The following is a 71,567-nucleotide window of genomic DNA, read 5'->3' on the forward strand; positions in this document are numbered from 1 at the left end:
GTAGAAAAAGAGAGGGAAAATATGCGTTGATACAGAATGCAGCCATTAAGAATGATAGGATTAATCAAGTTTTTTGCTCATTAGTGCTCACAAATATGCTTTCAAGTTGCAAAGCCCTTTTTACTCCAGTAATCCGCCTGTGAGAGAGAGCTCGCAGGGACCACAGTCCACGTTGCTCCAAAGGTCAAAATGTCACTTCGGGTTGTAGGGAGAAGTAAACAGGGGTGGAATAAGCCTCCTGTCTTAGGGGGCCCACACCATAAATCCTTAAAATAAGAGTGCCTCTACACGGTCTCTAGAAGCTGAAACAAAGGGTCAAGCTTTAATCGCCGGTAATAGAAATCCTGTTGAGTTAGTTCAGTGAACTTACAAAGGGCTTGCTGGAGGGGGGGTGGAACAAATCTTTGACGGAGTCAGATACTCGAAAGAAAATGAAAACTTCTTGAATTCCTCTGGTGAAAGACAGATGAGTGATCAAGAAAAATAATCATCAACACGTGTGTTGCATCGCTGGGAGCCACAGGGCTGAACACAAGCGAGGTGAAGCGGAGGAATGCCTGGCCTCAGGTGATGAATAGTCATAAATTCATTAGTGAACGTGTACCAGGCTGATTTGGAAGAATGAACGCTATTGCGGCGATAAACCAGTTGACCCCGTCAACTTGGCAGCTGTCATGACCTCAACCTGTGGTGGTATTAGATGAGGGAGGGCAGAGGGACAATATTTGTTTAAGCTGATAACCAGGGGTTGTAAAGGTTGTGTGTATGTGCATGCATATTCGTGTTTAGTGTTTATAGTGCATATGTGTGGGAAAGAGGACATGTGAGAGAGCATGATCATGTATACAAGTCTGCACATGAGCATGCACAGACATGGATTTTATTGATACAAACAGTGCAAACACACACACTTGTGATGTGATTCTGCATGAGCGAGTGTGTGGCCCTGAGTGCAGCCATGACCAGCAGCGCTCCTAATGGCCTGCAGCTCTTGCACGGCGTCATTAACATTCCAGCTGTGGAGATTTTTTGGCATGCGTTGGGAAGCATGACAAGACAGCTACACATCTCCCTCTCTGCTCTCTGCACAGGCTGTCATTTGTCAAAGGCTCCAACCAAACCTCCGTTGGCCTCAGATCATTTCTGACAGATCATTTATCTTCTCGTCTGCCTGCCTGTCACTCACACGCACAGTCATCTTGATTTGTTTTCTGTTTTTCTTAGAGAGACGTTGCTGCCGCCGCCGCCGCTCCTCCTGACTCAAGCATCCAGCTACAGGTAAAGAGTTATTTACGCTGATCCCTCCCTAGTGTGCTATTCGCCCCGCGGGCAAACAAATCTCATTGCGCTCCTTGGCAGATCCTAATAGATACATTTAGAGCAATTATCCGACAGATATTTTACAGGGACACGTGATGTGTTTTGATGGAGCCTCGCAGAAACATTACATGTAATCTAGCCGTTGGTGGGTGTTGGCACAGGGCAGATATTCAGTCGGGCAAGCCTTGTGCTGTTGCACAAAGTGTTGACACACTGACATTATGGCAACTGTAAACCTACCTTGAGAAACAGAAACACTGAGAGACGTGTTGCGGGGGAGACTGCTCGGGTGTAACAGACTGCGTGGCTGCCAGTTTCCTAACGCACACACTAGAGATACTAATAAACACATAGCTACATGCACATGCAGACGCTTTAACCAGAGGAGCAGTTACATGAAGGTCTTTATGCTGGCAGCATTAATCACAGTTGTGAGGCTGTTAATCATAGTTGTAATTACTGTTCTACAGCTCCAGCACACGAGAAGAGACTCTCGGGGGGAGAGATGTTTTATGTTTCAACCAGAACGGACAAAGACTGAAGTCTGCGTGTGTTCTTCTCGCAGCTATTTCAGCCCCACCTTTGCTGGTTCTAAGGAAGTCTTAGCCCAAAGCACCTTCCATACCTGGCAGCAGTCCTGATTTTGGCGGGAGTCTTCCTGTCTTTAACCCTTTCTCTTGTGTGCTCCCCGGATTCATTTTTCCCTGTTAATCTCAGATGAAATGGTTGTTTTTTTCAGTTTCTGTGTGGGATGTGTATCGTGGTAGCTGGCAACCCAACGCAGACTCAGAGGCGAGGATGCCGCGCGCAAACGACCCTGCCTGATGTGCGTCTCGCCTCATCGTTTTTCCCCGAAAATGGATGAAACAGCTGCAGAGGAGAAGAAATACACTTACAAATCACTCGACTTTGCATTATTTTATCCTTCCTCTTCTTCTTTTTAGAGGTCTAACTGGCAATTATGGCTCCTCATCACACAACTCTGTCAAAATCCTTGAATTTGATTTGTTATGTTGACTTTTGACCACCTTTTTATTTTATTGTAAACGATGAATTTAAGACTACTTAAATTTAATTTTACTTTCACATCCTTGTATTTATTCTTTAAAGCTGTGGTGTAGGCAGGTTATATGGGGGTGTTGAGGGTTGGTCATTTTTCCGATACCCCAGAAAACGTTGGCAGGTTTTTGATCCAATCCGGACAGAAAAACACACACACAGTCTCAACAACATGACGCAGGAAAAAAATGTAAAGTTACAAAATATTTAAGAAAACATTTTATTTTACATAAACTGTACAGATGACATTTATTTGACTAAATGATTCTTAGACAGGAACTAAAAATAACTTTCTTATTAAATAGAAAACTGAAACAAAAATAGAATTAAAAGATGAAAAAAATGAAGTGTTGCTTATTGTACAAAACAGAGAATGAAAATAGAGCTAAGAAATGAAATCATATATCGTACCCTGATACAGTGGTAGGCCTATTGCAAATGATCAAAAACAGTATTGTACACAGTAACTCAATGGCCTTGCCATCTTCGTACAATAGCTAAAAATCTTGGCCTCTTTGGTTCCATTAATTAGGTAAAATACATTTGAAACAAAATTCAATTTACTTCTATAAAAATAACTTTTCAATGGCAGTTTTTTGTTTCACTAATCCCGCAACTTTTCAGTGCAAACGTCACAACAATCATTCGCTTTGGAAAGGAGGCGAAAGATTACATTTCAAGTATTGATAAAGAGTCGAGGAGTGAAGAGAGAAAGAAGGAGAGAGAGCAAAGATGGAAAGAGAATTCAGTCTAATAGAGCATGTTGAGTATGGGTATAGGTTACTATACATTGCATAGCTCATGTGGCACTTATTTAGCGATAGGACAGGACACTCAGTACCCCTTGGAAGGCATTTCTTTATACAAGTGCTATTCAGGGTGTGCATTTCAGTTTCTGCAAGTGCTGCACTGCACTGTGGCGACCCACTGGGCCAAAACTAGAGTCTCCACGTCCGCAGGCCCACTTCTACTGGACCTTAGGGGGGGGCAGGAGGAAGCAGTTCTCTCTCTGTCGCTCCCAGTGCACAAGTGAAGTGCACTTATGAGATCAATCTTCACCTGGTTGTCATGGTAGCAGGGCCTGCAGCACTCTTAGGCAGGAAGTAGAGGTTGAGGCCCGTAGTCAACAGCGAGAATGACAACGACAGCAGCGGCAGCAGCTCTGCGGACGACTTTCTTTTGCCTTTCTGCGGAGGGTATAATCCTGCAAGGCATTAAGCGCTGCCGGTCTAATTCCACCAGAGAGGACAGTCAGACTGTGTCTGTCGGCATAGTAGGGAAGTGCTGGTGTTCTGAATTGTATAAGCTGATGAATTGTCAGTGCTTTATAAAAACAAAAGTCTGTCATGTGCTTAAAGTACTTAAGAGGGTCGGAGGAGCGGGGTCGGGAGCGTCGGGGTGAAGCCGATAATGTCATCAGCTGATCCTGTCACTTTCCTTAAGCGCTTGTTATCTTCATTCAAGAGGAGATGATGAGCCATTATTTTTTGACTAGAAATGGCAAACTAGAGCAAAGTATCATTTGGTGATAATCATTCCCTTCTCGTCCCATCGCTGTCGCCGAACGGACAAAACTCGGGCAGCAAGCATGTCACTCTGATAAATACACACACTCGCACGCACACGTGCAAACGCACACGTGCACACATGGACACAACACTGATACTTTGCTAGATTGTACCAGTGTGCACGCTGCTCGCACATACAGTAGGTATAGATATATTGTATATGTGTACCGTACAATAACGTCCTGTTTGTACAAAAGGCCTTTCTGACTGTTCCAAGTTCAAAGGTCATGACGGGCCGGTGTGGACTCAAGCACAGCCACACTCCTCCACGATCATGTTGGGCACGTCCCTCTTTACGATGTTGTATTCATCGTCAAAGTAGAGCATGGACATAGTACTGAGCTTGGTGGGGATGCAGCAGGAGTTGACTGAGCCAGGGCTCATCCCTCTCATGCGGTACTGGTTAACTACTGCAGTGTGGAAGGACGAAGCAGAGCCCGGCACACCTGCCATGTAGGCCGGGCAGCTGCCCTCACAGTAGTTGCCGTAATAACCAGCTGGTGCAATGATCCAGTCGTTCCAGCCAATAAGGCGGAAGTCTATGTAAAACTGCTGCCGGCAGCAAAGGCCCCCGCTGGTGCCGTCACACTCCAGCCCCCGCTTGCGAATGCGGTGCTTCCCGTCCACCTGCCTCGCACGCACCACCAGGAAGGGCCGGTGGGACGGATCGCCTGGGTCCACCAGCACCGGAGCCACGCCGGCTGTCTCACAGCCGTCACAGTGGACCTCCAGGTCCTGCCGCCGGCTGCCTTTCCCAAACACAGCCCGCACCACCTCCGAGAGGGGGAACGTATGCCAGCCGCTGCGTTTCAGATCCACGCGCTTCTCCACCAGGGCCCAGCGGCCTGTTCCCCCTCCACCGCCGCCTCCCGGGCCTCCCTCTGCGCTGCTAGTAGTCCCGGCCTCCTGGTAGTGGATCTTGACAGTCACCTTTCTCCGGATGCCTTTCTCAGGACCGGCTGGCAGCACACGGAAGTAGAGCCACAGGTTGGCCTGGGACACGTACAGGTTCTGGTTGCCCTCGTTGGAGACGAGGAAGAAGAGACCGGTCTTGGAGGATGTGTGGTCATCTGTTGGAGACAGAAAAAACAAAGACGGGGTTAATTCTCAATTAACATTTATACATCATTAATAATTCAATGTAATGTAGAAAAACGTGGCAGGTTCTTTTAAAGGCAAAATGAGGAAGAAATAAGTCAGTTCGTGTTCATGTTCAGCTGGACACAGCTATAGCCCACATGAGCAGATGAAATTTAGGCTGCCCAGTTGTCATGACACATCTGATGTCAGAGATCGTGCTCGCCCACCAGAAGTCCACCAAAGTTTCACACTTAGGCCGTGCGATAACTGAACCATCTCCAAGACAACTCAGCATTTGACTGCATCGGCTGTCCGAGTACATTTTGTTTGTCAGATATATTTGTTATTTTAGGAGAACGGGCAGCAAAATGTAAATTGGTCGTTGCTTCCTTGTTGTTTTAATGTAATTAATGAAACAGTGTCAGTCGTATCCTGGTGTGCGCTTGAATATTGATGTTTTTTTGGTCCACCACAGCTAATGACTGTTTCCCTTCTTCACTCACATAAACACACACAACATGTGCCCACATAGAAAGCAGAAAGCCTCCCAAAAAGGCCACAGCTCTGTCTTTTAAGGGCCTTGTTTTCTCTGTTCGCCTCAATCACTGTGTCAGGTGACCTCTGTGGCAGCTCCTGATAGGCCAGCTGTGACGAGCCAGTTCTGGGATCAGGCCAGTTGGCCTCGGGTCCAGCTTTGTAAGTGACAGGGCCAAGAAGAGAGAGAGCGAGAGAGCGACAGGGAAGAGGAAGACCGAGGGAAGGAGGAAGGACGCAAGTGGAAAAGGTGGGAGGCTGGCAGACAACGCCAAGGCTCCCGGGGGGTTCATTGAGTTCACTGTTAGCGCCCCCTGAACCCCCAACCCCACCCTACCCCACCCCTTCCCCCCTCCCTCCAGTGTGAGCACCCTGAGAGTGACAGCACAAAGCCCCTGTGAGGCACTGGGAGACAGCCGCGCTGCAGCCCCGCATTGAAACGCGTGGCTTTCCAGCAAAAAGCATGATGAGGCAAAAATAAAAGCCATTTACATGACACTGGCCACTTTCTACAGCAGCACAATGAGAGATCCCGGGAGTCTTAAGGTGGCGATGGGCTCCCCCTGGCAGTATTTTTTTTTCTAAGACTAATGATGTCTTCCAAATTACCCGAGGTAACTTGAAAGGTTTCTATTTCAGGAGATTTGGTACAATGTGCTCAAGCAGAGCAGCGCCTTTGAAAGCGGCTAAATTACTTTGTTTGCCGACTGATTAGTGTGTGTCAGTGTCAATAGGTGGCCACCAAAGACGGGCCCCCTCTTTAAGGCGCCTCACGCCTCTTCCTCCTGTAAAGCACAGCTTTACATTCACACAGAAACCTGTTCAGACCAGCTCTCCACTCTGTAGCATGTCAGCTGGGAGCTCAAGCACTTCACACACACACATTTGCATCCATCCGTGCACACACTCACTCACACACACTCACACACCCAACCCCACGGTGAGCAATACATTAACTATCAGCCGTCTCAATAACCAAAGCCTGTGGGTAACGTATCAAGTGCAGCCTGAGTACAGATTGAAATGTGTCTGAAGTGAAGGATATAAAGGAATCAGCTGAACTGCTCTTGCCTGCCCTGACTGCCGTGAAGGCCCCTCAGGGCTACAAGTAACTACCCTCACCTCATTCAGCGCTCTGCGCTCTTACGTGCCTCGACAGCTCCGAGCTGAGAAAAACCGGAGGATCGCGCAGCAGCAAGCGCAGTGACAGAGCGATAGACAGACATGCAGTGAGCGAAGCCTGAAAATCAAACTGACCATGAATCAGACTGCTCAGCAGTTGTTTGTTCAGCGTGATGGATTCACATTCAGGATATCTGCGTTCTTCAGGATGGGATAAATCATGTGCAGTCCAACCTTTCTGGGCAGAGCTGCAGGACACAACTGATGCCTAAAGACAGTTCTGGCATTTTATCAACGTCTCAGTGTTGTTATTGCTGCTCAACATTTGTAGCTTCTCCTAACTTTTGATTTCATTGTCGATTATCTGCTATTATTTCTTTAATTAATCGATAAATTGTTTGGTCTATTCAATCATGAAATAGTGAAAAAATGCCAATTACAATGTCCTAAAGGCCAGGGGTCTTCAAATGTCTTAATTAGTGACATCACAGTTTGGAAGCCAATCCTGGTCCAATATTCAGCGTACAGAGGTGTAATGTGGAAAAGAAGACATACTTTTTTTCATGCATGCCTTCATACATGTGTGGAGAGGATCGCTGCAACTGAGAGGCTGGGATAGGAGAGTAAATGATTGCCTTTTTGGGTAGAAAAATGACAGGATTCATCAATTATTAATGGAATAATTTGATCGTGTTGAAAAGGACTACAAGACGCAGTGCTTATGTTGTAACAGACGTGTAAAAGTATGAATAAACTGATGAAAGCATCGACACCACTGCACTGAATGCAAACACAAGAGTAACTTAGGATTATGAAATGTTAAAAATATGAATATAGTGCTGATCTTTGGGCACAACAACTACATTAACTCTTTATTTTTCCAGATGGCAAACCAAACTCACCTCAGGTTCACATGAGCAGCTGCTCTGGAGCTTTCAGTCACGTTGCATGATTCTCATCAGGAGACAGTCGGCTGTTGTCATGGAATTGTAGATGGATCTATTTTTTCTTGTCCACGTTTGCTTGAGAGTTTGATCTGAAAAAGCTTCAGAAAGTGGCCGAACTTGAGCATCTACAATTCTATGACAACTGGCAGACGTTGATGAGGATCAAGTGATACGGTCGACAGCTCCAGACCAGCTGCTAAACAGACCTTGAGGTGACTGTTCTGTCAAAAAATGACCTGTCAAAATTTATTTTTGAATGATTAAATGAAACCACAACAGTTTGCCCAGCTGCTGCTGCTCGGGGACATGAAGTCCTCACTGAGCAAGAGTCACCCTCGGCATCACCTCTGCACGACGTGTTTTTCACGCTGTACACCGGTTTGATCATGTGGCCTCCTTAGTATGTAGAGCATACACCGACATGCCACATGACTGATTTCAACTCAGGTCCTTCTAAGCAACAACTTGTTCTTTTCATCCAGTGTTAGAAACAATGTGGAGCTGGCCCCGACACGCCTCGCCCTGACCCCGCGGTTGGAAAAGTTGCGAGTGAGTATCAGCAGGCAGGACACCTGGGTGGGCTTGTGTGGATAAAGAGCTACTTCAGCATGTCCCCACCTGCGCCACCAAGTCAGGGAAGAGGCCGTGGAGGCAGGCAGGCAGCTCCAGAGCTCATTACTCAAAGCTGCTGTCGACAAGACCACACGCCGTGGAAGGACAAGGGCGCGGCACGGAGCGTTCGCCGCTCTGACATGAGCGGAGGCGTGCGTGCGTGTATGCAGCAGCCTCAGTCTCAGCACTCCAGGAATTCCTCATAGGGAGGATGGAGACGTCGGGCTGAGTCGCTGGCCGGGGTTAAAGCTCCTGCAGCACTGGCTCTGTCGTTAAAGCTTTACTACAGAGGCATTTTTAATAATGTTGCATAAATGATTTAAAGGATCACAGAGCTATACAGAGGCAGCCAGGCCCATTGAGGACTGAAACACACACTTGTGAGTGAATGTGGAAAATGTCTGGATCAGGTCCAGGATGGCCGTGACTGACAGCTCCTCATGAAAGAGTTGTATCCTGAAGTGAACCTGCCAACCCGATCCTCTGGAGGAACCGGGCCGGAGTTAATGACCTCCCATAATGAAGTCTTAATTCCGTGTCTTGGACCACTCGCCGCGAGTTCACTGGGTCCGAACGGCTAGAGCGAGCAATCAAGAAGCGCCGATCTAAACTTCTCCGTCGACCCCTCTCTCTTTCGCCCTCCCTCCTTCCCTGCTTGTGTTCCCCGCTCCGCTCCCGTGGATACGGGACACCGAATCCCTCAGCGAGGACCCACGGGACCATGTCAGGGGAGAAGGGAGATTGGCATCGTCTCCCTCACCTGCCCGGGGCCCGCTTGGCAGACCTCTTACCTCTGCGCTACCGCAACCGGAGATAAGAAGCCGGCTCGCTGGCTGACAAGCGCACAGTTAACCCTGTGCTGAGGGGGAGGCGAGCTGACCTCACCGCTCCACACATAAACACCTATCCACATCCATTTACTGGCTCGCTGTTGGCTAAACATATGCCAACCTCACCCCCCAACCCGCCCTGTCCTAAACTGTGACAACAACAATTCAGGCTCCCTCATGCTTGGGGGACAAGCTCCCCTGGCTTCAGAGCTTTCTGGAGACCTTGCCTCTGAGCCATGCCCCGGCTGGCAGCATCCGATCTGGGGGGCGTGAGCCAGCTGGCCAGGAGGCAGACGGGGTCTAGGGAGCAGGGACCCAAGCCAGCTCCATGGTACAATGCCACACAAAGGCTCAAAGGTGTGAGGAAGAATAGAAGTAGGAAAAAAAAACAGAAGTAGAAGAAGAAGAAGAAGAAGCAAAGGAGCCCAGCGAACCTTTAGAACGACAAAAACATTCTTTACAATACTGCAATATGGGCACACACACACACACACACAATATCACCCCCCCTCCTCTACCATCACCAACACCATACCCCTCCACCCACACTCCCCCCCCCCCCCACCCCAACACAACCCTGCACCAACTCAAATGTCTCATGCATTATTCTGATTTCTTTTGTTTTCTTTGCCCTTTTTTCTGCCTAACGTTGACATGTTGGGTTCAGCAGGAACACATAGTGCTCTTATAATAATTGCCTGGCTTTTGTTCCCTTGTCATGAGGCTGCTCAGATCATTCCCATTGGAAGGCGGGACCTCGCAGCCCCATTCAGGCTAATTGTACCGGCAGGGCCAATGGGAAAATGTGCGTGCATGTGTGTGTGTTTGTGTGTGTGTGTGTGTGTGTGTGTGTTTAAGACGTCCTATTTTGGTGTCTTTAATTATATGTTTTATTTTCCCTTAAACTAACAGTTTGTGTCAAAGAAGCCGTTCTCACCGTGCTAACTGACAATTATTGGATTCTGTCAAGCGCAGATGATTTTAAGGTGTGTGTGTGTGTGTGTGTGTGTGTGTGTTTGTGGAGGGAAGGGGGTGTGTGTTTGTGTGTGTTTGAGTGTGTGTGTGTGTGTGTGTGTGTGAGAGAGAGAGAGAGAGAGAGAGAGAGAGGAAAGGGTGTTCTCTTTGGACTTGTGAGAATTAGTTAGATACACATTGTTAGAGGAAGGGATAAATGGCCAATTGAGGGACTTTGTCCGTATTTAAAAGAGGGCTTTATGCATTGGAGTATTGAGTGTGAGCACAGCTTTAGTGATGAAATTGGATTCAGAGGTTCTTTTGATCCCCTAGACAACACATGAGGGTAATTTAAGGACTCTGTCTTTAGTTTCATTTCTTTTTAATTGGGCTAAAACAGGAGGATTTAACAGCAACAAACCAGCGGCTGCACACAGGAGCTGTGATGCAATAAGATGAAAATGATGACTGACTTTTTTTTTCTTTTTAAAAAAACAAGAGTCTGTCTCATCTCCTCTGACGTGATCAGCTTCACAGAATGAAATTTCATCCATGAAATGAGGCTGATTTTAACTTACTAAGTCACCTGCTCCCCCTCAGGTGCCTGTTACATCAAGTCAAAAGGTGAATGGGTTCACCAAGAGGTCGATGCGTGTGATGAATTATTGATTATTACCTGATTCGGCGAAGCTGATAATCTCAGAGGTCTCCGCTTGGACCTCGTTGTTGTACGCAGCCTGTCCGTCAAAGCTGGGGATCTCCACCCGGCCGTCCTCTCGCACTTTCCCGGCGTGCAGCCTCCTCAGCGCCGTCACCATCGCCGCCTTGGGGATGGGATGCGTGATGTTGGGTCTGTCTCTCATCTGCAGCCGGTTCAGTATGTGTCTCTTCACCGCCTCCAAGAAGTCTATGTTCACCCGCTCCGCCTGGTCCGGCGCCCTGAGGCCGCAGGACGCGCACGACTCCTGGGGCGAGCTCTGCGTGTCCGTCCCGGCCACCGAGCTGCAGCGCACGGAGAGGACGCACGCAACTAAGCAGGACAAAGCCAGACTGTATAAGCTCATTTTTTCTATCAGATTACAGTCCAAACGCTAGGGAAAGAGACGGGCGAATGTTTAAACACACACAGTGAAGTTAAAGCTAATTTTAATTTTTACAAGGATTCCGGGAGAACATCCACTTTGTGCTCCAGCAGCGAGACGCCTCAAGACATCCAGAGAAGCCAAAGAAATCTTTGTATTCCCAATCACACAAGAGGCTCTTTAACTCCAGTCATTATGCATTCAGCTTGTTATCCAGCAAAGCCCAAAATAAAAGTTCATCTCTGTGATTGCGAGGCGCACTCGGGACTTGTGATTGTTGCTGTCACACCACGCTCACTGCGGACGTGTAAAAATCTACCAAAACAAAACGCCGAGAAGTCTAAATGATAAAATAAGGAGCCCTCCGGTGTCCAGACGCGCTCCCTCCGCTCTCTCCCATTCAAACAGCACGCACAAAAACTCCTCTCCTCCAGCTGCAGCCCCGCAGAGAATAAACAACTCTCGGCGAGTCCCGCGTCTTTTTTTTTTTTTGTTGCGTGTATGCGCCTGGGTACCGTGTCCGGTGCGCGCGGCTGTGGATGGCCCAGCTCCGTGCGTCCTCGCAAAGATGCTGCACACTGAGACCCTGTTCCTCCCCTTTGCAATCACGACAACAGGGGCTCCGCACACCCAAAGTTTTTATACAGGAGTGGAAACCACGTGGGGATTTCCACCAACTGGACGCAAGATTAAGATTATTAGTCTACTACGTCTCCACAGACACGACTCCTCTGATGGAACAAGATTTTATTATGGTAACACAAACACGCCGGTGGAGCAGAGGTTGCGTAATTTCTTTTTCTTTACCCAAAAAAGGCTGATAGAGTGAGACACGCTTTGATCATCAGACTTTAAGAGCTCAGGTTTAGTTTGAGTGCTGGGAGCAGTCCAGACTCTGCAGACTGGAGACTGTGACTGATGTGAGATCACAGGTTATATATATACTGATCATAAAAAACAAACTCATATTTACATTTTAAAAAACATGATTAAGACAAATATTAAACCCCCCACGGGATCCTTTCAGTCTCTGTTCATCAGCCACACGTCCAGGTTATGAAAACTTTTTTTAAAAATATAAAGAAAATACTTAAAATCAAAAGTAAAAACCAATAAAAAGTCAAAAATATCAACAGAAATGTTCAAACAAATGTGGGAGAAGGAATAAATAAAAGTGGGGACTTGTGTCAAGTGAGTTCATGGAAGGTTGTAATGCTGATTAACGAACGCATAGCGCCATCTACCGACACACAGCTGCCATTACACCCTGCAGCTGGGATGGAAAGAAAAAGAAAGAAAGAAAGAAAGAAGATTGACGGATGACAGAAAATCAAGATAACAATTTATTAACAAATCATTAATAAGTGTTACATTTATAGTTAATTAAACTTTAGTTTGTAGTCATTTAACTGTTTACAAGCAATTAAATCATTTATAAACTATTTATTAAGAAATGTTTTATTATAAAGTTGCAACTGATGTTCATCAAACTTTGTAAACAGATAATAAACTGTGAAGTTCATCTATATTCATGTTATTTGTCAGGCCGTTATACAGCTGCAGCAGATGTTTATAAACCTTGACAGTAAATGGTTTGTAAAACATTTCCTTCTTTGTTAGCGGTGAAATAACTGTTAACTAAAGTTTAATGAACACGTTAATGTCCACTGTGGAGTTTTATCATTTCATTTACAGAACTTAAAATCCTGTGATAACATCTAGTTCTCAAAAACACCTGTAAAACAATAAGTTAACACACACTGTCTGGACTAGAGATGCACATTTTAAGTAATGTCTTCAATCGATAGTCGGCTGCCTTAACAATCGATTATCCAATAATCATTAACAATATATGAAATATGTTGAACATTTGTCCTTTAGCAAACTGTTTTAACCGCTGACATGATCTGTGTTTGATGTAAAATCAGACTGAGGCGACTACATGGCTCAAATGTCATCATATCAGTTGATGTTGAATGTTTTGTATTTTTTAAATGACAAATTACTTATTATTTTAATTAAAAACATTTTCTCACACCAGTATTTTGTGTTTTATTTGGATATATTTGAAAAACAAGTATCTGTCATCTGTTCTTGTAAGATACTCTCTGATTCGATTAATCGCCATTAAGAATTTAACCAGATCAGAGGCGCAACAAATACATCATTTAGATTCTGACTCACGTCAGCTGCTCACGTCAGCTCAGCTCTGGCTGTCAGACACAGAGCTGCAACAATTAATCAATCAGTGATCAACTCTTAAATTAACCGCCAAGTATTCTGATAATCAATTAATCGGTTTGAGTAATTCTTTAAGACGTACGAGTAAACGCACTTGTAGTTTTCAGAGCAGGTGTGCGTGAGTGTGGGAGCAGTAATGTAGGTAAATAGGCCAAGTGAAGTGAGGCGCAGCAGCAGTGATGGATTAGAGGAGAAGCTGCTGCGTCACAGCTGATTAGTTTACTTTCCCAGCAGAGATCCCAAAGTTTCCAGAGATCCCAAATATGTCAGTCTGAGTGTTGGGAAATGTACGGAAGCCACAAGAGGCAAGTGGAGATCCGTTTTCTGATCTGATCTAAATAGTTTTTGCTCCTGTGTTTATGACTTGAGAACTTGAGAATTCTAGAGAAAATGTGACTTTTCATGTGTTAAACCAACTGAACTATTAAAAATGTTTGAAATCGTTTTTTCTGATCTTTTGTTTTTTATGTTTGAAACGGACTAAAAAAAATTGAGTGAAAAAAACTTTTTCAAAAACAATTTTTCAAAAGATTTTTTTTTTTAAAAAAAATGTAAAAGTGAGAGAAAAAAATGGGAGAGCTTTTTTTCCATTTGAAACTGAGGGATTTCTTTTTTTTAGGAGGGGGATGAAAAATTAATTTGTATGTACAAACCAGTGAAATTCTTTTTTTTAAATTCATTTTTTTTTTTAAAAAAAAAATTCTTTTTATGTGTGAATTTTTCAGAGAAAAAAAACTTTTTCTTGAAGATTGTTTTAAAGATTAAAAAAAAAAATCATTTTTCAAAATTTATTTTTAAAGTGAAAAGAAAATATTAGAGAATTTTCTTTTTGTAAGGCTCATTTTCCTTAGTGTTTGTTTTTGTAATACTCATTTTGACCACAAGAGGCTGAAGAGCACCACAACTCATGTCTTTTTCAGGAGGGAAAAAAAAAAACATGAGAATTTTGTTTTTCATGTGCGAAAAAGTGATTTTTTTCAGGAGGGGAAAAAACATTTGTATGCACAAGCCAGTAAAATTGTTTTTTTCCCCAAGATTTGTTTTTCTTTTTTTGTGTGAAACCATGAAAAAAAAAGTTTTTTAAAGAAAAATAAATTCAAAATAATTTTTTGGGAATTATTTTCTTTAATGTGTGAAACTCAGTGAAAAACAAACCTTGCAATTGAAATTCTGTTTTTCATGTGCGTAACTGAGAGAAAACAAATGTTTATCAAAAGAAAAAAATTAAAAATAGTTTTTTTCTGATCTTTTTTCTTTTATGTTTGAAACTTTTTAACGATTAAAAAAAAAAATTATTATTTCTCAAAAGTTTTTTTAAATAATTATTTTTCTTCTAGAAGATGTTTTTCCTCCTATCAGAATTATTTTTCCCACTCAGTACCAGTGTCACACATGAAAAGGAAATCTATGAAAAAAATATCTGAATCTTTCAGATTTCTCCTAGACAAAAAGTCTGATTTTTTTTTCCAGAGTCAAAACCTCCAAGAAACAACCTGCAGACATCTCTGACTGAGTCGCTCAGTGTGTAGAGATGCTTCCTCCAAGATTTGAGGTTGTGGGTTTGATCCTTGAGTCACTCCAGAAACAAAACATCTGAATTATTTTTCTTCGAGAAGATGTCTTTCCTCCTATCAGATTGTTTCCCGACTCAGTACCAGTTTCAGACATGAAAAGGAAATCTACAAAAAAAGAAAATTAGAAAAAATATTTGCCAGTTTTTTTCCCTTCAATAAAAAAAATCAAAATTTTTAGATGAAAAAAATCTGAATTTTCAGGGAAAAAATCTGAATTTTTAGGGGAAAAATCTGTATTTTTAGATTAAAAAATCTGCATTTTTAGGGGAAAAAAATCTACATTTTTAGATTAAAATCTGAATTTTTAGATGAAAAAATCTGAATTTCTTGGGGATAAAATCTGAATTTTGAGAGGAAGAATTTTAATCTTTAAGGCAAAAAAATTGAATTTTTAGATTAAAAAATCTGATATTTTAGGCAAAAAAAATCTGATTTTTTTGGCAAAAAAAATCTGAATTTTTAGATTAAAAAATCTGAATTTTTAGATTAAAAAATCTGAATTTTTAGGCAAAAAAATTCTGAATTTTTAGCCAAAAACATCTGAATTCTTTTTCTTCTATAAGATGTCTTTGCTCCTATCAGATTGTTTGCCCACTCAGTACCAGTTTCACACATGAAAAGGAAATCTACAAAAAAGAAAATTAACTTCACTGAGTCTCATAAGAACCAAACCATCAACCCAATAACTTCAGAGAAGTCGTCTATCAGCCTGAGCTGTCTGATTAAACTGATGATCTCTGTCTCTCAGAGCTTTTCACTCTTTCTTCTGGGCACCAGCCTTCAAAATTCAACCAAGCTCAGTGAACCTGAGCAACTCAAGGATCAATCCCACAACCTCAAATCTTGGAGGCAGCGTGGCTACACACTGAGCTATTCAGTCTAGAATGAAAGGAAGTCTGAATTTCTAGGGAAAAAAAAATCTGAATTTTTAGGCAAAAAATCTGAATTTTCAGGGAAAAAATCTGAAAAAATCTATGTTTTTAGATTAAAAAATCTGAATTTTTAAGACAAAAAAAATCTGAAATTTTAGATTAAAAATCTGAATTTTTAGGCAAAGAAATCTGAATTTTTAGATGAAAAAATCTGATTTTTTAGATGAGAGCAACTCAAGGATCAATCCCACAATCTCAAATCTTGGAGGCAGCGTGGCTACACACTGAGCTATTCAGTCTAGAACAAATGCAAGTCTGAATTTCTAGGCAAAAAAAATCTGAATTTTTAGGCAAAAAATCTGAATTTTCAGGGAAAAAATCTATATTTTTAGATGAAAAAATCTGAATTTTTAGGGGGAAAAAATCTACATTTTTAGATGAAAAAAATCTGAATTTTTAGATGAAAAAATCTGAAATTTTAGGGAGCAACTCAAGGATCAATCCCACAACCTCAAATCTTGGAGGCAGCGTGGCTACACACTGAGCTATTCAGTCTAGAATGAAAGCAAGTCTGAATTTCTAGGCAAAAAAAATCTGAATTTCCTTGGGGATAAAATCTGAATTTTGAGAGGAAGAATTTTATTTTTTAAGGTATAAAAAAATCTGAATTTTTAGTAAAAAAAATCTGATATTTTAGGCAAAAAAAATCTGAAATTTTAGGCAAAAGCATGAATTATTTTTCTTGTAGAAGATGTCTTTCCTCCTATCAGATTGTTTTCCCACTCAGTACCAGTTTCACACATGAAAAGGAAATCAGAAAAAAAAATCTAATTTTTTATGCAAAAAAAAATCTGAATTTTTAGATGAAAAAATCTGAATTTTTAGGGGGAAAAAATCTACATTTTTAGATGAAAAAAATCTGAATTTTTAGATGAAAAAAATCTGAATTTTTAGATGAAAAAATCTGAATTTTTAGATGAAAAAAAACTGTATTTTTAGATGAAAAAATCTGAATTTTTAGAGAGCAACTCAAGGATCAATCCCACAACCTCAAATCTTGGAGGCAGCGTGGCTACACACTGAGCTATTCAGTCTAGAATAAACGCAAGTCTGAATTTCTAGGCAAAAAAAATCTGAATTTTTAGGCAAAAAATCTGAATTTTCAGGGAAAAAATCTATATTTTTAGATGAAAAAATCTGAATTTTTAGGGGAAAAAAATCTACATTTTTAGATGAAAAAAATGAATTTTTAGATGAAAAAAATCAGAATTTTTCGGGGGGGAAAATCTACATTTTTAGATGAAAAAAATCTGAATTTTTTGATGAAAAAAATCTGAATTTTTAGATGAAAAAAATCTGAATTTTTTGATGAAAAAAATCTGAATTTTTAGGGAGCAACTAAAGGATCAATCCCAGAACCTCAAATCTTGGAGGCAGCTTGGCTACACACTGAGCTATTCAGTCTAGAATGAAAGCAAGTCTGAATTTCTAGGCAAAAAAAATCTGATATTTTTGGCAAAAAATCTGAAATTTTAGGCAAAAGCATGAATTATATTTCTTGTAGAAGATGTCTTTCCTCCTATCAGATTGTTTGCCCACTCAGTACCAGTTTCACACATGAAAAGGAAATCTACAAAAAAGAAAATTTGAGATGTTTTTTGCCAGATTTTTTCCCTCTCAGAAAAAAAATCTAATTTTTTATGCAAAAAAAAATCTGAATTTTTAGATGAAAAAATCTGAATTTTTAGATGAAAAAAATCTGAATTTTTAGATGAAAAAAATCTGAATTTTTAGATGAAAAAATCTGAAATTTTAGGGAGCAACTCAAGGATCAATCCCACAACCTCAAATCTTGGAGGCAGCGTGGCTACACACTGAGCTATTCAGTCTAGAATGAAAGCAAGTCTGAATTTCTAGGCAAAAAAAATCTGAATTTCCTTGGGGATAAAATCTGAATTTTGAGAGGAAGAATTTTATTTTTTAAGGTATAAAAAATCTGAATTTTTAGTAAAAAAAATCTGATATTTTAGGCAAAAAAAATCTGATATTTTAAGCAAAAAAAATCTGAAATTTTAGGCAAAAGCATGAATTATTTTTCTTGTAGAAGATGTCTTTCCTCCTATCAGATTGTTTGCCCACTCAGTACCAGTTTCACACATGAAAAGGAAATCTACAAAAAAGAAAATTTGAGATGTTTTTTGCCAGATTTTTTCCCTCTCAGAAAAAAATCTAATTTTTTATGCAAAAAAAAATCTGAATTTTTAGATGAAAAAATCTGAATTTTTAGATGAAAAAAATCTGAATTTTTAGATGAAAAAAATCTGAATTTTTAGATGAAAAAATCTGAAATTTTAGGGAGCAACTCAAGGATCAATCCCACAACCTCAAATCTTGGAGGCAGCGTGGCTACACACTGAGCTATTCAGTCTAGAATGAAAGCAAGTCTGAATTTCTAGGCAAAAAAAATCTGAATTTCCTTGGGGATAAAATCTGAATTTTGAGAGGAAGAATTTTATTTTTTAAGGTATAAAAAATCTGAATTTTTAGTAAAAAAAATCTGATATTTTAGGCAAAAAAAATCTGATATTTTAAGCAAAAAAAATCTGAAATTTTAGGCAAAAGCATGAATTATTTTTCTTGTAGAAGATGTCTTTCCTCCTATCAGATTGTTTGCCCACTCAGTACCAGTTTCACACATGAAAAGGAAATCTACAAAAAAGAAAATTTGAGATGTTTTTTGCCAGATTTTTTCCCTCTCAGAAAAAAAATCTAATTTTTTATGCAAAAAAAAATCTGAATTTTTAGATGAAAAAATCTGAATTTTTAGATGAAAAAAATCTGAATTTTTAGATGAAAAAAATCTGAATTTTTAGATGAAAAAAATCTAAATTTTTAGATGAAAAAATCTGAAATTTTAGGGAGCAACTCAAGGATCAATCCCACAACCTCAAATCTTGGAGGCAGCGTGGCTACACACTGAGCTATTCAGTCTAGAATGAAAGCAAGTCTGAATTTCTAGGCAAAAAAAATCTGAATTTCCTTGGGGATAAAATCTGAATTTTGAGAGGAAGAATTTTATTTTTTAAGGTATAAAAAATCTGAATTTTTAGTAAAAAAAATCTGATATTTTAGGCAAAAAAAATCTGATATTTTAAGCAAAAAAAATCTGAAATTTTAGGCAAAAGCATGAATTATTTTTCTTGTAGAAGATGTCTTTCCTCCTATCAGATTGTTTGCCCACTCAGTACCAGTTTCACACATGAAAAGGAAATCAGAAAAAAAAATCTAATTTTTTATGCAAAAAAAAATCTGAATTTTTAGATGAAAAAATCTGAATTTTTAGGGGGAAAAAATCTACATTTTTAGATGAAAAAAATCTGAATTTTTAGATGAAAAAATCTGAATTTTTAGATGAAAAAAATCTGTATTTTTAGATGAAAAAAATCTGAATTTTTAGATGAAAAAAATCTGAATTTTTAGAGAGCAACTCAAGGATCAATCCCACAACCTCAAATCTTGGAGGCAGCGTGGCTACACACTGAGCTATTCAGTCTAGAACAAACACAAGTCTGAATTTCCAGGCAAAAAAAATCTGAATTTTTAGGCAACAAATCTGAATTTTCAGGGAAAAAATCTATATTTTTAGATGAAAAAATCTGAATTTTTAGGGGGAAAAAATCTACATTTTTAGATGAAAAAAATCTGAATTTTTAGATGAAAAAATCTGAATTTTTAGATGAAAAAAATCTACATTTTTAGATGAAAAAAATGAATTTTTAGATGAAAAAAATCTGAATTTTTCGGGGGGGAAAAATCTACATTTTTAGATGAAAAAAATCTGAATTTTTAGATGAAAAAAATCTGAATTTTTAGATGAAAAAAATCTGAATTTTTTGATGAAAAAAATCTGAATTTTTAGGGAGCAACTAAAGGATCAATCCCAGAACCTCAAATCTTGGAGGCAGCTTGGCTACACACTGAGCTATTCAGTCTAGAATGAAAGCAAGTCTGAATTTCTAGGCAAAAAAAATCTGATATTTTTGGCAAAAAATCTGAAATTTTAGGCAAAAGCATGAATTATATTTCTTGTAGAAGATGTCTTTCCTCCTATCAGATTGTTTGCCCACTCAGTACCAGTTTCACACATGAAAAGGAAATCTACAAAAAAGAAAATTTGAGATGTTTTTTGCCAGATTTTTTCCCTCTCAGAAAAAAAATCTAATTTTTTATGCAAAAAAAAATCTGAATTTTTAGATGAAAAAATCTGAATTTTTAGGGGGAAAAAATCTGAATTTTTAGGGGGAAAAAATCTGAATTTTGAGATGAAAAAAATCTGAATTTTTAGATGAAAAAATCTGAAATTTTAGGGAGCAACTCAAGGATCAATCCCACAACCTCAAATCTTGGAGGCAGCGTGGCTACACACTGAGCTATTCAGTCTAGAATGAAAGCAAGTCTGAATTTCTAGGCAAAAAAAATCTGAATTTCCTTGGGGATAAAATCTGAATTTTGAGAGGAAGAATTTTATTTTTTAAGGTATAAAAAATCTGAATTTTTAGTAAAAAAAATCTGATATTTTAGGCAAAAAAAATCTGATATTTTAAGCAAAAAAAATCTGAAATTTTAGGCAAAAGCATGAATTATTTTTCTTGTAGAAGATGTCTTTCCTCCTATCAGATTGTTTGCCCACTCAGTACCAGTTTCACACATGAAAAGGAAATCTACAAAAAAGAAAATTTGAGATGTTTTTTGCCAGATTTTTTCCCTCTCAGAAAAAAAATCTAATTTTTTATGCAAAAAAAAATCTGAATTTTTAGATGAAAAAATCTGAATTTTTAGGGGGAACAAATCTGAATTTTGAGATGAAAAAAATCTGAATTTTTAGATGAAAAAAATCTGAATTTTTCGGGGGGGAAAAATCTACATTTTTAGATGAAAAAAATCTGAATTTTTAGATGAAAAAAATCTGAATTTTTAGATGAAAAAAATCTGAATTTTTTGATGAAAAAAATCTGAATTTTTAGGGAGCAACTAAAGGATCAATCCCAGAACCTCAAATCTTGGAGGCAGCTTGGCTACACACTGAGCTATTCAGTCTAGAATGAAAGCAAGTCTGAATTTCTAGGCAAAAAAAATCTGATATTTTTGGCAAAAAATCTGAAATTTTAGGCAAAAGCATGAATTATATTTCTTGTAGAAGATGTCTTTCCTCCTATCAGATTGTTTGCCCACTCAGTACCAGTTTCACACATGAAAAGGAAATCTACAAAAAAGAAAATTTGAGATGTTTTTTGCCAGATTTTTTCCCTCTCAGAAAAAAAATCTAATTTTTTATGCAAAAAAAAATCTGAATTTTTAGATGAAAAAATCTGAATTTTTAGGGGGAAAAAATCTGAATTTTTAGGGGGAAAAAATCTGAATTTTGAGATGAAAAAAATCTGAATTTTTAGATGAAAAAAATCTGAATTTTTAGATGAAAAAAATCTAAATTTTTAGATGAAAAAATCTGAAATTTTAGGGAGCAACTCAAGGATCAATCCCACAACCTCAAATCTTGGAGGCAGCGTGGCTACACACTGAGCTATTCAGTCTAGAATGAAAGCAAGTCTGAATTTCTAGGCAAAAAAAATCTGAATTTCCTTGGGGATAAAATCTGAATTTTGAGAGGAAGAATTTTATTTTTTAAGGTATAAAAAATCTGAATTTTTAGTAAAAAAAAACTGATATTTTAGGCAAAAAAAATCTGATATTTTAAGCAAAAAAAATCTGAAATTTTAGGCAAAAGCATGAATTATTTTTCTTGTAGAAGATGTCTTTCCTCCTATCAGATTGTTTGCCCACTCAGTACCAGTTTCACACATGAAAAGGAAATCTACAAAAAAGAAAATTTGAGATGTTTTTTGCCAGATTTTTTCCCTCTCAGAAAAAAAATCTAATTTTTTATGCAAAAAAAAATCTGAATTTTTAGATGAAAAAATCTGAATTTTTAGGGGGAACAAATCTGAATTTTGAGATGAAAAAAATCTGAATTTTTAGATGAAAAAAATCTGAATTTTTAGATGAAAAAAATCTGAATTTTTAGATGAAAAAAATCTGAATTTTTAGATGAAAAAATCTGAAATTTTAGGGAGCAACTCAAGGATCAATCCCACAACCTCAAATCTTGGAGGCAGCGTGGCTACACACTGAGCTATTCAGTCTAGAATGAAAGCAAGTCTGAATTTCTAGGCAAAAAAAATCTGATATTTTAGGCAAAAAAAATCTGAAATTTTAGATGAAAAAATCTGAATTTTTAGATGAAAAAAATCTGAATTTTTAGATGAAAAAAATCTGAATTTTTAGATTAAAATCTGAATTTTTAGATGAAAAAAAATCTGAATTTTTAAGGCAAAAAACCTGAATTTTTTGATGAAAAAAATCTACATTTTTAGATTAAAATCTGAATTTTTAGATGAAAAAAATCTGAATTTTTAGATGAAAAAAATCTGAATTTTTAGGTGAAAAAAATCTGAATTTTTAGGTGAAAAACATCTGAATTCTTTTTCTTCTAGAAGCTGTCTTTCCTCCTATCGATTGTTTTCCCACTCAGTACCAGTTACTCACATGAAAAGCAAATTTATGATAAAAAGGAAATACATTTTTTTCCTCCTAGAAAAAGAAATCTGAATTTTTAAAAATTCTTTAAAAAGAATTTGGGTGGAGGAAAAACATCCTTTTTATCATTAAAAATTAAGCTTGATTTTGCTTTAGACTGAATAGCTCAGTGTGTAGCAACGCTGCCTCCAAGATTTGAGGTTGTAGGATTGATTCTCAAGTTGCGCAGGTTCACTGATCTGGCTTGAATTTTGAAGGCTGAAGTCCAGAAGAACGAGTGAAAAGCTCTGAGAGACAGAGTTCATCAGTCTGATTAGACAGCTCAGGCTGATAGAAGACTTATCTCAACTTCTGAGGTTGACAGTTTGATTCTTATGAGACTCAGTGAATTTTAAAGTCCAACACCCAAAGTGAGAGTGAAAAGCACCCAGAGAAGAACTGTCTTTGTGAAGAGGACTTGGTGGAGTGGTGGGTTTGTTCTTGGTTGATAGTAACCAGAGGAGCTTTAGCAGGTTCAAATCCTGCTGCCTGTCAGTACCAGATGCCATTTTCTAAAAATTCTTTTTTTTTTCTAGGAGGAAAAAACATGCAGGGATTTTTTTTTTCTTTCTAAGAATTCAGATTTCTTTATTGCGGAGGGAAAAAAGATGGCAAAAAAATTCTGATATCTTTTTACGTATTAGAAAACATCTTTGTCTCATAGTCCAAAACTTCCATCTATGAGAACCCACAGGAGGTGACATAGCCCAACAACTGAGGATGCTCGTACCAGCAGTCAGCTGGACTTGAACCAGAGTGAGCCCCTCTGGTTACTACCAGCAGAGAACAAACACAACACATCACCAAGTCCTCTTTAATACTGGGAGCTCTTCTCTGGGCACATTTCACTCTCACTTTGGGTATTGGACTTTAAAATTCACTGAGTCTCATAAGAATTGAACTGTCAACCTAAGAACTTCAGAGCAGTCATCTATCAGCCTGAGCTGGCTGATCAGACTGATGAAATGTGTTTCTCAGAGCTTTTCACTCTTTCTTTAGGACATCAGCCTTCAAAATTAAACACAGATTAGTTTCCTGAACTGGAGCGACTCAAGGATCAAACCCACGACTTCAAAACATGGAGACAACATCTTTATACACTGAGCTATTCAGTCTAGAATGAAAGCAAAACTGAATTTCTAGGCCAAAAAAAATCTGAATTTTTAGGCAAAAAATCTGAATTTTCAGGGAAAAAATCTGAAATTTTAAATGAAAAAATCTGAATTTTCTTGGGGATGAAATCTAAATTTTGAGAGGAAGAATTTTAATCTTAAGGCAAAACAATCTGAATTTTTAGATTAAAAAATCTGATATTTCAGGCAAAAAAATCAGAAATTTTAGGCAAAAAAAATTCTGAATTTTTCATCCAAAAATTCTGAATTTTTCATCCAAAAATTCTGAATTTTTCATCCAAAAATTCTGAATTTTAAGTTAAAAAAATAAATAATTTTTAGGCAAAAAAAATCTGAATTTTTGGATGAAAAAACCTGATTTTTTGGGGGGATAAAATCTGCATTTTTAGATTCAAAAATATGAATTTTTAGGGGATAAAATCTACATTTTTAGATGAAAAAAACAGATTTTTTGGGGGGATAAAATCTGCATGTTTAGAATAAAAAAACATGAATTTTTAGGCAAAAAATCTACATTTTTAGATTAAAAAATCTGAATTTTTAGGGAAAAAATCTGAATTTTCTTGGGGATAAAATCTGAATTTTGAGAGGAAGAATTTTAATCTTTAAGGCAAAAAAATCTGAATTTTTAGATTAAAAAAATCTGATATTTTAGGCAAAAAAAATCTGAATTTTAAGATAAAAAACTTGAATTTTTAGGAAAAAAAAACAGAATTTTAAGATAAAAACATCTGAATTCTTTTTCTTCTAGAAGATGTCTTTCCTCCTATCAGATTGTTTGCCCACTCAGTACCAGTTTCACACATGAAAAGGAAATCTACAAAAAAGAAAATTAACTTCACTGAGTCTCATAAGAACCAAACCATCAACCCTATAACTTCAGAGACGTCGTCTATCAGCCTGAGCTGTCTGATCAAACTGATGGTCTCTGTCTCTCAGAGCTTTTCACTCTTTCTTCTGGACACCAGCCTTCAAATTTCAACCAAGATCAGTGAACCTGAGCAACTTAAGGATCAATCCCACAACCTCAAATCTTGGAGGCAGCATGGCTACACACTGAGCTATTCAGTCTAGAACGAAAGGAAGTCTGAATTTCTAGGCAAAAAAAATCTGAATTTTTAGGCAAAAAATCTGAATTTTTAGATGAAAAAAAATCTGAATTTTTAGATGAAAAAAAATCTGAATTTTTAGATGAAAAAAAATCTGAATTTTTAGATGAAAAAAAATCTGAATTTTTAGATGAAAAAATCTGAATTTTTAGAGAGCAACTCAAGGATCAATCCCACAACCTCAAATCTTGGAGGCAGCGTGGCTTCACACTGAGCTATTCAGTCTAGAATGATAGCAAGTGTATTTCTAGGCTAAAAAAATCTGATATTTTAGGCAAAAAAAAATCTGAATTTTTAGATGAAAAAATCTGAATTTTTAGATAAAAAAATCTAATTTTTAGATGAAAAAAATCTGAATTTTCTTGGGGATAAAATCTGAATTTTGAGAGGAAGAATTTTATTTTTTAAGGTATAAAAAAATCTGAATTTTTAGTAAAAAAAATCTGAAATTTTTGGCAAAAAATCTGAAATTTTTGGCAAAAAATCTGAAATTTTAGGCAAAAGCATGAATTATTTTTCTTGTAGAAGATGTCTTTCCTCCTATCAGATTGTTTGCCCACTCAGTACCAGTTTCACACATGAAAAGGAAATCTACAAAAAAGAAAATTTGAGATGTTTTTTGCCAGATTTTTTCCCTCTCAGAAAAAAAAACAATTTTTTTATGCAAAAAAAATCTGAATTTTTAGATTAAAAAATCTGAATTTTTAGGGGAAAAATATCTATATTTTTAGTTGAAAAAAATCTGAATTTTTAGGGGAAAAAAATCTATATTTTTAGATGAAAAAAATCAGAATTTTTAGATGAAAAAAATCAGAATTTTTAGATGAAAAAAATCTGAATTTTTAGATGAAAAAAATCAGAATTTTTAGATGAAAAAATCTGAATTTTTAGATGAAAAAAATCAAATTTTTAGATTAAAATCTAAATTTTTAGATGAAAAAAATCTGAATTTTTAGATGAAAAAATCTGAATTTTTAGAGAGCAACTCAAGGATCAATCCCACAACCTCAAATCTTGGAGGCAGCGTGGCTACACACTGAGCTATTCAGTCTAGAACAAAAGCAAGTCTGAATTTCTAGGCAAAAAAAATCTGAATTTTTAGGCAAAAAATCTGAATTTTCAGGGAAAAAATCTATATTTTTAGATGAAAAAATCTGAATTTTTAGATGAAAAAAATCTGAATTTTTAGATGAAAAAATCTGAATTTTTAGAGAGCAACTCAAGGATCAATCCCACAACCTCAAATCTTGGAGGCAGCGTGGCTACACACTGAGCTATTCAGTCTAGAACAAAAGCAAGTCTGAATTTCTAGGGAAAAAAATCTGATATTTTTGGCAAAAAAAAATCTGAATTTTTAGAGAGCAACTCAAGAATCAATCCCACAACCTCAAATCTTGGAGGCAGCGTGGCTACACACTGAGCTATTCAGTCTAGAATGAAAGCAAGTCTGAATTTCTAGGCAAAAAAAATCTGAATTTTTAGGCAAAAAATCTGAATTTTCAGGGAAAAAATCTGAATTTTTAGATGAAAAAATCTGAATTTTTAGATGAAAAAAATGTGAATTTTTAGATGAACAAATCTGAATTTTTAGATGAAAAAAATGTGAATTTTTAGATGAACAAATCTGAATATTTAGGGAGCAACTCAAGAATCAATCCCACAACCTCAAATCTTGGAGGCAGCGTGGCTACACACTGAGCTATTCAGTCTAGAACAAAAGCAAGTCTGAATTTCTAGGCAAAAAAAATCTGATATTTTAGGCAAAAAAATCTGAATTTTTAGATGAAAGAATCTGAATTTTTAGAGAGCAACTCAAGAATCAATCCCACAACCTCAAATCTTGGAGGCAGCGTGGCTACACACTGAGCTATTCAGTCTAGAACAAACGCAAGTCTGAATTTCTAGGCAAAAAAAATCTGATATTTTAGGCAAAAAAAATCTGAAATTTTAGATGAAAAAATCTGGATTTTTAGATGAAAAAAATCTGAATTTTTAGATGAAAAAAATCTACATTTTTAGATTAAAATCTGAATTTTTAGATGAAAAAAATCTGAATTTTTAAGGCAAAAAACCTGAATTTTTAGATGAAAAAATCTGAATTTTTAGATTAAAATCTGAATTTTTGGAAAGAAAAAAATCTGAATTTTTAGAGAGCAACTCAAGGATCAATCCCACAACCTCAAACCTTGGAGGCAGCGTGGCTACACACTGAGCTATTCAGTCTAGAACAAACGCAAGTCTGAATTTCTAGGCAAAAAAAATCTGAATTTTTAGGCAAAAAATCTGAATTTTCAGGGAAAAAATCTATATTTTTAGATGAAAAAATCTGAATTTTTAGATGAAAAAATCTGAATCTTAGATGAAAAAAATCTGAATTTTTAAGGCAAAAAAACTGAAGTTTTAGATGAATAAATCTGAATTTTTAGATGAATAAATCTGAATTTTTAGATGAAAAAAATCTAATTTTTAGATTAAAATCTAAATTTTTAGATGAAAAAAATCTGAGTTTTTAGATGAAAAAATCTGAATTTTTAGATGAAAAAAATCTAATTTTTAGATTAAAATCTAAATTTTTAGATGAAAAAAATCTGAATTTTTAGATGAAAAAATCTGAATTTTTAGGGAGCAACTCAAGGATCAATCCCACAACCTCAAACCTTGGAGGCAGCGTGGCTACACACTGAGCTATTCAGTCTAGAACAAACACAAGTCTGAATTTCTAGGCAAAAAAAATCTGAATTTTTCAGGCAAAAAATCTGAATTTTCAGGGAAAAAATCTGAATTTTTGGATGAAAAAATCGGAATATTTAGATGAAAAAAATCTGAATTTCCTTGGGGATAAAATCTGAATTTTGAGAGGAAGAATTTTATTTTTTAAGGTATAAAAGAATCTGAATTTTTAGTAAAAAAAATCTGATATTTTAGGCAAAAAAAATCTGAATTTTTTGGCAAAACATTCTGAATTTTTAGATGAAAAATCTGAATTTCTAGGGGAAAAAATATGAATTTTTAGGGAGCAACTCAAGGATCAATCCCACAACCTCAAATCTTGGAGGCAGCGTGGCTACACACTGAGCTATTCAGTCTAGAATGAAAGGAAGTCTGAATTTCTAGGCAAAAAAAATCTGAATTTTTAGGCAAAAAATCTGAATTTTCAGGGAAAAAATCTGAATTTTTAGATGAAAAAATCTGAATTTTTAGATGAAAAAAATGTGAATTTTTAGATGAACAAATCTGAATATTTAGGGAGCAACTCAAGGATCAATCCCACAACCTCAAACCTTGGAGGCAGCGTGGCTACACACTGAGCTATTCAGTCTAGAACAAAAGCAAGTCTGAATTTCTAGGCAAAAAAAATCTGATATTTTAGGCAAAAAAATCTGAATTTTTAGATGAAAGAATCTGAATTTTTAGAGAGCAACTCAAGAATCAATCCCACAACCTCAAATCTTGGAGGCAGCGTGGCTACACACTGAGCTATTCAGTCTAGAACAAACGCAAGTCTGAATTTCTAGGCAAAAAAAATCTGATATTTTAGGCAAAAAAAATCTGAAATTTTAGATGAAAAAATCTGGATTTTTAGATGAAAAAAATCTGAATTTTTAGATGAAAAAAATCTACATTTTTAGATTAAAATCTGAATTTTTAGATGAAAAAAATCTGAATTTTTAAGGCAAAAAACCTGAATTTTTAGATGAAAAAATCTGAATTTTTAGATTAAAATCTGAATTTTTGGAAAGAAAAAAATCTGAATTTTTAGAGAGCAACTCAAGGATCAATCCCACAACCTCAAACCTTGGAGGCAGCGTGGCTACACACTGAGCTATTCAGTCTAGAACAAGCGCAAGTCTGAATTTCTAGGCAAAAAAAATCTGAATTTTTAGGCAAAAAATCTGAATTTTCAGGGAAAAAATCTATATTTTTAGATGAAAAAATCTGAATTTTTAGATGAAAAAATCTGAATCTTAGATGAAAAAAATCTGAATTTTTAAGGCAAAAAAAACTGAAGTTTTAGATGAATAAATCTGAATTTTTAGATGAATAAATCTGAATTTTTAGATGAAAAAAATCTAATTTTTAGATTAAAATCTAAATTTTTAGATGAAAAAAATCTGAATTTTTAGATGAAAAAATCTGAATTTTTAGATGAAAAAAATCTAATTTTTAGATTAAAATCTAAATTTTTAGATGAAAAAAATCTGAATTTTTAGATGAAAAAATCTGAATTTTTAGGGAGCAACTCAAGGATCAATCCCACAACCTCAAACCTTGGAGGCAGCGTGGCTACACACTGAGCTATTCAGTCTAGAACAAACGCAAGTCTGAATTTCTAGGCAAAAAAAATCTGAATTTTTCAGGCAAAAAATCTGAATTTTCAGGGAAAAAATCTGAATTTTTGGATGAAAAAATCGGAATATTTAGATGAAAAAAATCTGAATTTCCTTGGGGATAAAATCTGAATTTTGAGAGGAAGAATTTTATTTTTTAAGGTATAAAAGAATCTGAATTTTTAGTAAAAAAAATCTGATATTTTAGGCAAAAAAAATCTGAATTTTTTGGCAAAACATTCTGAATTTTTAGATGAAAAATCTGAATTTCTAGGGGAAAAAATATGAATTTTTAGGGAGCAACTCAAGGATCAATCCCACAACCTCAAATCTTGGAGGCAGCGTGGCTCCACACTGAGCTATTCAGTCTAGAATGAAAGGAAGTCTGAATTTCTAGGCAAAAAAAATCAGATATTTTAGGCAAAAATTTTTTTGAATTTTTAAGGCAAAAAACCTGAATTTTTAGATGAAAAAAATCTGAATTTTCTTGGGGATAAAATCTGAATTTTGAGAGGAAGAATTTTAATTTTTAAGGCAAAAAAATCTGAATTTTTGGTTAAAAAAAATCAGATATTTTAGGCAAAAGCATGAATTATTTTTCTTGTAGAAGATGTCTTTCCTCCTATCAGATTGTTTTCCCACTCAGTACCAGTTTCAAACATGAAAAGGAAATCTACAAAAAAGAAAATTTGAGATGTTTTTTGCCAGATTTTTTCCCTCCCAGAAAAAAAAATCAAATTTTTTATGCAAAAAAATCTGAATTTTTAGATGAAAAAATCTGAATTTTCTTGGGGATAAAATCTGAATTTTGAGAGGAAGAATTTTATTTTTTAAGGTAAAAAAAAATCTGAATTTTTAGTAAAAAAAATCTGATATTTTAGTAAAAAAAATCTGAAATTTTTTAATCTGAATTTTCAGGGAAAAAATCTGTATTTTTAGATTAAAAAATCTGCATTTTTAGATTAAAAAATCTGCATTTTTAGATTAAAATCTGAAATTTTAAGGCAAAAAAATCTGAATTTTAGATGAAAAAATCTAATTTATTTAAAGAAAAATATGAATTTTTAGGGGAAAATATCTCAATTTTTTTTCTTCTAGAAGATGTCTTTCCTCCTATCAGATTGTTTTCCTACTCAGTACCACTGTCAAACATGAAAAGGAAATCTATAAAAAAAAGAAAACTAGAAAAAATATTTGCCAGATTTTTTTCCTCCCAGAAAAAAGATCTAAATTTTTAAGAAAAAAATCTGAATTTTTTAGATTAAAAAAAATCTGAATTTTTAGATAAAAAAATCTGAATTTTTAGATAAAAAAAATCTGAATTCTTTTTCTCTCAGTACCAGTTACTCACATGAAAAGCAAATCTATGATAAAAAGGAAATACATTTTTTTCCTCCTAGAAAAAGAAATCTGAATTTTTAGAAATTCTTTAAAAAGAATTTGGTTGGAGGAAAAACATCCTTTTTATCATTAAAAATTAAGCTTGATTTTGCTTTAGACTGAATAGCTCAGTGTGTAGCAACGCTGCCTCCAAGATTTGAGGTTGTAGGATTGATTCTCAGGTTCACTGATCTGGCTTGAATTTTGAAGGCTGAAGTCCAGAAGAACGAGTGAAAAGCTCTGAGAGACAGAGTTCATCAGTCTGATTAGACAGCTCAGGCTGATAGATGACTTATCTCAACTTCTGAGGTTGACAGTTTGATTCTTATGAGACTCAGTGAATTTTAAAGTCCAACACCCAAAGTAAGAGTGAAAAGCACCCAGAGAAGAACTTTCTTTGTGAAGAGGACTTGGTGGAGTGGTGGGTTTGTTCTTGGTTGGTAGTAACCAGAGGAGCTTTAGCAGGTTCAAATCCTGCTGCCTGTCAGTACCAGATGCCATTTTCTAAAATTTCTTTTTTTTTTCTAGGAGGAAAAAACATGCAGGATTTTTTTTTTCTTTCTAAGAATTCAGATTTCTTTATTGCGGAGGGAAAAAAGATGGCAAAAAATTTCTGATATCCTTTTACGTATTAGAAAACATCTTTGTCTCATAGTCCAAAACTTCCATCTATGAGAACCCACAGGAGGTGACATAGCCCAACAACTGAGGATGCTCGTACCAGCAGTCAGCTGGACTTGAACCAGCGTGAGCTCCTCTGGTTACTACCAGCAGAGAACAAACACAACACATCACCAAGTCCTCTTTAATACTGGGAGCTCTTCTCTGGGCACATTTCACTCTCACTTTGGGTATTGGACTTTAAAATTCACTGAGTCTCATAAGAATTGAACTGTCAACCTAAGAACTTCAGAGCAGTCATCTATCAGCCTGAGCTGGCTGATCAGACTGATGAAATGTGTTTCTCAGAGCTTTTCACTCTTTCTTTAGGACATCAGCCTTCAAAATTAAACACAGATTAGTTTCCTGAACTGGAGCGACTCAAGGATCAAACCCACGACCTCAAAACATGGAGACAACATCTTTACACACTGAGCTACTCAGTCAGAAGTGGAGCAAAATCTGGGAGAAAATTTCAGATTCTTTTTTTTATAGATTTCCTTTTCATGTGTGAAACTGGTACTGGGTGGGGAAGCAATCTGATAGGGAAGACATCTTCTAGAAGAAAAAGATTTCAGATTTCTTGTTTACTAAAATTTCAGATTTTTTTTATCATAAAATTTTGATTTTTTTATAGGAGGGAAAAAATCTGGCAAATATTTTTTCTAATTTTCTTTTTTTATCATTTCCTTTTCATGTCTGAAACTGGTACTGAGTGGGGAAACAGTCTGATAGGATGAAAGACATCTTCTAGAAGAAAAATAATTCAGATGTTTTTTGAATAGCTCAGTGTGTAGCCATGCTGCCTCCAAGATTTGAGGTTGTGGGATTGATCCTTGAGTTGTTCAGGTTCACTGACCTGGGTTGAATTTTGAAGGCTGGTGTCCAGAAGAAAGACTGAAAAGCTCTGAGAGACAGAGAACATCAGTTTAATCAGACAGCTCAGGCTGATAGACGACTTCTCTGAAGTAATAGGGTTTGAATTTTAAAGTCAATCTGATAGGAGGAAAGACATCTTCTAGAAGAAAAAAAATTCAGATGTTTTTTCACCTAAAAATTCAGATTTTTTCCCTAAAAATTCAGATTTTTTTAATCAAATAATTCATTGTTTTCCTAAAAATTCAGATTTTTTCAGCTAAAAATTTTGGGTTTTTTTCTAGGAGGAAAAAATCTGGCAAATATTTTTCTAATTTTCTTTTTTATCATATCCTTTTCATGTCTGAAACTGGTACTGAGTGGGGAAACAATCTGATAGGAGGAAAGACATCTTTTAGAAGAAAAATAATTCAGATATTTTTGCCTAAAAATTCAGATTTTTTTGCCTAAAAATTCAGATTTTTTAATCTAAAAATTCAGATTTTTTCATCTATAATTTTGATTTTTTTTATAGGAGAAAAAAAATGTGGCAAATATTTTTTCTAATTTTCTTTTTTTAGAGATTTCATTTTCATGTCTGAAACTGGTACTAACTAGTTCTCTAAAAATTCAGATTTTTTATCTAAAAATTCATTTTTTTAAATCTAAAAATTCTGATTTTTTTCCTAAAAATTCTGATTTTTTTCATCTGTAATTTAGATTTTTTTATAGGAGAAAAAAAATGTGGCAAATATTTTTTCTAATTTTCTTTTTTCATAGATTTCCGTTTCATGTCTGAAACTGGTACCAACTAGTTCCCTAAAAATTCAGATTGTTTTGCCTAAAAATGCAGACTTTTTCCTAAAAATTCAGATTTTTTTCCTAAAAATTCAGATTTTTTTATTTAAAAATTCAGATTTTTTCCCCCTAAAAATTCAGATTTGTTTATCTAAAAGTTCAGATTTTTTAATCTAAAAATTCAGACTTTTTCATCTATAATTTAGATTTTTTTTATAGGAGAAAAAAAAATGTGGCAAATATTTGTACTAATTTTCTTTTTTATCATTTCCTTTTCATGTGTGAAACTGGTACTGAGTGGGGAAACAATCTGATAGGAGGAAAGACATCTTCTAGAAGAAAAATAATTCAGATGTTTTTCCCTAAAAATTCTGATTTTTGCCTAAAAATTCAGATTTTTTTAATCTAAAAGTTCAGATTTTTTTAATCTAAAAGTTCAGATTTTTTAATCTAAAAATTCTGATTTTTTCATCTAAAAATTCAGATTTTTTCATCTATAATTTTGATTGTTTTTATAGGAGAAAAAAAATGTGGCAAATATTTTTTCTAATTTTCTTTTTTCATAGATTTCCTTTTCATGTCTGAAACTGGTACTAACTAGTTCCCTAAAAATTCAGATTGTTTTGCCTATAAATGCACTTTTTTCCTAAAAATTCAGATTTTTTAATCTAAAAATTCAGATTTTTTAATCTAAAATTTCAGATTTTTTAATCTAAAAATTCAGATTTTTAATCTAAAAGTTCAGATTTTTAATCTAAAAATTCAGATTTTTTTATCTATAATTTAGATTTTTTTATAGGAGAAAAAAATGTGGCAAATATTTTTACTAATTTTCTTTTTTTATCATTTCCTTTTCATGTCTGAAACTGGTACTGAGTGGGGAAACAATCTGATAGGAGGAAAGACATCTTCTAGAAGAAAAATAATTCAGATGTTTTTCCCTAAAAATTCAGATTCTTTTGCATAAAAATTCAGATTTTTTTAAATCTAAAAGTTCAGATCTTTTAATCTAAAAATTCTGATTTTTTAATCTAAAAATTCAGATTTTTTTCATCTATAATTTTGATTGTTTTTATAGGAGAAAAAAATGTGGCAAATATTTTTTCTAATTTTCTTTTTTTATAGATTTCCTTTTCATGTCTGAAACTGGTACTAACTAGTTCCCTAAAAAATCAGATTGTTTTGCCTAAAAATGCACTTTTTTCCTAAAAGCTCAGATTTTTTAATTTAAAAATTCAGATTTTTTAAATCTAAAAATTCAGATTTTTTTATCTTTTCTATTTTATTTTTATTTTTTGTCATTTTAATAGATTTCCTTTTCATGTGTGAAACAAGAGATACTCTACAAGTTGACCAGCTGGTGGCCCTGCATTTCCACAAACTCATGTGACACTGTTCCTCATAAACCCACTACAGTAGGCTGATAACTGAAACTTATTACTGCAGTTATAGATCAAACAGAAAGATACCTGAATGTTGAGCTCTGGCGCCATCGTGTGTAAATTAGGTTTTATTAAAGGTATTTTAATCATCTCTATGTTGTAGTAAATTAAAGCAGTTGTGCAATTTATCTCCACCAGATCTGGTGACGTGTGGGGCTGAAATGTGTCAGACCTTTAGTACAAACTCAGACCAAAGTGTCACAGCAGTGAAGTTATAACAACAGAATCCAGTATGTTGTGAAGGAGCAGGCACAGTCGGAGATGTCGTGCCATTTTCTGAAAATTTATTTCTGCAAAAAGCAAATGTGTAATAAATGCATCATTTCACACCATCAGAACTCACAACACAAGTAACAGTAATATAAAAATATTTTATGTTATTTTCTTCACAAAGTGTCAGTAAACTCTTTAAACATACAATTTAACAAAGGTAAAGTGATAATATAACACTGTTTTTCATATAGAGAAAATGTTTGTAACGCTTGTTGTTCACAGGCTGTTAGGAGTCAGTCAGAGTCATCTGCCACATGGAGATCGGGCTGAGTCCGGTGCATGGTCTTCCCCCCAGAACCAGCAGCAGATCAGGCAGGTGCTGGGCCACATCTCCATCCTCCTCGTCGAGCAGGTCCTCATCTGTGCACGTATTCCTGAAAGCCTTGTTCTCAAAGGTCAAACAGCTTCCGATCTGCAGTGAGTCTTTCTCCATCAGCCCCTCTTTGCTGTTGACCAGTTCTGAGGACTGTGTGAGTGTTTTGCTGCCGTAGCATCGGTCCGGGCTGAACGTCTCCAGCTCTATACCTCCCTCTGATCCCAGAAAACTGAGCGGGGCAGGGAAGCACTTGTTCTTGAAGGGCCTTACTCGCCCATCCAGCGGCCTGGGTTGGAGTCCTGAGCTGGAGTAGGGGCTGCTGCTGTTGGACTTGTAGCTGGGGCCCAGCCCAGTGCAGCAGTGGTGAATCTTGTCGGGGGCGTTGGAGCCTGGGAGTGTAGCTACCTGCCCCCAGGTCTGAGTGCTGAAGTTGTACCTCCACAGGCAGTTCTTGGGAGAGTTCTGGCTCTCGCCTCCCCCGAAAAGAAGCATACTGTCCTTGTAGACGGCAGCCGAGTGGCCCATCAGTCTGGAGGGACCGGACCTGGGGAACACAACCATGGGTGGCTTTAGCAGGAAGGAACAGTCAGAACAATCACTACTGAATGCACTGGCCGTTTGTCTTTTCATGTATGTAATCTCCAGCTGTGACGGGGAAGGGGTGGAAATCCTCACATTATACTGAACACATACAACAATATACAATTATCAATATACAGTAGGGTCAAAAAGTTGGAGACCACAAGTCGGAATATTTGTATTTTGCATTTGCTTCGAGTTTAATACTTTTTAAAAAAATTAGAAATGAAAATATCAGTTGAACAGTTTGAGTGAAAATCTTCTTAGTCTATCTCAGTATTTGGTTTGTCCCCCTTTTTGCTTTAATGACAGCATGGACTCCACAACTTTGACTCATGTGATCCCAGACAGTGTTCCACAAAGCGTCTGGGGTCTTCAAGGGCCCCCACACCAGGCATCAGGTTTTGCATAAACTTGTGGAGTCCATGCTGTCATAAAAGTAAAAGGCAGACAAACCAAACAGCATTCCGAAGATTTTCTGAAATTCAGTTACATTTTTCAAAGATTCACTCAAACGGTGAAGCTGATATTTTCATTTTTAATGAAAAAAAAAAAAAAAAAAGTATAAGAATATAAGAGTATAAGAAGTATTTTGACTCATGGTCGCAGACTTTTTGCTTTTTGGCCCTACTGTATGGACATGACTGCATTTATTAGGGTTTGATATGTATTTCACCATTTCACTACCAAAGTCTATAAATTAATTGATTACTAACTGATTTCACCTGATTGATCTTTTGTTCCCTGTTAAATCTTTGTTTTCTTTAGTTTTTAAGGATTGTGAGCAGGTCGAGTGAAACCAGTTGAAAACTCTCCAAATGTCACTGCAGGAACTCTGGAAGCCCTAACGAGCACTTGAGAACATTTATTTTTCTGGTGATCCATTTTCTAAGTCTGATCTAAACATGTGAAAATATATGGGGGGAAAATAGCTGAAGAAGAAAAACAAACATTTTTAGGAGATTTTTTTTTTCTTTGTGTTTATGACTTGGGAACTGAACTGAGAAAAAAAAAGCTTTGGCAAGATAAAGTTTCTTAATTTTTTATTCCTACGAACATGTCATATGTGAAACCAAGTAAAAAAAAAATATTTTAACCTCAGTGATAGTGAAAAAAAAAATTCAGGAGAATTTTCTTTTCTATGTGTGAAACCGAGTGAAAAGAAAAAGAAACTTGGTAACACTCGGTTACAAAACATTTTCCTGAGAAATTTTGTTTTTCATACTTATACTATAACAAAAATTCCCAGGAAAATGTTTTTTGAAAGAACAAAAAAAATGCCACGAGAAAAAAAAAAAGTTTTTCAGGTGTTTTTTAAAAAAAAAATTTAAAAGATTTTTTTTTTTTTTTAAATTAAGTGGAGCAGGGGAGTTTTAATTTCTCCATTTACACTATAATTGGCTCTAACCTGTGTTCAGCGTCACGGGTGGAATATTGTGTATTATCAGCACAGAACATGTTTTTTTTTCACTTAGTTTCACACATGGAAAAAAAAAAGTGCTCTCCTAAAAAAGGAAAATCACTCAGTTTAACAGATGGGGAAACAAAAACTTCACTCTGGCACATGAAAAAGAGAAATTTTTATTTTTTTATGGGTTTTCCTCACACAGGACCGAAAACATTTAGTTCAGACTTAGAAAAAGGATCACCAGGGAAAACAAAGTCCTTACCTGTCCCTCAGGGCTTCCTTAAGAAACAGACCTGTTTGACAAAGAGCCAAAAATTACCACTGTCACACACGATGAGTTCAGAGAGTCTGAAAAATGCTAACTGTCAGAAGAGATCATCTTAAACGTTGACAGGAGAGTGTGTACCTGTGGCTGTGTGCACACTGTGTCTCTGGCTTCCTCGGCTTAGTTACAACCTGCCTGATCGTTGATATGATAACGGTTTTTGTTGTTGAATTGTGGTTTGGCACCGACACAGTGTTACGGTTACAGAATTTTTGATTTTTTTTAACTGATCATCCATTACTCTACTAAGATTTTGATAAGAATGTTACTCTAATAAACTAAGAAAGTAATTCTTATCTATAATTACCGACGACTTTATTAATGCTTTACTTTTTAATGTCTTCATACTACTATAGTTATTAGCTCCACTGTATAGCCTGACAGCCTCTTTATGTCACCCTGTTTGCACAGCACAGCCAGCTGAAAACTGATCCCTGGCCGTTCAGCAGGTGTTGAGTGCTTCAGTATTCATATCATTCCAACAGGATCAAGTTCCTTTTCCACCAGTTAAATGTGGACACGGCCCAATGAAGTCCTTTGATAAACTGCCTGTCAAGTTTGTCGGCATGGGCTGATGATTCTGACCTGGATGCAACTTACATGTACTGCAGGGCCGTGCTATATCGTTCATGATAATATCAAATGATGTCAGAAAAATGTGTCTTATCACGGTTTTTACACAAATGTATGCTTTTCTGAGATTTGAAGCTGACAAGTTGACAAATCAACCTGCAATGACATACATCAGTAGGCCTGGTAGAAAATAAGGTTGTTGTTGAAGGCAGCAGAAGTCTTTGAGGAACCATCTAGCCAGCGTTAGAGTAGCAGCATGTTGCACGGTCAATACTATGTTTAACTGTTGACCCAAGCTAACTCCTGAAAGGGACAAACTGACAGATGACATCTGTACTCACTTGTTTCTGAGGGAAGTCCACATGTGGCTGGTGGAATTCCACTTCCAGAAGTCCCTCTGCTCCCTCAAGCCTTTCAAGCCCCCGAACAGGTACATGCAGCTCTGGTAGGCCACGGCTGAGTGGCTGTGTCTGGGGCCCGGGCCTAATGAGCCCTGCTGAGAACCATGCAGTAGGGACCAAGCCATGGTATCTGTCATGCATATAAATACACAAATTAAAAAAATTACACCCTTTTACTGCATCTGTCTCATCATCAGTAGAATCTGGTTGATAACTGACTTACGCCTGAAATAAAACAGGAGAAGCAGTATTTACATCTATTTCTGTGTAGTTTTGGAGAAGAAATTCAAACTCAGTATTTTGATATTTATGATATCAATGAGGTAATAATATAAACTCAGAAATGTTTATTTTTCCATAAGTGAATAAACAAGCTGTTCTCAGAGGAAAATAATGTCCCAGAATACTGTTTAAAGCTGGAAAGTTGGCAGGGTCCGCCACATATAAACAAAGTAAAACAGTATAAATTGTGTTGACCTTTAAGTTCAGTTTGTTTATTCAGTCATGAAAACAAAGAGTTTATTTAGGGATAAAAAAAAAGGCAAAATTCTGATGACAATTTCTTCCCAAAGACACTGCGAGTGTTTTTGTGTTGCTTTTGTCCCCTCAGTGCTGCCAACTTAATGTAATAATACAATAGATTCAAATAAGAAGAATATACACTGTGCATCCTTGTTTAGCTGTACCAAGAATTAGAGTACTACATGGTAATAAGAGCAACTCAAACTCACCAAAATCCAAACTCCAAAAGTCCTGCGAGGATCCTTTCATGTCTACGAAACCTCCGTACACCAGCATGGCAGAGCCGACCACCACGGCACTGTGCCCTTTTCTGTTGGTCGGCGTTTGGGTCTACACACACAGACAGACACACAAGCATGAACACACAAATGTCTGTAAGAGTTGGCAGATTCATTACTAACAAACCCAAGGACTCTATTATCACAAGTGACTTAAAACTATCCTCAATTTTTGTGTTTTGTATTTTATTCAGTGTTTTAATGTTGCTTTTTGTCTTGTTCAGGTTCTATGGAGCCAACAGAACTGCAGATCAGATGTCTGCCATGATTTGGACCGGGTACACCTGAACAGGTGCTGCTGTGTTCAAGACAACTGGGAGCTGAAAAGTTTCTGACTTCCATGTTGAACAAAATCCACTTTCTGGACTCTGGACGTGCTGAGAGCTCAAGTTCCTCTTTGAGTCTAACAAATTGCCTGTTTATTAATACAGCATCTACCACCACAGATACATACACCTGTGGAAATCTCTTTTCATACATTTACCCTACGATAAATTATGTTTGTGATACCATCACATATCAAGTCATTCATTTAAATGTATTTGTCATAAAACTGTTACATTTGTGAATAAAAACATTAAAGCACTGATCAATAAAATGACTTTTCTTGGGTTTTGTTCAGGACTGTAACGTGTTTCTCTCTGAAAGCCTTGTTGTTGTCACTTCTGATGCTAACAAAGCTGTTTTTCTGCTACAGACTGAAGCTGGAATGTAAAACAGGGTCATTTCCAGAAAGGACCGCCTGTATCTGATGGCAATCTTGTTGTTTTCATTCACCAGCTAACTTCAGTACAGCACATAGCACACTAATGTGTTGTTAATTCTTCTCATCACACTCCCAAAACATGTAATTATTTACATGGCAATGTTGTGTATGATCAGTTTAAACAGGGTTTAATCCTTGATGACTGTTCTCAGGAAGAATGCAGAGAAAGAAACTTGGCACCAGGTTTCATGTCATCTGTTACTACTTCAGATCATTGCCATATGAAAGGAGCTCTGTACCTGAGGGGAGCTCGTCTTTCCCTGGCAGTGAACCCACTTCTGCTTTGCTGGAACACACAACAAAGGGAAATTAAAATAAAGCAGAGTTTCCAGAGATCAATTATACATTAATGATTACAAGTTATCGTCATGCAGACAGCTGATGGCGATGTATTGACAGGTCGCTTTGGATTTCTTGGTCTGAAGTATGTGCAGATTTTGAATCATTATCTCACATATTATGGTATGTTCTGGCCCTCCAGTGGCAATGTTCTGCACCAAAGTTTAATAATAGCTAAAATATTGTCGTATAAAAGCTGAATTGGACATGCAAACAGTCCTTATGGCTGATTATTTTACTCTGACTGAATTAAACCTTTTATAATACGTGGCATGGTGGAAATATTTACTGCACAAACCAATATCAAGTACAAGACAGCAGGGCTGAAATAAAACTTCAAAGCCTCTACCTTTGCCAAGGTGATCAATGTCCAAATCAGTATCTTTTACATGTCACAAGTCATATCATATTGATACAGAGTGCTACTGTGCACCGGGACTGGAAGGGAAGGCAGCAGATATTGCCAAAGTTGCAATAAAAATCATTATTTTATGATCTAATTCTGTGGTGAAAATTTTTCAGTTACACCACTGAAAATGTCTGTGAAAATGAAGGTCTGCTTCGAGATTTAGGAAATTATTATTTAAAACAGTAAGAGTGGCAGTAAAACTGTATTTTTATTTGTATAAAATTTTGCAATTAATCTGTGGTTCACCAGCGTGCCAAACCTGGTGGAGGTGGTGCTGGAGGGTCTGTATGGATCAAGGATGAACTGCGTTCCGCAACAGAGCATTTCTGCTCCGTGTGCACAGATGCTATTCTGTCACTGAAGCTTTGAAGATGGTATTCAGGACAGCCCTACAACACAAGTGCTGATAGATTTAGAAAAGGAGCAGGTGAATGAGGAACAATTAAAGCTGTGTTGAACCAGGGGGAGACACAGGAACCAACAAGTTGTGGTATTTGCAGAGCAGGAAGCATGTCCTGTTAGTGTGTCTCCAGGACATTTAGCTAATGAATAGTAGGAAGTCTCCTTGACACAGTTAATCTTTACATAATTAGTATTTGTCAGCATAAATTAATCATTTTAATGTTACTTTTGGTTGAAAAGCTGACTTTAACGTATAATTTGGGGCACAGGTTTCACACACAGCTGACCTACGGGACTGAATATTTTCACAGGGGCTTGGAGGCGTGGGACCTGAACCGACATGCAACAACAGGTTTTGTCTGTCAAGCCTGAGCATTTGCACAGAACATCGCAACACTGGCTGCCAATAATACAGTAGGTGTACCGTGCAGTGAAACTCACCGATGTCAAACACCCAGAGGGGACATCTCAACTTGGTGTATGCAGAATCCAGCATGCCTCCGAACACGTACAGGAAGCCCTGAAAAGGTCGGAGCTGGTGAACATATTGAACACACTGACACACAAAGCAGCGTAGCATTAGCAGAGAGATTTGAGCAACATATGATTGTGAGTTTGTACCTGATGAGCCACCATAGAATGTTCCTCGAGATCATCTGGTGCAGCTTCACTGGTGCAGTTTAACTCCGTCCACTCGTCACACACTATAATAGCACACAGAGTCAGACGTTTGATTAGACGCAGCATGCACATTTTATACGGGGGCAGTTCTCTATATATTTCATGCATCATTTAAAATACGGTACACTGTTTTAAATTCAACAAATCCTTATTTTTTGGCATACGGTGGTAAAAATCCTACTAGTCTCAATACTAAAATAAATGGAGCAACAGTTGTGACTCTAGCTCTTACCCACGCTGTACCTCCAGAAGTCCCTCAGACAGCGGTTGTCTCTTCCTCCCAGGATGTAGACATTTCCGTCGTAGCTGCAGCAGGCGTGCTTGTAGCGGTCACATGGCGACCGGCTGCTCTGAGGGAGCTGAGTCCACAGGCAGGGACTTTGACTCATAGCTGGCATCGTCCACTGTCACTGGACCATTTCCTGGAAGAAGCAAAATCAGAGTATTTAGAAAAGTTACCGAATATTTTTCAGTGCGAAATGTTTCACTTTCACTACTTTTATTCCCTTTTATACTGTCATATGAATATGCAGACAAACTTAATTGCTTGCAAATAAATAATAAGTATTTTTGTACTTTGATCATGCAGTGGTGCGAGTCTCAGAGACACACAGGAAGTGAAAGTCATAGAAGTGCTGCGATAGCTCGATTCTGTTGTTCCCACCATTAGAGCAGTTTTGTGTCAGTTCAATTCAGCTCATATGCTCTTTTCTAATCACACATAGAGTTTATCTTGATAAAATCCTCATGAATTTATAACATGAAGCTTTTCATATGTTCCTGGAGAAGCTTGGCGCTGCTTCTTCTGCAAAAATGAAGTTAAAGGGACCATCACCTGCAGGGAGGGCCTTCTCTCCTGCCTGTGTGTGTGTGTGCTATCTCTGTCTATTTAGACACAACTCACAAACATGTGGAATAAGTACATAATTTGAAAAACACAGCCACAAACAGCAGTGATACTATCTCTAATATGGGGCAGATTTTGTTTTTTTCCCACGTTGGTGAAATTGAGAATAACATCCTGTGGCTGCGGCTGAAATGCAGCATGTGAACCACAAAATAACAACCAGTGGAAAACCTGCTTCAGCACACTATAAACTACAATCATGCTGAGATAATGACAGTCAGGTGCTCTGTGACATTATGGCTCTGACGACAGGACGAGCGGGCTTCTGTTTAATGATCTGTTATCTTTCCACATGTGACGATACCTGATATCCTCTGTATCTCCAGCCGCTGGAGCCTACAATGACGAGACTGGTCTGTGTGTGTTAGTTGTTATGGTTGTGAAGAGCTGGTCTCCTTTGGGTGTTCTGCTGGGACTGTGACTCACAGAGCACCTGACTGCTGCTGTTGGCTCTGGTGTCAGGAGGGAAATACACCGCCATAAAAAGAGTGTGAAGCATCTCTCCGGGGAGAAACTCTCTCGTCACCAAATGTTCTCGTACAGTAGAAAACCCATCAAACTATAAGATCATGATTATTAATATCTGAGTTTTTATTTGATTAATTTGGTTGAAAAATATAAATTTACAACACTTTCAGTGTCGCAGTCACTTAGATGAACACTGAGACTAATATCAGCTCTGTGGATCTTCTGGATGAAATAAAAATAATGATGCAACACCAGTGAAAGTTACATTTTATATTGATTCTCACTGTAGCCAAGCTTTAATTAATGGCCAGCTGTAAACCTGTAGTACAACAAAAAATAGTTTAAACAGAAAAAAAATCACAATATTGGGGTTTAATTTTAAAAAAACTTATAGAGAAACAGTTAATCTACTTCTTTGGAAAATATTAAAATCAAAGCCTGTGGTTTGTGGTGCGATACCACTGATTTCCTTTCCAATCTGATACCAAGTAAAACCCAGGATGGTGTTGCAGATACAGATACAATACCAGTACTTTGTACAAAAGCTTAAAAAAAAGGCATTACGTAATTTTAAGAATGAGAGAACTCCCGTTGTTTGAACATCAACACACAAACGAAACCTAAACAGCCAAGAATCACTTTCCCACGGTCAGTGACGGTGATTAATGTCACCAACAGCTACACTCTCTGTCTCTGTTCCTAGATAACGCCTTTCCTCTCCTCTTCTTCAGACACAGCTCTATAACCTCATTCTGCACTGTGATTTAATCTCAGATGCTTAACAAGGTTTGTGGTGTGTCGTGGTGTTGCTGTCCTGACAACATGACTGTGGTCAGCTATCGTCAGTGTCAGCACTCTTTCAGCGGCACCTTAAGCATTTATAGAGCTGATTTGTTTGTTTGTGTAAGAATAGATCGATCAAATCTGTCGATATTGACCTATCACAGATATATTGGTATCGCAAACTGTAAAATATCCTGCCTCCGTTACATATGCATCTTTGTGACTCATGTATCCACCTCTAACTAAACCACATAGATAGCTGTAGCCTTTGAAGAAGCCATAACTGGTTTGTGACGACGGACTCAGTGGAAATATTCATTGAGAAAACTGATGACTCGCTCCAACAAACTTTTACAATATTCATGAGGAAACAGTACATGTGAGGGTGGGGTTAACATGCTCTTACTGTTACAACGCAGTCATTTTCCAGGAGGAACATTGAGCTTTTCCACAGTGACACACTGACAATAAGCTGCTGCAAAGTTATCTCACTCTTGACCTTGCCAACGTTGTGGTTTCTTTACCACGTCTTATCAAGGTGTCACATGAGCAAACAGCTCGGAGGTCGTGACATTGTAGTAACACACCTCGCTCCCCCTTGTCCAAACACCTCATTGTTACCTGTATAAAGAGCTAATGCGGTTTGTTTGTTATTAGAGATAAAAGAAAAATGTCACACTTCATTCATAGGAAAGTGATTGAGCAATGCGATCAGTAACTGTAACTGTATAGCAAGATATTTACATTCTGGCGAGATATAACAAATAAACACTTGAGCTCAGTCACAGATTTAAGTACATTAATACCAAATTAATTTGACTCATCTGATACCTTATCTTTAGTAGATTAATTCACTGATTCGTGTTTAATTTTCTAATCAATCTAATCAACAAATAACTAATACATTAGGAAAACATCAACCCACACTGATAAAAAGTAAGTGGTTTGGGTTTAGTAACTTAATGATTTGGAGGACAAAGTTTGTGTACGCTTTAAACTGTAAGACATTTCTATTAGCTTTGCTCCTCTAAGTGAGGTGGATAAAGGGTCAACAACAACAGTTTAACAAAGTCTTGATTATTACTAACTTATTGAATTGTAAGATGTGTCTATTCTTCTGGTAACACAGTGTATTTGCAATACATTTCATCAAATGGCTGTGTTTCTATCTAATACCCCGAAATAGACTGAATTAAATAAACACAATTGAGCAACAACACTGATGCAGCTGGTCAAATACTTGTGCCAAAGATCTGTTAAAGAGGCAAGATGTTTTACAACTTAACAATAAATTGTCTAAAATGACATCAGGCCACTGAAACAATTAACTTCCCTGGGATTTTAATAATTATCTTTTTCTGTGTTATAACAACAAGCTTTTATATTTGACGCATATCGGCCCACATGAATAACGATACTTGCAATGTTATGACATTTTCGGTATGTTAACCATCTCAGAAAACATCCCGGTTTCACAATATATGGTTTTGCACAATCATTATTAATATTATTGTCAGTTACAATGACCCATAAGGTTTTTATCGGTTGAACAAACACTTTATCAGAATTTGGCAAAATATCATTTCCTGATAGACAAAAAACTTGATATAAAACACTAACATCATGGTAGAAGTCTTTACTGTACACAAGCAAATGTACGAGTACTTTGAATTAAAGACTTGGTGAAGAGGAGCAAGATTTTATAAATAAGTCCACGTTGTCTTGTCTGATATTTCGCTATAGATTCAATTTGTTTAGCTTTAATCTGTCTGTGGTACTCACTGAAACTTCTCTTCCTTCATGGAGCTCCTGTCGTGAAATCCTCACAGAATCGGTTGTTCCCACATGTATCTGTGTTTTTGTTCGGTGTTGGTCAAGTCTCTGCCTGCTTGTGAATGCTGTGAATTAATGAAGGTTGGTAAATGTCAGTGATTGCAACACAATGTGTCATCATCCTGGTTGGAGTCATGTCGCTGCAACAACTTAATTTGGATGCAAATTCAAGTTAATCTCAGTTTACCACACCAGCAGGAAGTAGCGTGGAAAAGTACAGCTCAGACACAACATGGCACACAAACAAGTGCCTTTGTTTTTATTCAGGACAATGACAAAACCTGAATGTTTTGATGAATAAAATATCAAATATCAAGTGTTTTCTTGTTTGCTGTGATAAAATATCACTTTCCTTTCAGAGACTTCACATCTGAGCTCCTTTTCAACACTTACTGACACACCCAGTACCAACACACTGTCATCATATGACGTCAGAACCAGTGGTTAGCCCAAATACACACTTTGGACCAACTCCTAGCTTAACTTCTAGTATCTTAAACTTCACGTTACATTAAATTATTCCCTTCCGGTGCCGTGCAGACTTTCTCCTCCTCCAAGAGGACCAACTTAACTCCCTTTAATATAACTTAAACATCGATTGGCTTAATATCTTTGACGCTAAACATAATTATTGCGTGGAAAACATCTTTACGAGGCATCAAAGCTAACAAACATTAGCTGCTGCTAACGTCGGTCAACACCATGACAACCGCTTCGGGAGGAATGCGACCCGTTAATTCAGGGTCCAGTTTCCTGGCAGCATCAGTCGCGTCCACTGAGCTGTTTACTAGTTAAAACCAAGTAACTAACGTTGTTTGAGTAAGTTGTTACTGTAACAGTCTGATGAATCATCTCGACGAGGCTGAATAATAACGGGAAAGTTGAAGAAGGAGAAAAAAGAGGAAACGAGGAGACGAGGAGACGAACTTTTCTGGAGCTTCTTCGCAACGTTATTTGGTAAAGTAAAGATACACGACAGCTCAAATTTCAAAGTCAAACTGTCTGCGTACTGTAAAATAGTGTGACAGGCTGTTCATGTGTTAGAAAATGCTGCTGTAACATAAAAAAGATGTGTTACTTACTTACGACGCGGCTGCTCCGTCCCACTGGTGTCTCTCTGTAAACGAAGCCGTGCTGCGTTCAGGGTCTCTGCGTAAACTGCGCCCCCGCCGTTGGAAAGATGGTGAAGATAACCGCGATGCCTGGTTGGACGTAACATTGCAAAAGTGGACAATTACAGAAATATAGTGATATTTATATTGTAGATGAGATTGCGCCATGAAACGCACTCTACATGGAGTGTGACTCTTAAGAACACAATAAGTTAATAACAGACCAATCAGGCCATTTTGAAGCGGAGGCTGGTTTGACCGCAGTCAGAAAATGCAACTGATGCAACAGCATTATTATGAATGAAGAGTTTAATTAGCAACTGTCCCTAATAAAGTCATTCAAATGGCAAAAAAGTGTAAATTAAATGTACAAATTATATATTTATTTAGTTTAATATGATATATTTGGGGCATCTCTTCTGGTGACATGCTACATGTCTGCTAACCTATTAGCCATAACTTGTTTTAAAGGCTTAGCTTCAGGTTTCAAAGCTCATGACTGAAAAACTATGCAGCTTTTGTGGTTTTAAATAAATGTGCCATGAATGTTGATTTTTTGAGTCTCATTAACAACTCAATGTTTGAGATTGAAGGTCAGGTTGGGAATGACGCTCAAAAATAATACAAATAGGACCGTTAAGCTATTTAAATGGTAAAAATGATTAAATTACTAATTAGTGTGCACAAGTTATATACAGCTTGATATATTTGGGGACACCTTTTCTGACGAATGTGCCGATTAGCCTATTAACAAGCTAAACATTTGCTAACACACTAGCCATAACTTGTTTGAAGACTCATTGTTAGTTTTCAAGGTTCAGGACTGTGAGACTATTAACCTTTGAGGTTATGTGGTTAAAAAAAATGACAATGCACATATATAATCATAGATTTATTGAACAGGGACGTTACAAATCATTTAATATTACTGTTGATATTTCACAAGTAGCTGGTCTGTAGTTTCCAAAGCCAACACAGCTACCTGCTGCTTAAATGAAATGAAGACAGATACAGTTGTACGTAGGCTAATGTGTCACTCACCTAGAATATAATAGCTCAACTTATAATATAATAGTATTAATATTAAAGACACAGAAGGCTACCTAGACTTGTTTGCTAAATATTAGTATTAAAAGGCCCTGAATATAAAAAAAAAGGTGTTTTCTAATGATAAAATGTCAACTTGTGGACTTCCAACAAATTTAAGATGATGATCAGAGAGAAAATAAGAGGAAATATGAGAATTCCCACTACATCCAACAGTAAGTGAAGGCAGCTTCAGTGTACTGATCCGGAGGAGGGGCGAGAGCGTGGAAAGGAGGGTGTTGGTCCAGCACGCTCTGAAGTTCTGGGACATCTTTGGCTCGGCACTTCAGTTATGTCACAAGCAGCTGGACACGTTTATCATCACATGACAGCACTTAAATTTTATGTACTTTTGTGATTATTTTATGATGGGAAAGTTTCTGACCTTGAGCCGGGCCTACGTGTTCTGTACATAATGTTTTATTACATCACTATAGAAGAGGAAATGCTACATGTGCTTGTTTTTTTTCATGAGGGCATAGGGGTCGTTTAAATATTCTCATATATTCAAAAATCCTTCTACATCGATTGAACACATACAAAAAGGTGTAGTTTACAAATATTAAGATGTTTATTGAGATGAATACTAGGACTCATATCAAAAAGTGAATTATTACAACTAAACAGACAAAAATGTTCAGAGAAAAATACATTATTACAGAAGGCACAGTTGTAAAACAGCGGTGAACAGGACAGCACAGAGGTTTTGTAAAATATTTTCTTCTTTACATCCATGAAAAGTCGAGCTTTCCTATTGAAAGCACTGAGAGTAGATTAACAGAATAACAACCAGCTATGATAAAAACTGCTATTATAAAACACTTGGATTCTTGCACAGTGAAATGGCTGCAGGGAAATAACACCTTCCGCGTATACACCTTGTTCCCACCATGATATTCGGCCTGCCACCAGGCCGGGTATTTCCTGCAAGGCAAATTACAGAACAAAGGAATCACGTCTGAAATTGCACGACTAAAACAAGAAGAGTCATTGTTTCCCTGGTCTCTATCCCCAGGTAATGCTGGAACAACTGGAATAACTGTGGAAACTCTGCACTGCAACAGAAAAAAGAAACCCACTGAGCGAGGAGGCAAAGAAGGTGAGGAGGGAGAGTGATGGAGACCGAGGTAAAACAAGAGTGAACGGACGGGCATTTGCTCAGTGTTGTGTCCAAGTCTGTTCCCTCGCTAATATGTGTTTCCTCCCACCACCAGGCATTCGTTCTACGAGTTCAGTCAGTAACAAAGCTCATTAATAAAACCAGGTATTTGACTGCCTTTTCAAAGCACGAAGACCAGGTTGAAGGTCGAATCAGGATTCTTACAGTTGTTTTTAGCGATGGACAGTAGCCATGTTGCTAACGCTGTCTTCGTGATATTGTAATACCACGCTGTCTGTCTCAGCTTTAAAGTTTGAATATGTATCATAAATATACTGTAATCATAATGTTATACCCGTTTCTTCAGTTGGGACAGATATTTGACAAAAAGTAGCTTACGAAATGTTAAAAACTGGAAAAAACTGAGCGTTGAATGAGTCTCAAACCGCTATAAACCCTATCCTTTAAAAACAACTCCTACATCTATTCATCCACTAACATAAATGAGGTATAGAAGAACTGAAAAAGAGGAGAACCCACAACAGAAGTTTGTGTTAGAGGCCCAAAGCTGGGCTGTAAAAAACGCTGATTTCATCTGCTACATCAGAAAAGAGAACGAGGATACAAAATACATAACCTATTAGTGTTAACACATAAGTGTTAAAGTCTGTCAGTGGGATCGACAGCAGGCTGTCAGATGTGCACACATAATTCCCCTCATGTGACACAGCTCGGTGTCTTCTCAGATAAATTATGAACGTCTCATAAACATCTACAGTATACTTATATGTATGCGGACCAGTTTAATCCACATAAATAGCTTAAAATATTCAGTTTGAATTATATCGACATGTTAAGTGGTAATGTGTTGATCAGGGAACACAACAGGATTTCTGACAGAGCATACAGAGTAAAGTCGTTTTAAATAATTATATGAATAAATTAAGGAAAGGACGGCCTAATATTAAACTACAAAGACAAAACAATTCAACACAACAGAATTCAGTGTCTAAGTCTCTGCACCCTCCACTGCCGATGGTCATTTTTGGCCGTACTGGTGAGGACGTGTGGGTTTCACCCCTCCGGCCTGCAGAGTGCAGTGTGTGTTCACAGTTGAGTCAGGCTCTCGGTGTTCATACTGATCGTCCAGAGTCTGTGATTTTAAAGGTGTGTGAAATCTCACAGCTGGGTGTTCTTGTTCGTGTCCTTATCCTTCTCTTCACCGTTGCCAAACTCGTCACACTCAAAGGCGCCGTTCTCCACAGCACAGTCCTTCTTCTCGCCATCGCCGACTTCAGACTCATGGTCTTCTTCAGGTGAACCGCAGCGCAGATGCTTTTTATATACCTGGTAGCCTGTCGAGTGAAAAAACACTCAGATCAGTGACCTTGTCATTTATTTTTTAAAACAGCGTTAAAATTGACCAGGTTTCAGTGAATAAGCCTTTCCTCCGGACATTTTCTGTCATTTAGGGGTCGACTTTTTCTGTTTCTGCCATTTAACTGTTCTTGTTTGGTAAAACAGGAAACTGTAAAATCTTTAAAGGGATGATAAAACAATGATTGAAGGGAGTTGTCTACAACAAAGAAGGCTTTACTGCCACTAACTCATTTTTACTATATCAAGATCAAGCCTTGTTTGATTGCATAATGTGTAAGTTTTCAGCAAGCAGTTACGGGTCTTTAATTTCATTGTTTTGGGGTTCCTTTTGAGCCCTCGGGAGGGTTTTTCCTCACACATGTGCATTTTTTTTGTTATTAGCTATTAGTTCGCTTTCATTTTATTGTATTTAAATACATAGAAGACATAAATAAAGATAAATATAGCAGGGACAGAGCTGCAAGCATAAGCTAGAAGCTAGCACAAGGGCTAACAATAGCTGTCTGTTTTATATAAATTATACAGCTTCTTATCAGATCCTTTATTGTCGTTAAATCTGATTATTGTCCATGAACTCTATGCAGACAAGCAGCATCTCTCCTTCTCTGCTCGTATCATTTTTCCTTGCAGTTATATAAACACAGCTGATCGTATCAAAGAATCAGATATGAACAGGTATCAGGTCAAGAATCAGGTATACAAACCACTTCTTTTCTAGTATTACCTGACCATAAAACTTTCCAGTGAAACCTTGAAACTGTGTACGGAGGGGTGAGACAGCTCCGGCCATATGTTCACCTGATAACAGGCCACCATGCACTTCTCACGATATGCTACTAATCCTCGAAAACTGCAAAAACTTTTGCCATTTGCCAAGAATTGCCATTCTTAACTTCATATGTCTGCCTTGCTATACTCACTTCCCACAAATAGGACTGCCACCACCAGCTGGAAGATGCTGTAGATGAGAGGGAATGCAAACATGATCTCCAGCTCAGCGGGGCTGAAGGACAGCTGGACGATGGTGCTGCACAGCTGGGAGTTCTGGAAACCCGTCTCCAATGCAATGGTTCGACATCTGAACAAAGCAGAGAATGATAAACAAAGTAAGTATATATTTTTTTTGGAGATGTGTTTGTTGATGCAGTAGCAGCCCGCTCGCCAGGATAAATGTTAAACGTTTCTGCATGTGCACGTGTCGCAAAATGTGCCGAACCACGTTCACATTACATGTTTACGACACTTTTTGACGGGAAGCTGGGACGTCCCCAGCTGTGTATGTGCCACAAAATAGGTATTTCAAGCCAAAACATGATCTTTTCCGAATCCTAAATAAGTGTTTTTTTGTCGTTGCAGCATTAAAGCATTAAACTATAATATAAAAAAAGCATGTTAGGGGAAAAACGAGGAAACAGGCTTTTTATAATTAAAATTATTATATGCAAACCCAACGACAATGCTGCCACCTTACCTGTACCAGGGTTGACCTGCAATGCGGGCGAGGATGAAGCCCAGGCCGAAACCAATAAAGGGGTAGATGGTTCCAATAATCCACAGGGAGGGAGCGATGGTCCAGGAGGACTGGTAGAGAACTCCACCAACCACGGCTATGATGACAATGAGAGCGAAGCCTGCAATGGACCCGATCTGTGCACAGCAGACACAAAGAGAGTCACAAAATTTAAATGTTACAACAAATCCCAAAAATGATTTCTCGGTTGAATCGGTTTAGATGTCTGGATGCATTAAACATCAACATAGATGCAGTAAGTTTCAGTGTATTCCTACCCTGAGAATCTTCTTTGCAAAGCGGGGCCACCTCTTTTTAACATAAATCCCCAGAGCAATCGGGATGAGAAGGGACACGAGAGTGATACCTGAGGATACACAGATTTCATATCATCCAATGCAGTAGGATTGTAATAAACATGTTTAGTACTGTTTGGAACAGACATCATCATCATCAGCCATCATCTCCTCCCCCCATGCTGATGGAAAGTCAGGTGTCGCAGTCCACAAAACATTTCTGGAGCTTCACAGCAAAACAGCGTTTCAGCCTTCTCCTAAACAACTGAAGTAGCTGGGGACTTGTTTTATAACATAAAAAAACAACAAAACATGAAATGGCTCCATTCGTTTGAAAAGACGTTATTTACTCCCTCCACACCCCGTCGAGCTCATACACCCATTTCAGACGGAGCCTTTAGCTGAGCAGCTACAGTGAAGATTATGATCTTCTCACATCAATGTGGTGCTTAGTTGTTTTTTTCATTTTAAAACAAGTCTCCAGCTGCTTCAGTTGTTTAGGAGAATGCTGTTTTGCTGTGAAGCTCCAGAAATGTTTAATGAAAACATATAGTCCCCCATCAGCATGGGGTTTGTAGATAATTAACTTTTTCTTTAAAATAAACCATCCATATACTTCTATTCACATATATACACATACACACATACTATACTGTATATGCCTTAGAAAGTAGACATGTTAGGGTTTTTTTGCTGTATGGACAAGTATAATCAACTGTTAGTTTTTCTGCTTACCAATACTGTCGTATGGGATCTGGATGCTGCCGCTGGAGGTCCAGATGGTGGTGTAAATGAGCAGACAGAGAGGCATCATCCCCAAGGCCATGATCGACGAACAGGCTGTCATACTGATACTGAGGATGAGGTGAATACGGACAAGAAAAATGTCAAACACGCTTCTTTAATGACATTTCATTTTTCAAGCAGCAGCACATGTTCCAAAAATAACGAGGTGGTTGAAAAATGCAACCGAGGGATTTTGTTTGTGGGTCTTTTGGCCCAAATATGACCTCATACTATAAACTTTAAGACACAAGAAGAGGCCCATGAGGGTCCTGAGAATGATTCCTCACATGGTCACCACATGACAGCCTCATTAGAAACTCACATGGGAACACACATTTAGGTTATAAATGGGGCTATGTATCGAATATTTCACCGAGTTGCCAACAGGGGGTTAATTAAATGTTGTTCTGTCTCAAACCCATGCTGAACACACACAGACAGGTTTACTGTGCAGCTTTCTGTGGTTTCAAATTAGCAAATGTATACATGCGTAATCATTTTGATCAGTGACAACTCATATATCACAATAAACTGTATAACTGTCTTGTGCTCACAGTGTTCCTTTAAACTGAGAACAAGCACCCGTCTCTCCTGTCAGACAGTTAACACATCATGTTTTTTAAATAGCTTGACAGCATTCAGGCATCTAAACAACACATTTAACTAACATTAGATTATCCACTGAGCCAGCCGGCCCAGCTAGTTCCTCACCTCAGGTCCATGTCTCCATCCAGCCAGTAGCAGATGATGTTAGAGCCGGTGCCGCCGGGACAGCAGCCCATAATGACGATCACAATAGCCTGCACAGGCAGCACATTGAAGGCCAGCGACAGGGCAAAGGCTGTGAAAGGCATGATGCCAAACTGGCAGAGGAAGCCGATGAAGATGCCCCACGGTCTCTTGATGTGGCCCCACAGCTTCGAGGCCTCAACAGTGCAACCCATGGAGAACATGATCATAGCGAGCATGACGGTGAGCACCGAGCTCAGCACCACGCCCAGGACCGCATTGAAGTCACTTACAGGAGCAAGGCAGCCTTCAAAGTCAGCGCCTGAGCAGACTGTGGCGAGAGCGTCGCAGCCATCAGGCACCGCATATGTCGCCATTGTGGTTAATATGACGGGAGAAGAGGAGGATGATCAGCGAAGACTGGAGGAGAGCTTCCTCAGAGTTCATAAGATTCCACAGGACGACTCCAGTTTCTCCTCCTCCAATATCCAAGAGGACGATAGCGACAGTGAGGAGGAAGCGTCCAGCTCACTGCTCTTTATGCCCACACTGCCACAGCCACGCAAAAGTGGGAGGAAAAATCGGGCGAAGAAAAATCAAAAATTAACCAATACTTCTTTTGTTTTATGGGGTCAGTGTTCAGAAGCACATGCATATAAAATAATCATTCTCAAATGTGCAGTGTGATTGGACTGCAGCTCCAACTTTTATTGCCCTTTGGTGTGTAAAAACTTTATTGGCTGCTACGCTATGCAGCATCATCACCCTGCAATGCCAGTAAGGAAGGAGGATGCTTTAGACACACCCTGTGTGCCAAGGTTCTTTGCACAGTGCCTATAAAAATCACCCCCTTGACCTCCTTTTATCTATTTTGTGTCATCAAGTCACATAGTGGATAACTAAATAAAAGAAACATTCTGAAACATTTGCCATCAGGTTTAAGGAAGTTGGCAATAATGGTAAGTTCCCCCCGAGGCAGTGAAAGTCTCAGAGTTCAGGAAGGCCAATCAGGGCACAGCTGTAAATAACAACAACAACAACAACAACAACAGTCTGTGTGAGAAGACGCCGACTGAGTTACAGGGTTAAATGGCTGATATGGAAGACGATACAAACTGTATAGCACCTGTTGCCCAGGTGATTCCCTGCTCAAGCTTTATTTTACATCTTTTCTTTTAAATCTCAATTTCCAAGTTGCTGAAATTGATTAAAAAATATTTACTGTAAGTCTTATTGATAAACAATCCTAATGTTTTCAACCTAATCCAGACTTTGTTGCTAAACCTGATCTGTGTTTTGAAGAATAAGTAAAAATGAGTGTTCATATAACTTCACAGCTGTAATTTCTGATTAGGATGCATCTGCTGCATACTGTATTTATCTGAAGGAGGTCAACACTTATGCAACTAGACCTCCGCCAAGGCCAAACAGTCGACCTTTAATCCAGTCAATCCTAAGCGAAAATCAAATAAAACATCAAATCAACTAGATCTGGATTTTTATTTGGATCTGCATCAAGTTGTGCTCACTCACAGGTACCAACCACCTTGATAAACCAGGTTTTTTTCATCAAGATCCAAGCAAAAGCACCGTATCTCACTTGTTAAAGAAAACAAACATTCCTTCATCTGTTCCTTTATCCAGATCCGCCCTAAAAGCTAATTGGGCCTATTCTGGGCTGAGACCCATCCTCCATCCAAGCTTTGTGAAAATCCAATCAGTACTTTTTGTGTAATCCTGCTGACAAACCAACACGGATGTATACATAACATCCTCGGTGGAGGAAAACCATTTTGTGTTTTATATTTATATTTAATTATATCAGTTTGTTTTTTCAATGTGACATTTAAATCTTTTTGGTTTTATGTCACCTGTAAAAAAAAAATAATAAAAAAAAGTTATAAAGTGATAATAATAAAATAAAAAAAGGTCCGAGTGGGAAGGAATCATTTTTTATAGGCACTTTGGGTCAAACTCCCTGCTGCTCAAGCCAAGTGTGATAAAAATGTCTTTCTTCAGTTACGTAAGAGTGTTCAAAAGTTGACGCTCATCGTCTGTGCCTTCATGGACTTAAACTTTTTTTTGTAACACCTCGCACAAACACAAAACCTTCTGCTTTTCTTAAGTTTTAAATTTTTTACAAAAGTGGGTCTTTCTTACCTTCCAGGGTCCTGCTGAAGAGGTTTGTGTCTGCCTCAGGATGATCCGGGTAATCCTTAACTCTAAAGTTAAAGGACAACCAGTCAACACCATAAAGAACGTGTCATATATAAAAATATAAAAGCTGCTCAAGCCGCTATTAAATAAATGGTGTGTCTGCAGTCTGAACAATGGGGAGCATTAGGAAGATTTTCACGCATCAGTCACATTTTGTGGACACGTTTGGAAACATATGCAATAAAATGTAGTGGGTACAATAAAAGCAACAATGTCATCTGTGCATTTTCTTGCAGTGCAACAGTGAACCAGGCAATATACACAACCTTTGCAACACATAAAATTGTTGAATCACTGCCAGATAAGTTTGGTTCAATGAGGACATTTAAACCCAGAGTTTGTGGTTCTGTTAAAGTCGATTGCAACGTGTGTGACAGTCGGGTGAAACAGCTGCCAAACACGAGACGGCTGTTGGAGACAGTGTTTCAACATTTGTAAGCGCAAAACCACTTTTACCAGCTGTGTTTGTGGCAACAAGTGAAATGTTTTTGACATCAGGACAATTTGTAACCAACAAAAGATCTTTTCTGAGACCTAACACGATGTTTGTTTGTGCCATAACACATCCAGACCATGAGCACAGATATAACAACATAAATCTGAAAATTGAACCGAAACAAATGTAAAGTTGCAACATAAAGAATTGTATAGTCTCAACACATTAGTGGTTTGCAGAAGCCTACATTGCCAACACTTTTGCTGCAGACTACCTGCATTTTTCACAATACAAATTTCCATCAGACTAACACTGGAACTGATATCCAATCATTTGAATTTGATTTTGTCTGTAATGATTCAAAGCAATGAAATTCACAGTACATAAGCATACTAGCAAGCCAGGCTGAACAGATAATCATGACACTACAACTTCTGTAGAGTTATGTAAGGAATCACTTTGGATTCTGAGATTAAAAGTTGTGGATAAAGACGAGGTGGTTTGCTGACACAGCTTCCAGAGAGTCGTTGCTCCACCTGTGCTTCTCTAACCCTGACCACATCGTGACAAGTCAAAATGTTTGCAAAAGGCAAAAATCTGATTTATTTGGGAGGTAAAGAAACATGTGTTCTCTGAAAGTAGAAATATGCTGAATATGTGACTGACTCATGAAAGCAAAGACATTAAAACTGCTCAGTGAGAGAACACAAAGGTCTAATCCAAAGTATAAAGTAATCGTTGTTGCATGTCGAACTTTTTTGGCGTCATGCACCACTGAGCAGCTTTCAGAGGAATGAACGAGGCCTCACCTGTATCCAGTTTTCATTGTACGTCCATGACTGTTAATATTCTGATTAGCGACCTGAGACATGACGTTGCAGACATTTTGACTGATCTCTATAAACAGATATTTGCAAATGTGTGCAGCTATATTTAAATAAAGCTGATTAAAAGTCATCTGATGACAGTTGATGGCTTCCACAAATACATTTCGTCCAATGCGTTCCACCTCTGTTGCTTCTCCACATGGACTAACTGGATACAACTAAAGCCCGCTCAAAAGTGCTACACACAGAATACAAACGGAAACCAGAACACTTCTGATTAAAGAATCTTTTACGTTGCTTAAAGACGTCTGTTTATAGTGATTATAGAGAGTTTTATATTTGTGACAACAAGAAATTCCTCTCACATTTATTTGTGATTAAAAAAACAAAACACAGAGGGTTCAACTTATAGATCTCCTCCAAACACAGTCCATTTAAAGACAAACAAAAAGACTCTGCTTCAAAGTTTGTGTCCGATATGTTTTGCTTTTGCATGGAAACATGAACTCGTTAAAATGTTTATTGGGCTGTACTGTAGTTGTGATGTCACAACATAATCTTTGTACGCACACGTGTTAAAAAGTTCAGGTGAGAACAGAGAAACTTTCCTGCTTCAGCAGATGAATATAAAAACAACTGTTCTGGTGTCAAACTGCACAGTGAAGGTCATTTTTGAGGAAGTTGTTGAGGGTAACTTGTTACAACGTAAGCCGTTAGAGTACTCGGATAGTAGTTAGTGCTGCAAATCAAGTAATCTGTTATTTATTTATTTTAGTTTTTCATAAACGTAATCCGATACTGGAAAGAACTGCTGGCTTGTCCTTTCCTTTCGTCGCCACAAAAATAAAATAAAATCCCCGAAGCATCGTGTTTCATTGTATTTGTGCTTTTATCGCTTCTATGTAAGCACTCATTAGTTTGTCATTAGTTGCATTTTTAAACATCATATACTCGTCTATAAGTCTGTGTTGTATTGTTCCCACTGAAACAGCTGTGCCTAATACTGTCTGCCTCTGCCCAGTTCACTGTCAGATTGTTAGCAGAATAAAGATGTAAATGTTATATCGGGTCTGTCATTCCTATTATTAGGCTGCAGAGGTACCGACTGTGGGCCGTAAAGAAGGCTACAACATGACGGTAGAGTCAACACTCAAAGGTACATGTACAGTTGGCTCCATGCTGTCTGGACAATATAACCAACACACGCAACCAGTCACAAAGAGGTTTTACAGTAATTTTTGGTAACTCTGAAGTACTCTAACATGTTACTTTTCTCAGTAGGTAACACCGTAATGTCACAACTTACTTTTAATGGCAGTAATATTGTAACGTCACGAGTGACAAAACTAAACAGTGACCCTGAAACAAGATTTTAGGGACTTTTGTAAAGATCTGATAACTTGCCTGACAAAAATCCAACATTTTAAGATCCCACACATTTTCAAGGGTGTTCGTGACCTTTAAAAGCTTCATGCAGTGATTCAAGCTCTTGTTTGCATTTCATAAACTGTTAATGTGTACGCAGAGAATCATTCTTTCTGTATGTGTAAGTGAGGAAAGGTGGAACACTTATGGTAGCTCTTCAGAGAGTCTTATCAGTCTTTATCTGTCCCATCAGTTTTTATCTCTCCCTCTCCATCTGACATGTCCTTCATTCAGGCAGCAGTAAATTTTAAGTATCGTTCTGCGCTCTATGTGTGAATGAGTGTGTGACGGCTTGTGTCAAGTCACTGCCATTATCTTAGTTTGATCTGAGAGATAACAATCTAATCTGATATGTCCGTGTTGTATTTCACCACCACGCGGACGTGTTCTTGCGCCGGTGTAAAATGAGGAAATGAAGATAAGAAAACTTTAGAGAAGCTCTCCCACTGGCTGAACAGAAGACCGAGAGGAACAAATCAAGGAGGATACGATGAGGTTTTCATTGACCTTGACCCCTTGGCAACTAGATTCTATAAAAAATAATGTTTACGACTGCACGTCTGCTGATGTGCTTTGCATTTTTAACCTTCCACCCTTATCGTTCTTTGCAGACTTTATGTTTCCCATCAACTACCTTCAGTGAGTATTGTGTCAGGTATTGTCACAACTCTGCTGACAAGCTTTCGCTGAATATACAACTGCTGCTCACCAGAACTCTGTGAACGTGTGTCTGCATACAAGTGACTGAATAAGTCACAACAGCTTGTCTGAGATTTCCCATTTTATGTTTGTCGTTTGCTTCTCGTCTACAGTGTAGAGATCTTTACAGAATTAGAATAAAGAATCGACGGCTTCTGCAGAAAGAAAGAATGAAAACCTCAAGGACTTTCACTTCAACACACATTTTTTTTAAATCTCTACCATCAAGTAGATAGACACGTTTAACATACATGAAGAAAAAATAACTCATGATTATTTTCTTGATTAATCAATCAATTGCTGTGTCGATGAAATATAATAAAACAGTGGAAAATGCATATGATAATTTCCCAAAGCAGAAGGAGATGCGTCAGATTTCTGGTCTATTATCATGTTTGACAAACAAAAAGCATCAAATTATCACATTTTAGAAGCTGGAAACTATAAATTCATGGCATTTTTTGAGATTTGAGTTTTACCACATTTAAAGTGTCTTTATAGTTTTAACATATTAAATAAATGCCAGCTGAAGCATAAGCATTATTTAACCCATTTTGGGACATTTAAAGTTTGTTACAAGCGCGGCACTTTGGGTTCTTATGGGTTAATGAACTCTTTGGTTGCAATGGTTCAGATGCACTGTTACTCTTTATCTGAGGGATTTGACAAAGTGCTCGATGTTCCATTGGTGAAATTTGTCTGTGCATATGTTTTTAAATGACTTGTAATAATTACCCCAGAGAAGTTAGGCCACTAGAATGACATTTTAAATCACACCACCATATTTGCATTTGTTTTCCTCTGATTTTAAACATCTGCATTTTAAGTTATCACTTGATTTTAGGAGAAGAAATAACCTAAAGCAACATTTATTTTGATGATGAAAAATTATCTTGACGTGTAAATACACATCATGTATTTACTGTCCCTTGTCCCAATCCTAAATTGGGAGTAGGTCCAAATCTGTAGCGTGCCCCTTTAGCCTGCAGTGTGCCGCTGTATTAGACTGATCGGGTGCAGTCTCACAGCTGGGTATTCACGGTCTACTGCCACTGTTCTCCACAACACAGTCCCTCTCTTCAGCCTGTTCAGGGCCGTCAGTCTCCGGCGACAGAAACTCACAATCTGCCTCACATGAACTACGACCACATTACTTTTTATATGCCTGGTAGGCTGCGGAGTGGAAAGCACAGAGTCAGAAACACTGAAGCTTCATCTCAACATTTATCTTTTAAACTTTTAAAAGAAAGGTTTGCAGTGAACAAGCATTTCCTGTCATCTAAGACTTGTTCTTGTGGCATTTTTCGGTCTTGGCCACATTTTTGGGATCGGGTGAATGTTTGCTGACAATATGAAAAAAGACACTGACATATTTTATAATCTCTGTGTGAGGTCATTGTTGGGATCAAGTCAGCTAAGAGATGCCAATTTACACATGCAGCAGACACGGAGCAGCATTTATCTGGAGTCGCACCAACACCTGAGAAAGATATGTGGCTCTTTACCTGCTAAATGCTCCACCATGTTCTTTAGCTTGTCGCTAGCTGTGGGTTAGTCAGAGATTTTTGCTCGCTGCATGTGAAATGATGCTGATCGAAGCCGTGAGTGAACAAATTTAGTTCTGGCTCTACTTCGTATGAAACGAACAGGAAAGTCTTGAACAGTTGAACCAAAACAACGAGCTGAAAGACACTTAAACGCTCCTCAGGGCAGAAGGAGCTCGTCCACCGTTTCTAATGTATATGCAGCGTTCAACACTGTGATAACTTACACAACACAACAATGAGTCGAGTGCATTGTTTCTGGTTTATAGGATTATAATAAACTTTTGTACTGTAAGTAAGTGATTATACAACATAATAAAACAATAAGAGTGAAAGCCATTAAGATAGAGCATGGCATGAAATTGAGGTAAGTTTTCCAAGGTAACAGCACAATGTGTGAGGAACATATTGGTGTTCTGCATGACATTATAGTTGTGCATCATAAAAATAACAACTTACCAGTGTTGTGAGTCGGTTCGGTGCAGGCGATCACGCTGCCACGGTCTCGGGACAGAACGTGTTCACGGTTGTGTCGAGGAGTTTCTGTGTGAAAAGTGGATCAGATGACGTGAGCCTCGAGTCACACATTTACTCTCTTCTGTCACGCAATATGTATACATTTTACAGTGTATGCATTAGGTTAACAAGTCACTCTTGTATGGACTGAACAAAAAGACGACTGAGATTTGTCTCATTTGTTTAGTTCTCTCAAAAACAAGAAGGAGAATAACAGCACGGATGCACAATTTAAGTTGTCGGTTCGTCGAGGTTGCGTAAATAGATAAATGATTTGCCTCTTCAACATCTAAGAACCTTGACATTACTCGTACTCAGTACAATGCTTTACCATTAAACAGCAGATCTTTCAATCATTTCCAAGTTTCTGACAAGCTAAATTTTGATATTAAAGTCTGCTTCCATTTAAACTGAGTGAGTTAGTATGGTTGGACAGTTTGACAGGCCAATCAGTTACCCAGCGATCTTTAATCAGTCATCTAACCGATACATCAGTAACCCTTGAAAGTGCCCAGTGCTGCCAAGCAGCCGGTCCGCTGACAAAGCAAAAGCACAAAACGTCTGAATATTCAACTCAGAAAACTCAAAAGAATTACACTGAATTGAGTCTTCAAACTAACAGCAACAGCTTTTAATAATCCTTACAAAAGATCATCCTATCACAGCTTGTAAGCATGTAGTGTAAGCACAGTTAGACTACATGACTTCAAGTACTGTGGTACTGTCATCTTCTCCGTCCACTTAGTTTTGTGTAGTTCAGTTTTAGGTCTAGGTGATACAATCCCTTTTTCTTGCTGTACATACCTTCGGACCTTGAGCGGGGACGACAGCGTCATCTCAGGGTTTTCAAGTGGACGCTCTTCTTCCTCATTGTTCCCCAACTGATGCTGTAAACATGTGTGCTGGACAGAGTCATGTAACGTGTAACTATAATGTAAAGGAACACCAGCCAAACCAACGACAACAAAGTGTGTAACCATTTATTAAAAAATAAAAGCCACTGAAGCAATTTTATGTACACCTAACAATGTGGATATATTGTATGTTGAGGTTAAATAGTCCCAGCTCCTCTCAGCCAGTCAGTCAGTGTGAGGTGTCCTTTAAACTGATGCTCCCCGTCACGTGGGTGATGAAGCATCTCAGGAGGTAGATTCCCCAGAAGTTGAGGGAGCTGTTGCAAAGAGAGAGAAGAAGAGAAACTTATCAAACTGCAAAATGTATTTATCATATCTTAAAAGGAAAATTTAATTACATTGAAAAAAGCATTGATGGACTTTTGGAAACCACTTAAAACATTATAATATTAAGGAAAAATATTAAAACACGTTCAGTTTGAAGTAGATTTTTTATTTTCATACAAACAAAATATATATAAAAATGTCATCCAGACTCAGCTGTAGTTCAGTATTTATGTCGAGTAACTCTTTATGTCAAAATAACTGTTTGTTTACAAGAGAACTCCACAGGACCTCTGAAAGTAGCTTAACAATGGAAGAAAAAACACAAAGACAGTGTTTGGAAACTGCCTGACTGTTGTTGTAATAAAGAAAAAATGGAAATGTACATTTTACTGAATTTACCCTCTTAACATGTAAGCATTAAAGAAGTGATCCTAAACCACCATCAAAGAATAAAGATGGTGTTCGTTTGTTTGTAATTTCATCTAAATTAAAATTAAAACTAATCTAAATTTCGCTCGGGATCAGTAAAGTATCTATCTTTACGACTTCCCTCCCGTCTGTGGCTCTCAGCCTGTCTGCCTGAGCACGTCTGTTCCTTCTGATCACGTCAATCTTCAAGAACTGTCACAAACATGTAAAAACATTTGGTGCTCCAGTGAGTAGTTGGACGGTGTATTTGGAATTGAGTCAAAATAAACTACAGTGTGTGTTTTCATAGTAATGAAGGAACATGTCGGCCTGTGCAGTGTGATCAGGCTTTAGATACACAGTAGAGTCAGTTCACTCTTAAAAGGTGCACTTTGTAGTTTTAGAGAAGAAATTCAAACTCAGAATTTAAATATTTACAATTTTAATGAGGTAATAATATAAACTGAGAATCCCCAGAACACTGTTTGAAGCTAGAACGGTGGCAGGGTCTGCCACATATAAACAAAGTTAAAACAGTATGAAGTTATGTTGTCCTTTAAAGTCAGTTTGTTTATTCAGTCATGAACACAAAGAGTTTATTTATTTAGTTTGTTTAGTCAGTGAAGATCTTTCTCCTCTGATTAAAACCTCTTCCCCAAAACTACATAGTGCACCTTTAATGTAAAGTACGACGTTTATAATAAATGTGTATAAAAGCGTGACCCTCACCTGACCAGGAACGGCTGAGGGAAGCAGCTTGTGGTCGCTGTTTTAACCACATTCTGAAGTTTCATCAAGTTTGTCAGCAGAGTGCCGTGTCCACATTTGTCGATCTTTGTCACCACCAACTGCACAACGACATGTTCGGCACAGTCAACTTTATGTACAGTACAACAGTGCAATCATTAGATTATTATTAATATAATATATAAAACATTTTGTCACACTTGTCAATAAGTGTTTGCTATTTTCAACTTCTATTCCCACAGATTAATAAATAAATAAATAAATAAATCACTGTAAAATGAAGATATTGGTGAATGCTAAAATTCATAAATGCTCCAACGATGAATCGATTAGTGGGCAGCTACTAAATTAATCGCAACCATTTTCATAATCGATTAATCTGCTTGTTTTTTAAGAAAAAAAGGTCTAAACTCTCTGATGTCAGCTTGTTAAATGTGAATATTTCTGGTTTCTTTCCTCTATGACAGTAAACTGAATATCTTAAGACATTTGAGGACGTCATCTCGGGCTTTGAGAGACACTGACTGACATTTTTCTCTATTTTCTGACATTTTATAGATTAACTGATAATGAAAATAATGGTTAGTTGCAGCCCTAAAATGAATGAATTGATAATAAATGTATCTCTAAGTTCAAACCTGTTATTCACTACTTTAACTACATTAGTACAGCTGGCTCTTTATCCTTCATGACAGCCAGACAACAACCTTTTTAAAGTCTGTTTCATGTTTGAAACTGACTCTTTCATCTCATGGCTTCTTTGCCTTTCAGCACTGAGGGTTCATCTTTGTTAAAAGCTGAACTGTCACCGCCTTAATAATGATCAAAGTGTTTAATAACCTGAGAGCATGAATAATTGACTGCGGAGTGCGTACAGAGTGGGGGTGCTTCATTATAATGTCTCAGCGGTGGCGTTTCAGAGGGGACAGCAGTTTTTAAATAGCTGAGTGAGAGCGTTCAGCATTAATTTAGTGTGGACATAATGAGGAGGATTTGGAAGAAGAATGAGGAAAATGTGAGAAGGAGGGGTGAGAGCTGGTTAACGGTAAAGCTTACTTCCTCCATGCTGAGTTTCCAGCATGTACTGTGTGCAGCCTCTGTTCCTCAAGCAGAGATTTACCTTAGGTCAACTACATAATGGCCAAAAATCTCTCGCACTTGTTAGATATTTGCTGGTGTTTTAACTTGGTTGTGGCACAGCGGATGTTTGGGATGCAGGCTCCGAGTTTAGAAGTCACAATGTGCCACAAACACACCAAACTGTTATCTGGCAATAGTTTGTAGTGGAGGTCTGTGTCACACAGGATTCATGCATCATCAATTTATCTGTTAATTTTTGGTCTTCTCTTTTTTATAAAATGTTGAAAAATGCTCATCAAAGTCCAGAGTGATGTTTTTAAATGTCCTGTCTTATGTAGACGACTGAATAGACACCAAAAACATGCAAAACATCCATCCTGAGTGATCCGATCATAAGTGGACAGCTTTACGCCCGCATACAAATAAACATGTACATCAATGCAACAAAAGGATGACATTTTTTACACAAATAAAGAAAATATCTTCATGTTTAAGGTTTGCATAAACTTAATTGTTAATTGTTAACTCAAAACCTCATTTGGGGACATGAGACGCTGACTCACCAAAAACACAAGTTACAGGTTAGTGGTCAGTTAACCAGACAACTTCCTGCTGTCTGACCTCGACTTTATAATCATGACTGCAGGATTAAAAGTATATAATAGTAATATAATCATAATTCAGGATATTGATAATAGTTTTCTTTGTTTCTCCATATATTTTGCTTACAAGCTGAAAACTAACTACATAGGAAAGATGTTACTATTTGTGAAGAAAGTGTGTGTGTGTGTGTGTGTGTGTGTGTGTGTGTCCTACCACATATGGACGTCTGATCTCCTCACACATTTCCAGGGCGATCAGGTCAGCCTTCTGAAGACCAACACTGCCGTCGACCAACAGGAACGTCCTCACCAGACTACAATATATATATATATAAAAAAAGGTTAGACACGTTTAACATGTAAATGGACGTGACTTGACTGATTCTGTGGTCATAAAAATAAGAACACAAACATGTTTCAGGAGGTGCAGCATAGTTAAACAGCAACCAGAATTATAGCCTCCCTCTCACCTCTCAGGTCCTCTTGGGTAAAAGATCATTTGTTTTCTTTTTCCCTAGAGGCTCTTAAAGTTTTTTGTTCTTCATGGCCAAAGTAGTAAAACACAAATAAATACTTAATGACAGTGCAGTGACTACACAGCACCACCTTGTGGACCAGGACACAATCCACAGGTAGGACAATCCAGAAGGACACTGTAGTCTACGCCACTGACCTCGATATTACAGTGCAGTGTGCGATTCTTTCAGAGTTACGGTGCAAACAAAAAGCATGAAGTATATTTGTGTGGCTGTTTATTCTGCCCAAGGTGAAAGGAAACGTGTTCTGTCTGAAAGGCAGCACAGCCTACCTGAAATAAAATATGTATTTATGGTTTTATTTTCCTTTCATGACAAATTCACCAAAAGTTCTAGACTTTGTTGGCCCAGTGGTTTGTCTAATGGTTAATATCTGGCAATATATTCTCCCTGTTTGTGCCGAGACTTTGTGAGTCTAGTTTAAATGCACAGTAGTTAAAGCTGGCTTAAGTAAGTGTCTCACTTTTTCCTTGTGTAAAGGTACGGCTCCACCATGTCCACAAAGTCCTGGGGTGCTTTGTGTCCATATCCAGGCATATCAACGATGGTGAAAGCTTTGCCCACTTTGAAGAAGTTCATCTTCTTTGTGTGACCCTGAGCGGGAAATACGAAGAGAGACAGACACACAAACTCAAGCGGTGTCAAGAAAAACAAAGAGTTCAAATCTTGACAATGAAATATCACATTCTCATACCCTTTTAATATTTTTTTGTAATCAGACATGCTAATTTCATATACATAGACTAACCTAATTAACCTAAAATCAGCGTATTGCAATGAACAGTGTCATTTTTATAAACATTACTTTAAAAAAAGTCACAAAAGTATTTTACAACTCTGCAAAGAAAGTTTTGAGTGAAAAAATAAATTGGGTAACGGCAAAATGGGCAACAACAGGAAAACAACACGACTCAATCTTCACTCTAAACCTGAGGTCTACTTGTACCATCCTTTGATGAGGCCAAGACCATTAAATCTGGTTGAAAGTGCTGGAAAAACTAGACGGTGGACCTGGAGATCAGATTCTTTTGTCACATTCTTATTGCCAAAGTTTAGTCTGATTTTTCAATATACTTTCTAGATGCTTTTTTTTTTTTTTTACTGTATGTCAGTTGAAAATACTCACTGGAGTTTTGGAGACTCTGACTTCGACCTCGGGAGTCAGTGAGAACAGACCTTTGATGAGAGACGACTTGCCCACGTTGCTTCTTCCGATAAAACATACCTGAGAAAACACAACAAGTTATACTATTATGATTTAAGGAATATTTTCCTTGAAAAGCTCTCTTCAGGTTTCACTGAGTGACCGTTTTAGCCCACACACCTGCTCTGATAGTCACGGCCTGCTCCGATTGGCTGCTACCGTTTTGCTGCTGCAGTACCAACGACCGCCAAGTCCCGCAGGACATGACTCGGGCTCATCCATCTCTCCGACACAAGACAGATGGGTGGAGGCCGACGCTGCCAGTAAGCTACGAATACATCATCCTCTGACAGAGTGCTAACTAACTCGGCATGCCAAAGAGACCCCATTGTCCAATCAACACAATGTCCTATTCTGACCCCTCCGGTGAGCACTACTGTCTATAAGGTCATAAATCTGCTCATTTATTATCAGCTGTCAACTGTTAATTATGTATGAGGCTAAAAAAGACATTAGGCTACATATTTCATTTATGGTGTCCATGTTTGGGTCGAGGACGGGCAATGTGAACAACTTCATGTTCAACATACTCACTCACTTAAACAGACACCTTGTCTGTCTTTGACAGTTTGACAGTCAATTCCAAGTCAAACAAGTCTTGACTGGTGAGTCTGTCCAGGGAAAGAGGCAAGCAAGGGTCTGTGAAATCATTCTGTAATGTCAGCAGGTTTAGGGCAGCAGACTGTGGCCGTCCTCATGAGGTCATTAAAGAATAAACTGTATTTTTGTTAGATTTGGTCGGTTCAATCTGACTGAACTACTGCAGGGTGAAAATGTCCAAGACTTGCTGAAAAAACCCTCCAATCATAAATTTTACATAAGCAGAGATTATAAATGTAATTTGCTTCACATTTTGATTTGCAGGAAAAAAAATTGATGTAAATTGTAGAACATTTTTAGTGAACTGTATCAGATGAATGAGAACATTTGTGATCACATGACATCATGGAATCATAAATAATTTAATTTACACCAATTGCTGCTCTCTCTTGTTACCTGTGAATGAAGCACCTGTAACCTTTAGCTTGCAGGCCTTCTGAAAACAATCCTGCATTAAAACATTTTTTAGGGCTGCAGTGATGTGAGCGTGTTGCTTCAGGTCATCAGTGAGACATGAAATACGATTCAGTCCGAGCACTTTGCATGTATGTGATCGGTCAATGCAGTATCTTTTTGGATGATGTCATACTGAGCTGCAGCAAAAGGCATAAACTCAGGTTCAGCTTTTTTACTGGCAGACCCTTCAGTTCTTTGCAGGGAGGTTACTGTGTTGACAACCCTGCAGGCATGTCATAGTGACCTCATTTAAAGAATTTAGTCGTGTGTTTCATAAAGTGTACAAATACATGAGGTTAGATTTCTCATTAGGGCTGTCCCGAATACCATTTTTGTGAATTACCCGCGAATATTTAAAGGTTCGACATCATGCAACAAAAGCTATTAAACTTGCAGGCGTTATCTTCTTATACTTTGCTATGATCAAAATTATGAGTCTAATGAGAGAGGTGGACAGGATCAGCCACAGTCCCTGCCTCCAAAATCTCAAAAGTCAACTTGATGTGCGAGTAAACGTTGAGCAGTTTAGAGTGCATAGGAAGGGTTGAACTTCCGCTCCTCACAACTCCGTGTGTGCAAAGCAGAAATACTCTGTAGCTAGTTCTTACGTGTGCAGGTGTGCAGACAATCTTTTGTCTCTTTTTTGGTGCTGCAGATGCAACGTCTCTTTCCTTCACATACTGATTGGGACATCGATTACCCAGGCAACATCAGTAGAAGCTTTGAAGCATTTGTGTCAACCCCATTTCTAATTAGAAACGTTTGTTGGGTTAAAGGGTCCTAACCATCAGGCTAGTCAAGTTATTTTTTAGTTAAACAACACATAGCGCGCAGACCTGATTAAATTTATTAACAGACAGGTGTATTACTCAGAGATGCAGAGGTGTCTGTTTGAAAGGAAGCTTTTACCACAGGTAGATATTTGGAGTTGTAGCATATACCTGGGGCGGATGGCAGGAATCAACAGATGTTTAAATTAAATGATGTGAGGCTGATGTTGAGGTACAGGTGCTGTTACTATTCTGAGAATTTGTCTGGATATAACTTAATTACTTCAGTAGACCGAGTAGAGATACACGTGCTTTGCAACATGTTACTGTACACTGACTTTCTTCAGAAAAATAAAAATACAAAACATTTTTTTAAAGTCATGTTGTTCACAGTCTGACCGCCCACTGACCTCTGGCTGTTTCAGTGCAGGTACGTGGTCCAGCCTCTCTGCAGAGGTGAAGTAATCAATCTTATGAGACGGTGAAGAGCAGAAGAGCTTTTCTGCTTTAACCATGTCCTCCAAACTGGGATGGAAGAGCTGGAACGGTGTCCTGTCTACTGACCTGAAAAACACATTCAAATCAACTAAAACATCCAATACATGTCAGAGAGTACAAACACATGTGCCCTATAGAATCTAGTCCAATATGAAAGGTGTAGAAACAAACCTGTCCAGGTACGCCTCCAGATCACTAAAGGGGTAAAGTAAACTTTGGACTTTCTTTGGCGAAAGCGCTGTGGCTTTCTGAAGCGAAGCAAGTTTATGGACTCTCTGCCGGGAAACAGAGCAAACCTGAGTCCTGGGCTGAAGCCGCAGACACCGCCGGAGACAAAACATCTTCCCCTGCTGATTTCAGACCTTCCTGCAGCTGAGAGGAGGACAGATTATCAGTCACAACAAGTGCAGCCTCGCCTAACAAATTCTTCAGCTTTAATTTAGGCAGGTGATCTGCAGGGTTGAATTTATTACTAACAGCAGTAGCAAATTCGTAGGTAGGAGGGTAAATTAACCCTGGGAGGATTTCAGCATGACGTGACCTTATGATCATATATTTCTGCTGATAGCAAGGAAAGGAAAGGAAATGAGAGAGAGCACTGAGGGGCTAATGTGTTTAAACAACAGCACACCGACTTAAACTTCTTTAAAATATATAACACATTTATGAACAATAATACCCTCCGAAAACTTGGTTTAAGATGTCTGTTAAACCCGATGTTTGTTTCAGCGTGAGGGTCAAGTGGGACAGGTAAGGCTAGCAAGCTAGCAAAACATTAGCACAACATGAACGATGCGTTTGAAATTATCGACATAAATGTATAAACGCGGGTTAATTTAACGACTTACCTGAATTTCAGTATGTTTACTGCTCAAAAATGGAATAATACCGCATGGTTTGCCCTAAATTCAGCGTTATCTACTGCTGTCATGCCTGTTTCCTCTGCAAGTTGCCATTTTCCTCCATGTTGTGTGCAGCGCTCAAAAGCGTCCGGCTGAAACAACATAAGTTTGCCATGAGTTCCATTTCAAATAGTTATTTGATTTTAATTTACTTTAGGTATTCGGATACTAATTTCACTTATTTTATTTAATAAACCAATGGAAAAAAGTTGCAGAATAGAAAACCGTTTTTAATGCCACATGTAAATCTGGAATTAGAAAATACTGTGAAGCCTTATAATTCACATTTTATCATAACTGTCCATAAATAAATAAAAGCATGTATTGATTTATTGATACCACCACCACCACCACTACTACTACTACTACTACTAATAATAATATTAATAATAATAATAATAATAATAATAATAATAATAATAATAATAATAATAACGACAACAATAATAATAATGATAAGTGTTTTATAATGTATATTTAAGAAAGCTATATTTCAAAAAAATAGTACTTTCGCTTCCTCCTTTTACTGCTTGGGGATATTGCTGTGGGGATATTGGTAATTCAGTTGCACACAAGTGGGTTTGTACAATAATTTGAGCTCATGATGGTATTACAGATTCATATAATTTAATAGTCAAACATTTAAGACAGAAACAAAGCAATACTGAGGGAAAACAGTGCACTTTTTGTACGTTTGCCCCTACAACCCTATTTTAACGTATTTTATGTATTTTTCTAAATGCGGGACAGCTCAAGCTATAGGACACAAATCATTATTTAACTACTGTGTCACACTTTGCTACATCCCAACATCCTGTTTCTCTGAAGACATGTCATATTATTAAGTGTAATAATATGACACAAAGTGTGAGGCCTTGAGACTCAAGTAGCAGACAATGAAATGAGACTCTGAAGAGGCTAAAACAAGAATGCTGTGATCCCGTCTCCATCCCTGTGCTATTCTAATATTACATACTTCATTGGCTCCTAATTAATGAGCGTGACTCCTCTTTTAGCTTCAGCTACATTCTTCACGTTGATGCATGGCTGCTGAAACATACAGAAACATTCTTGTGTTCCTGCTCTTGGATGAAAAACGTCTCCCATCCGCAGGGAAAGGTACAGTTTTGGCTGTCACATACATCCTCCATCACCCTCTTGTTGGGGATTATTGAGGATTATAATACCGACGTTTATGTTGAGCAAGCCAAAGAAACGTCTTCATAAATTTGGCTATAGGAGGTGGCTGTGATAGGAGCGACTCCAGGCTTCTCTCCCACTCTGCATTCTTTCACACTGAGTCTCCCAGTAGGAAATGGAGTTTCATCAATAGCTGTGTTCAAGTGGTGCTCAGGTTTCACAGGTTCATGCACACAAAGTGGTTAGCCTCCTTCTGTGAGTGTACTCCACATTCCTCCGTATGGGGAGAAGAAATCAGTTGTCATATTTATCTAGCTTTGATTAATAGCCTCAAAAGCCTTTTTTAATTTGAAATGTAGAATATTTGGTGCACTTCAGGGATCTC

At 37.7% G+C, this 71,567-nt stretch overlaps 4 protein-coding genes across 4 annotated transcripts; all 4 read right to left on the reverse strand.

Annotated features, from left to right (window-relative positions):
• Positions 1–2,789: 2,789 nt before the first annotated feature.
• Positions 2,790–11,406, reverse strand: LOC141002624 (inhibin beta B chain-like). Its single transcript, XM_073473988.1, has 2 exons — positions 10,703–11,406; positions 2,790–5,017 (listed from the first exon to the last, which is right to left on the reverse strand). The coding sequence occupies exons 1-2, from the start codon at positions 11,088–11,090 to the stop codon at positions 4,194–4,196; spliced, it is 1,212 nt and encodes a 403-aa protein (XP_073330089.1). The 5' UTR covers positions 11,091–11,406; the 3' UTR covers positions 2,790–4,193.
• A 22,989-nt stretch (positions 11,407–34,395) lies between these two features.
• Positions 34,396–46,530, reverse strand: klhdc3l (kelch domain containing 3-like). Its single transcript, XM_073473878.1, has 9 exons — positions 46,479–46,530; positions 45,346–45,461; positions 41,638–41,827; positions 41,346–41,428; positions 41,166–41,244; positions 39,814–39,860; positions 38,740–38,860; positions 37,949–38,138; positions 34,396–35,266 (listed from the first exon to the last, which is right to left on the reverse strand). Exons 3-9 carry the CDS (start codon positions 41,801–41,803, stop codon positions 34,633–34,635), a joined length of 1,320 nt encoding a protein of 439 aa, XP_073329979.1. The 5' UTR covers positions 41,804–41,827; positions 45,346–45,461; positions 46,479–46,530; the 3' UTR covers positions 34,396–34,632.
• A 3,026-nt stretch (positions 46,531–49,556) lies between these two features.
• slc10a2 (solute carrier family 10 member 2) lies at positions 49,557–53,790 on the reverse strand. The gene is made up of 6 exons (XM_073474197.1): positions 53,377–53,790; positions 52,615–52,733; positions 51,862–51,950; positions 51,545–51,720; positions 50,994–51,151; positions 49,557–50,048 (listed from the first exon to the last, which is right to left on the reverse strand). Exons 1-6 carry the CDS (start codon positions 53,769–53,771, stop codon positions 49,873–49,875), a joined length of 1,113 nt encoding a protein of 370 aa, XP_073330298.1. The 5' UTR covers positions 53,772–53,790; the 3' UTR covers positions 49,557–49,872.
• Positions 53,791–62,024: 8,234 nt separating this feature from the next.
• Positions 62,025–70,112, reverse strand: gtpbp8 (GTP binding protein 8). The gene is made up of 8 exons (XM_073473823.1): positions 69,989–70,112; positions 69,312–69,512; positions 69,053–69,206; positions 66,739–66,837; positions 66,076–66,206; positions 65,291–65,390; positions 63,377–63,495; positions 62,025–62,229 (listed from the first exon to the last, which is right to left on the reverse strand). The coding sequence occupies exons 2-8, from the start codon at positions 69,479–69,481 to the stop codon at positions 62,142–62,144; spliced, it is 861 nt and encodes a 286-aa protein (XP_073329924.1). The 5' UTR covers positions 69,482–69,512; positions 69,989–70,112; the 3' UTR covers positions 62,025–62,141.
• Between the last annotated feature and the right edge of the window lie 1,455 nt (positions 70,113–71,567).

This window comes from Pagrus major, chromosome 9 (assembly GCF_040436345.1).
Source record: "Pagrus major chromosome 9, Pma_NU_1.0".
Classification (NCBI taxonomy): domain Eukaryota; kingdom Metazoa; phylum Chordata; class Actinopteri; order Spariformes; family Sparidae; genus Pagrus; species Pagrus major.

Coding starts and splice junctions, on each gene's coding strand:
- slc10a2 (XM_073474197.1), bottom strand. CDS start 53,771: ATGGCGACATATGCGGTGCCTGATGGCTGCGACGCTCTCGCCACAGTC. Junction 51,951..52,614: donor GATCCCATACGACAGTATTG/GTAAGCAGAAAA, acceptor GTGTATCCTCAG/GTATCACTCTCGTGTCCCTT. Junction 51,721..51,861: donor TTGCAAAGAAGATTCTCAGG/GTAGGAATACAC, acceptor TGCTGTGCACAG/ATCGGGTCCATTGCAGGCTT.
- klhdc3l (XM_073473878.1), bottom strand. CDS start 41,803: ATGCCAGCTATGAGTCAAAGTCCCTGCCTGTGGACTCAGCTCCCTCAG. Junction 38,139..38,739: donor CTTTTGGAGTTTGGATTTTG/GTGAGTTTGAGT, acceptor TATGCATGACAG/ATACCATGGCTTGGTCCCTA. Junction 35,267..37,948: donor TGGACTTCCCTCAGAAACAA/GTGAGTACAGAT, acceptor TGTGTTCCCCAG/GTCCGGTCCCTCCAGACTGA.
- LOC141002624 (XM_073473988.1), bottom strand. CDS start 11,090: ATGAGCTTATACAGTCTGGCTTTGTCCTGCTTAGTTGCGTGCGTCCTC. Junction 5,018..10,702: donor TATCAGCTTCGCCGAATCAG/GTAATAATCAAT, acceptor TGTCTCCAACAG/ATGACCACACATCCTCCAAG.
- gtpbp8 (XM_073473823.1), bottom strand. CDS start 69,481: ATGTTTTGTCTCCGGCGGTGTCTGCGGCTTCAGCCCAGGACTCAGGTT. Junction 69,207..69,311: donor CTGGAGGCGTACCTGGACAG/GTTTGTTTCTAC, acceptor TGTGTTTTTCAG/GTCAGTAGACAGGACACCGT. Junction 66,207..66,738: donor TCAGAGTCTCCAAAACTCCA/GTGAGTATTTTC, acceptor TTTCCCGCTCAG/GGTCACACAAAGAAGATGAA.